Source organism: Stegodyphus dumicola, chromosome 5, assembly GCF_044657685.1.
Source record: "Stegodyphus dumicola isolate Sdum_Otavi_A_Nest chromosome 5, ASM4465768v1".
In the NCBI taxonomy this organism is placed as follows: Eukaryota; Metazoa; Arthropoda; class Arachnida; order Araneae; family Eresidae; genus Stegodyphus; species Stegodyphus dumicola.
This window is the reverse complement of record NC_140772.1, coordinates 76747287-76819375: the sequence shown is the minus strand read 5'-3', so window position 1 is coordinate 76819375 and position 72089 is coordinate 76747287.

Below are 72089 nucleotides of genomic sequence, written 5' to 3'. Positions count from 1 at the left end.
AATTTGATACATGAAATATACTTTGATACATGAAATATACTTTAGAAATAAATACATTTCTATAAGTGCTACCTGAATATTCCAAGTTCCAATCCAACATAGAAAACATAGAAAGAAAATGTATATTCAAAATTGTCGTAGAGTTGAAGGTTAAAATGCTCTGAAAACAATCTGCTAAAATCTCCAAAAGAAATACAAAAGTCATGCACATTCAGTATTACTGTAAGGCTTGCTCCAGCTATCCAGCACTGCAGTTTCTGATTAATTTGCAATTCATAGGTCATGTGTCTTAAAGTATTTTATTAACTATTTCAAACCTTTAAAATTGTGTTTATTTAAATAATATCACACAGAATTCATACATATATTTTCAAGAAGCTGTATGCAGTACATGATAGTATAGCCTCTAGTACAATTTTCGGCAAATATACATGTAACATTAAAGAACTAATGACTTATATATGGAAAAGCAATTACCTAGTATGCAGTACATGATAGTATAGCCTCTAGTACAATTTTCAGCAAATATACATGTAACATTAAAGAACTAATGACTTATATATGGAAAAGCAATTACCTAGTATGCAGTACATGATAGTATAGCCTCTAGTACAATTTTCGGCAAATATACATGTAACATTAAAGAACTAATGACTTATATATGGAAAAGCAATTACCTAGTATGCAGTACATGATAGTATAGCCTCTAGTACAATTTTCGGCAAATATACATGTAACATTAAAGAACTAATGACTTATATATGGAAAAGCAATTACCTAGTATGCAGTACATGATAGTATAGCCTCTAGTACAATTTTCGGCAAATATACATGTAACATTAAAGAACTAATGACTTATATATGGAAAAGCAATTACCTAGTATGCAGTACATGATAGTATAGCCTCTAGTACAATTTTCGGCAAATATACATGTAACATTAAAGAACTAATGACTTATATATGGAAAAGCAATTACCTAGTATGCAGTACATGATAGTATAGCCTCTAGTACAATTTTCGGCAAATATACATGTAACATTAAAGAACTAATGACTTATATATGGAAAAGCAATTACCTAGTATGCAGTACATGATAGTATAGCCTCTAGTACAATTTTCGGCAAATATACATGTAACATTAAAGAACTAATGACTTATATATGGAAAAGCAATTACCTAGTATGCAGTACATGATAGTATAGCCTCTAGTACAATTTTCGGCAAATATACATGTAACATTAAAGAACTAATGACTTATATATGGAAAAGCAATTACCTAGTATGCAGTACATGATAGTATAGCCTCTAGTACAATTTTCGGCAAATATACATGTAACATTAAAGAACTAATGACTTATATATGGAAAAGCAATTACCTAGTATGCAGTACATGATAGTATAGCCTCTAGTACAATTTTCGGCAAATATACATGTAACATTAAAGAACTAATGACTTATATATGGAAAAGCAATTACCTAGTATGCAGTACATGATAGTATAGCCTCTAGTACAATTTTCGGCAAATATACATGTAACATTAAAGAACTAATGACTTATATATGGAAAAGCAATTACCTAGTATGCAGTACATGATAGTATAGCCTCTAGTACAATTTTCGGCAAATATACATGTAACATTAAAGAACTAATGACTTATATATGGAAAAGCAATTACCTAGTATGCAGTACATGATAGTATAGCCTCTAGTACAATTTTCGGCAAATATACATGTAACATTAAAGAACTAATGACTTATATATGGAAAAGCAATTACCTAGTATGCAGTACATGATAGTATAGCCTCTAGTACAATTTTCGGCAAATATACATGTAACATTAAAGAACTAATGACTTATATATGGAAAAGCAATTACCTAGTATGCAGTACATGATAGTATAGCCTCTAGTACAATTTTCGGCAAATATACATGTAACATTAAAGAACTAATGACTTATATATGGAAAAGCAATTACCTAGTATGCAGTACATGATAGTATAGCCTCTAGTACAATTTTCGGCAAATATACATGTAACATTAAAGAACTAATGACTTATATATGGAAAAGCAATTACCTAGTATGCAGTACATGATAGTATAGCCTCTAGTACAATTTTCGGCAAATATACATGTAACATTAAAGAACTAATGACTTATATATGGAAAAGCAATTACCTAGTATGCAGTACATGATAGTATAGCCTCTAGTACAATTTTCGGCAAATATACATGTAACATTAAAGAACTAATGACTTATATATGGAAAAGCAATTACCTAGTATGCAGTACATGATAGTATAGCCTCTAGTACAATTTTCGGCAAATATACATGTAACATTAAAGAACTAATGACTTATATATGGAAAAGCAATTACCTAGTATGCAGTACATGATAGTATAGCCTCTAGTACAATTTTCGGCAAATATACATGTAACATTAAAGAACTAATGACTTATATATGGAAAAGCAATTACCTACTGGACTGTATCTGCACTTAATTTTTTTTTTTTTTTTGAAGAATTGTTTAGCCATTAGCATGCTCATTTTCTGAAGCCATAATAATATCTTTGTTTAACTTTGCTACATTAAAATTTTAAATATTCTGAAAATTTCCATAGAAAAGTTTCTCTTTTCAGGAGCTGAAAATACAATATCATACAGATAGTGCTAGTTAAGCGAGGACAGTTTTGCAGAATGTTCAGTCATTCTTTATCTCATCCTCTCCTTGTCGGTTTAAACCCTGAAAGATTTTCTGGCATATTACAATGTGTTATGGTTCCTATAATAAATTTTCTTGACTCCTAAGTGTTTCTACAAGCATATCGTTCTTCCTGATGTGTATTCTGATGTCAAAGTTCTAGAGCAAAGCGCTCCAAAACAAAAAATACTTCTATTTAACTCTGGTTTCTATTTTGTTTTTGAATTGTAAATCTCATATTTCATAGATTCTTTAATATGTGCGAAGTGCATAATGAATTGTATTTTTGTATTTAGCTGCTTCTAAAAAGACAAAATTACATATTCTGCTTTAAAATGTCTGTAATTAAATAGCCATTCCGTTATTTTATTTCAGTTAAAATGAGTACTAAATTTAGTTGTTTATTTCTTAGAAAACAATTTAAAAGTTTTTACTGGAGAAATATTTACTTCCTTAATTGTACTAAATTTTGAAATAAAGTACAATGAATAAAAAAATGAATTTTTATTCTTCTGTGTTATTGCAGTGAGAACTACAGAATTAGTACTTTAATGCCTAGAAATACGCTAGCCACATTTTATAATAATTTTGCAAATAGTTATTCCATACATTTATCTCTTTTCATTTATTCGCGGCATAAATAAAATATTTCATTAAAATAACTTTCTTTATACGTGTTGAATCATTAAACAAAAGCCGTTTTGATTAATTTTTGTATTATCTAATGTCATAATTCGGGTTCTTTATATATTAGACAAAACTTTTCTCCATCTCAACGTATAACAATAAATCGCTCTTTCCCTTTAGTAATTAATTAATTAACTCTCCTATTTTTAATTTCCACCTTGCTGTTAAATATCAAGTTCAAGTAGTAGGGAAATTAAAGAATGATTAATGGCCGTCGGAAATTTTATCATTAATTTGCAGATGCAAATGAATTTCTCTCCCTTTCAATTCAGCGGGGATCCTCACGAAGAGACCCCCATCGCTGGAATTTGGCGATATCTGACATTTGCATCATTATGGCAACCCCGTAACTCTGACGTAAAAGAACAGCTTGAGGAAAAATGATACTCAGCAATGACTCCCAGGAGACTAACCGAACAAAAATCGCCAAGGGAATTCTACAGTCGCGTTGCCCCTTTCGTCACAACGAATATCTTTACTTCTTTTATTTTGCTCCTTGAGATTTTTTGTTCCTTTGTTATCGGGTTATGGTTCTCTGGAGACTGTCGACGTCGACTAGAAATTATTATTTAAAAAATTATATATTCCTCTGTGTGACGTATTGGACCGTGAAAGAGCAGCATACTTCCCGTCGGCCGTTATCTTCCAATTTATGGACTTCAGAGGCAGTGATTGCATTTTCTTTTACTCCTCTTTTTCTTGAATATCTTATAATAAGTTTTTTTCCCTTAGCTGAGAAAGATAAATAAATTCAAATTGGAGATAAGTGAGTCGCCTTGCTTGTTACCGAAGCTTCTGAAGTTTGAAAGAAAATGTTTCAACATTAAATCTTCATTTTCCATCTCAACATTTGCTTGGTGTGTTTTTCTCAGAGATAAGTTTATAATTCTTTCTGCTTTTCCGCGTTCTCTGGAGAATGCGCAGCTGAGGTTTTGCTCGAATAAAAAATTGCATTATTTAGATCACAGAGTATCAAAGAAAATCTAGAAATGAAGAAAATCTAACCGCTATTTCTATTCCGATGTGTCTGAATTCAGTTATATCATTATATCACATCATTATAAACATCTTATTCAAAACGTGCGTATGGATATTTTTGGCACATATTTACAGTTTTTTACAGTATTACCTATTACACAGTATGACATGATGTAGTAAGCTTTGAGGCTACAAATTTTAAATTTTTATAAAACTGGTAAAATGACAATACATTTTATGAATTCAACTATTACGCATATTTTTTAAGAATTTAGTAAATGACTTATATACATAACATTTTTAATAAGAATGCAAACTACATGTTAGTCGTATTATAAAACCTATATAAGTAGTTGGGTTATTTTTAGTTGGTGATATCATTTCTACAAAATCATAGTGTTTATCTCTAATTAAAATTTACTGTCACTTATACTAATAACTCGTTCACAGTGTTTATCTCTAATTAAAATTGACTGTCAGTTACTCTAATAACTCTTTATTCCCTTGTGCTTTACTTAGTAACCAGTAATAGCAGATTAATGAACTTTTGATTATGATTTATGTAGGAAATGACCATGCAAATATAACTGAATGACGTAACAGCATTGCGCCCTCTAGGAGAGTCCGCAGACAAGTATGAGCACCATTACATACGCTTCTTTTTTTCTTTTTCTTATCACTTTTAAGTTACTGTAAGAAAAATCTCCCTTTATTAACAACTTAGTGAATGAATATTAGTGATGTTTTTCTTACAGTTTTGTCAGAAGTGGAATTTATTAAAAGCTGGACTGATTCATCAGAACATATTGTCTGAATTTATGTATTTTATGAAACTTTCTCACCTTTGGACTTGTTACTCGTGTCAATCTTCTATTCGATAATGATCATAATCTTTTATTCTTTATTCTTCCAAATGCTGTTATTAGAAGTTCCTGTTTCACTGCCATTTGTATTTAACGGTATTTCGGTTTTAGTACCTTTCGTTTATTGTTTAATATTATTAGTATTTCCAATTTCCATGTATTTTATATATTAAATTTTACTGTTTGCTCTTATCATCTGAGGGCAGATGATGATGCAAGATGGCCGAATTATCTAGGAAATGGTCATGCAATGTAACTGAATGGCGTAATAATAATACACCAGCTAGATGAGTGCACGGACGAGTGAGAGAGACGATGACGAAAGCAGACGTATAAGGCTGAATGATACATCTTCGTTTCTTCCTCTTATCACTTTTAATTCATGTAAATCGTAGTTTAGTAACAACTATATGTATAGTGAAGTTTTTCCTACATTTAAATCAAGTATAAAAATCACGTATTAATGCATTTAAAATGCAGATGACGTCATATTTTAGTTACATTGCAAAATGCTGAGCTTAAACTACCGAAACATTACATAATTAACTTATAGAGGGGATACTTTACGATACCATCTGAGTAATTAATTCTGTAAAAATAAATTTACTGTAACCTTTAGAATGGGAAGAACTTTGCTCAACGAAAGTACTTTTACTGCTACATTAAATAACAGAGACAAGGACAGAGAAAAGTGAACGAAGCACCAGAACTCCGTCAGCAACTTTTACAGGTATTGCGCTGCCGCACTACTGTACCCGCTGGGTGTTCGTTTGGCCTGCATCAGAAGCCTAACAAGACATTTACAGAGATACTGTCATATATCGATCCTTTGATCAATTCATCTTTGTCGGTTCGTTTTCCATCCACTTATGAATGTTATTAGTCAACTCTATTTACAGGAAATAAACTGGAACACTTATGCAGGTTTAACACTAGAACAGCCGAATTTCAGACTAACCGAAAACCGCCATTGGGGGTCAATTTGACCCTCATAAGAAATGTAAGTAGAAACACAGTAAATGATTGAAATGATGCTGAAATGATCACATAAAAGAGTTTTTAGAAGTTTTTATTTATTTTTTATACTTTAGAATTTTTTTCGTGTAATTAGCGCAAATTAGCACATATCTTTCAATATAAGATTACAAAAACAAAAACAAAATCTTTGAAAAACAAACAAAAGATACAAATGCAAAAAGAGGAAAATAGAACATATGCAAACAATTACAAAAAACATAAACTGGGAATAAACACGCAATGTTTTCCAAACTTTGTTATACATTACCGCAGGTGATGCAATATGAACGCTTGACAATGATAGCAACACATTTACCACAAATTGGTTTCTGGCATCCCTCACAGCTGACAACAGTCTTGTTTTGTCCCTTGCAACTTTAAAATGCACATTTCTTTCCTTTAAGTATCTGTATTTGAGCAATTGGGGGGCATCTGCTGCGTAGTGCACCAACTCGTAGTTCTTCCATGAGTGCAAGAATAAATTCTCGACGGGAAATAGAGGTGCCCAAGGATTCTTTGAATATAATCCAAGCATTGAGTTCAGCAATGTCAAGGACGTTGTAAAAACATGTACAAGCCACCTGCGACTTCTACTACTTGTACTCTATTTCCTCAGCATCTGATCTGCGACATCAATGCCACATTTTGTACTGTTGTAATAAGTGACAGTGTTCGGTTTTTTCTTTATGCTGTCGTCAACAAACACATTACTGTGCATCGTGCTCAGAATCACGACATTCTTTCTGCTCTTGCACCTATATATTGTGAGTGTTTTGTCTCCATTTTTCAGTGCAAAAGATGAATATCGTGCCGAAGAAGTGTCACGAGCAATGGGGGGAATTCTCGCTTATTCAGAAGCATCGTCCCCACAATTGTGGTTTATTTCACAGAAAGTTCATCTGCAAGTTTCACAGAAGTAAAACATTCTCAGTTGTGACATTGAGTCCGGATTTTAGATGTGGTTGCAGTAATTTGAGAACTACACTTTCCCCAAGTTGTAAATTAGTTGGTCGTTCTTCATCCTTGCCCAGATAAGGATAACCATTCAAAACATATTTGGATTTTACATCAGTTGCTAGCCAGAATTTGATGCCAAACTTGTCCGGTTTATTCGCCATATACTGAATAAATCTACATCTTGATTTATAAGACAACAATTGTTCATCAACGGTTATTTCTGGTCCAGGATTATAGCATAAATAACAGTTTTCCATTAGCTTGTACCAGGTTACAGAAGCGAGAGCAAATTTGTTAGTGGCGAGACGATCGGCTCTGGTGCTTCAGACATCGAATCTGAGATACTGCATTATTTCACGGAACTGATTGCGTGACATTATTTCTTTGAACACAGGTGGTCCTCAATTCTTGTTCCACAAATCATCTGCACAAAGTTTTGAATGGCCTAGTGCTCCTAGTGTCGTTTTTCTTATTAGGGTCAAAATGACCCCAGTTGGCTGTTTTAGGTATATCTGCGATTATTTGTTTAAATAATTAACGTAGAAATATGAAAAATTGACATAGTATACTTGGAAACATTTTAGAAAAAGTAAAAAAATATCAGCTTCGAAGCTCAGCTGTATGTTAAAAAAAAAAACGCGTATAATTGGAAAAAGGTCAAAATGACCCCAACGGCGCTTCTAGTGTTAAGAATAACATGAGCTATATTTTTAATTTTGTAAATACACATTAACTTTTCACAAAGTATTGCTTTTATTCACATTTCCATCAAAAGCACAAGTAATACATTGCATCTCTCAGTTCTTCACAAAAAAAAAAAAAAAAAAAAAAAAAAAGACTCTGCTCTCGGAATACAGCCAAACTAATTTCAAATTTTCTCTCACGAGCATGCCGTCCTTCTCGCATCAAGCACGTTTCTTCTTCTCGTTGCCATATATTTTCCCCTCTCCTTTCAGATAAACTGTTTTTTTTCACACGAGCATGCCGTCCTTCTCGCAACAAGCACGCTTCTTCTCGTTGCCAGATTTTCTCCTCTCTCCTTTCAGCTATAAGTCGTTGGCTTAACTGTTCTTCCGCTAAGCTTGGTCGGTAGCATCCCCTTACCGAGTATGTGCATGACACGCCCCTGCCAAGAATGAAATTTGTCCTTTCTTTGGGACGTATTTCATCAATATCCAAGCAAATTTTCAGTACATTACTTTTACACAATGCCAACCTCGTACAGTAATAAATAAAACAAAACAGAACAAGCAATAAATTATTACATTCATACAAATAAACAAAGAAAAAGAAAACACAATCAAATTATATTAATCATATCATATTTGATCCAGACGTGAGAGTGCATCTGCACTTTTGTGCTGGATCCCTGGCCTATGACTAATACGCAAGTTCCATTTCTGCAATGCCAGAGCCCACCTCGTCAATTTGATTTTTTTAGCTGCAAAAATACATTTGTCCAAACGTACAGAAAATCCTAATTTTTCTAAAGTTTCCAGAACCAGAGAAATGTGTTTCAAGTGTTCCTCAAATGTTTTCGAGAAAATCACCATATCATCTATATATGCCTGAGCATAATCACTATGACTCTGCAAAGCACAATTCATTTTCTTCTGGAATGTCCCCGAGGCTCCTGATAAGCCGAAAGGCATTGTTCTCCACTGGTACACTCCATTACACGTTGCAAATGCAGTCAAAGGTTTGCTCTTTTCATCCATTCGGATTTGGCCTTTTCGAAGGTCAGTGCTTGTCAGCCAGTTTGCTGCACCCGCCACAAAAATCAATTCCTGAATGTCTTTCATGGGAGATGTTGGAGTTTTCGTTACAGCATTCGATGATCTAAAATCTATACACATTCTAACTGTAGCATCTTTTTTCGCCACACAAACTATAGGATGAGCAATTTCTGACTCAGAAGGTTCAATTATTCCTAACTCTAGCAACACACGTATCTGCTCATCTACTGCTTTGCGTTATGCCATGGGTATTCCATAGCAGTAGGGTTTCTGCCTTATAGCAGTAGGAATAAGTTCGATCTTTTGTGTACCTACTCGTGCTGGTTGCACTGGACGTGTAAATAATGTTTGATATTTCCTCAGTAGCCCTAAAATTTTACGCCTTTGGACTGAATCTAAATTAGACATTTTTAATTCTTCCAGAGATTCAGAAAAACTCTTTTCTCCCTTGTTGACAGGTATAGATTCAATTTCCCCAAACTCTTCTTCCCCCTCCAAGATAACATTTACTGCTTGGGATCTAACTACATAAGGTCTAATCTTATTCTGATGAACATGTGTTTTGGTCCCATCGGGCATTTGTACTACAAATGAGTGAGAACTTCTCTGTTCCAATATATTTGCAGGACCCTGCCACCTAGCATAAAGCTTGTTATTAGAATCGGGAATCAAGACTATCACCTTATCTCCCACCTTAAATGTTTATATGGTAGACATTAAATTATGATAGTGTGCTGTCCTCTCTTGTTGAATTTCAGCTGTGATCTTTGCCTGCTCCGCTGCCTTCTCAAACCTAGCCTTTCGATTTTGTAAATATGTATAAACAGGAGTTGCATCTAATAGTAAATTTTCATGTTTCCTTGCCCATGATGATTTTAATATCAACAGAGGTTCCTGAGGTGTTCTGCCGTACATGAGTTGAAATGGAGCCACCCTAGTTGTTGAGTTGGGTACTTCTCTATAGGCCCACAACACATAAGGAATTTGCAAATGCCACCCTCTACCTTCTTCTCTGATGACATGATGCAACATTCTTTTAAAAGTACCATTAAACCGTTCAACTAATCCATTAGCTTGAGGATATCCAGGGGTCGAAAATTTAGGACTGGCCCCTATTCGACTCTCAAATTCTTGAGTCAAATCTGCTTTAAAATTTGTTCCATTGTCACATGCAATTACATGTGGAATACCCGTTCTTGAAAAAAATATGTGATAACTCCTCACAAATCGACTTGGTGGAGAGGCTAGTTAGAGGTACTGCTTCTGCCCATCTGGTATACTGATCAACTAAGCATAATATATACTTATTACCCTTAGAACCGGAAGGATTAATCGGACCTATCACATCAATGTTTACAATTTGGAAGGGCAGATCTGGCCTCGTTACTGGGGTGATTGGTGTCCTATCAACAGTTTGAATTGGTCTAGTCAACTGGCACTCTTTACATGCTTCGCAAAATTTCTGAACGTCTAACCTCAGACCTTCCCAATAAAAAGAGTATCTAATTCTCTCCACAGTTTTCTTTACCCCCATGTGGCCACTAAACACCGAGCAATGCGCTAACTGCAAAACTTTCTTCCTTCGACTCTTAGGTAAAACTAATTGCCCCACACTTTCTCCAAGAATTTTGTCCTTATGAAAGAGAAAGTTATCCTCTGTATAATAATTCCCCTTTCCGAGCATTCTCCCATGCTCCTACCAGAGATTCACAAGTCTCCTGCTCTCTTCTAAATACATCCGCTGTATATAGTCTTCCTGGATGAGGTTCTTGGCTTTCACTTGATTTCACCTTCCCTTTCTCATTGAGATTCCTTCCCATACTAGCGTTTCCTTCTAGTTTCCCTGTGTTTACCTTCACAGACTTTTCCTTTCTGCTAACCTCTGGGATGTTTGTAGTTTCTTCAGGTAAGTTTTCCACCCCTTCACCTGTGTCATATAATTGACCTCCTAACATGGTGAATACTTCCGGAGGAAACAACACTTCCTCTGCCAGCGATTCTGCAACTGCACACAAAATCTCTTGATGTGTAACACTAGCACTTTCTCCTACAATAATACTCAGTGGAATGCTTACCAAAGGGCATTTAACAGCTGGACCAAATATACCTTTCAAATATATACTAGATCTTTCCTTCAGTTGGAGACTTTTGGTTAACTCTTTCTTAACCACTGTAATTTCTGTTCCTGAATCAACGAGGGCCTTCCATATTGTTCCTTTCACACTAATAGGAACCCTTTTAAACTCACACAGCTTATAGTCGTTTACATCCCCTGACTTCCTTAAAAGGATCCACACGAGCTACCACAACTTTGTCCTCTAGGATATCATTATCCTGATCTTTCTTTACCCAGTTTACCCTGGCTTTATCCTTTTCCTCATTTCTGTTATACTGCCTAGAACCTTTAATCTGAGGACAGTGCCTTTTAAAATGTGAAGCTGAACCACATACAAAGCATGTTAAACCTTTAACGTTCCCTGTGGTTTTCCCTATGGTTTCTGATGTATGCCGGCTGCCTCGCCTTTCTTTGACCTTAGGTTTCTCACCTACTGCCTGATTTAAAATCTTAGTTTCACAAGCTTCCCTACGTACGTTAAAGGACTTCCTTTTAGCGGCAAAGAATATGTCACACTCCTTTCTAAGCTCTCTTGGCTTGAACCGCGATTCTCCCTGCCTTATACCTACGTGTACTTCGTCTTGCCTTTCTGAAATTCTTCAGGCATACCTGAGGTGAAGGTTTAAATTCTTTCAACACCGTTTCCTTTATTTCTTCATAATTCCCATACTTATCATCGCTTATCAATGTTAATAAATTTGCCGCTTTATCTCCCAAAAGGTAAATCAAAATTTTGGCCCTATGCTCATCAGGGACACTTTCATTGACATAAGCTTTTTCTAAACTGGAGAAGAAATAATCCCAGCCATCTGCTTTACTTGGAACCTTTACTGTCAATAATCTGATTGTCCTCGTTAACTCTTCTACTGATCTTTCCTTCCCATTCTCCCCCCTTCCGGTGTAGTACTCCTATTGGAGTAACGATCCTGGCAATCTACCTTATATTTCTCAATGGCAATCCGCTCCTCTGCCTCTAACTTTAGTTTATATTCCCTTTCCTGCCTTTCCTTCTCCTCCTTTGCCTCCCTATCTGTAATGATAACACTCAGAAGATCCTTTGCTACCTGCTCCTCATAGCTTTCACTAGCAAGAATCTTTACCCTCAAGTCCAAAATCCTAAATGTAGGCAACACTTCAACACCAAACTCTTGTGCAAGGGCGACTAGATCAGCCTTTCTAGATTTGGCCAAAAATGATATTATGGGACTTTATGTTCAACTTAATTAAAATAACAGAAAATTAAAACTAAATCTCCTTACATAAAATTATACATCAAGTTAAATCCTTAACTTCTGTTGAATCATAAACACATGGTATCTACATTAAATATGCACAACATCCAAATTTACGACAGATTAATATAACATAATTACTTTTAATATACATTAGTATATAGTACAAACAATACATTTACATTAGCATATCGAATTACATCAAATTACATTAAACATTTTTTGTAGAATATTTTGTGCATCTCCTAGTACATTGCCGTATTCCTAAGGCACTTAGGTGTTTGTTGTTTGACATTACATATCTTGTTAATACACTTCCTTTCATTTTTATAATATTACAGGCAGTTGCAACATTTCTGAAATCTATATTGTTTTTTAAATTAATATATCATAAATGCATCAAACATACATAAGTACATCACACAGTACTTATATTTACATTAACATCGGCATATTGTTAATGTAATTATTTGTTAAGACACGTCCCACCATATTTAGCTTGTTTCAGGCACTTGCAACAATTTTGAAATCTTGCATTATTTTTGTGAGTTGTAGACTATATGGCATTTAAACAGACGCGATAGCATCTTGAAATATGTTTTCTCTTTACCGGAGCATCAAAACCAAAGTGTCAGCAGCAATAGGACGAAAAGGCGAAAAATTACAATTTTCAGAACTGGTAGAAAACTATGTGCACGTGAAGCCAGAAACACGCTCTGTCGTAAACTCCAAAAACACCAGTTTAAATTCTGCCTTTCCCCTTCTGCATTCTAGTGAGGAGTACGTAGAGTATAAATTATACTAAAGACCGAAATCTTAATAACTATTTAGTTTAATAATAGTTTTACACATCTTTAAAAAGATTTAATAATAATAATAATGTCCTTACTGAATTCCGATCCCGAGTAGGTAATCAAAAAGTTTTAAAAATTTTGAATAATCAGCTTTAGACTTAATTGCTAAGCCCCGAAGGCAACCTTCAGAAATGAAAGATTGCAATTTTTGTTGCAATATATAAAACGTATATTTCATATATAATTATAATAAGAATATTTCTTTTTACAGGTTCTTTAAGATAGTGCACGTCAAAATAACTCTTTAAATTAGAACAAATGCAAATGTACTAATTACATATGTATTGGAAAAGATAAATATAAGATTTTAGCATAAGTATTGTTTTTATTAGTTCATATAAATAAAAAATTCTCAAATGATTTCTTCATTTGCATAATATATATGCTTCATTTTCAGCAAAGCGATATGACTTACTTCTTCGTCTGGGAAGAATAAGTAAATCTAATAATAAGTGGAATGAAAGGAAATTTAATTTAGCATAAGAAGAAAGTTGAAGATTTTTGAAGAAGTTGAATTATTACAGGATTTAACATACATATAGTTAAATAACTACATTTTTTTAAATTAAAATTTATCTTTCATTTGTATTTTTTTTTCATCTTTTCAATTTTATTTGTATATATGAACGAAGATGTGCGTTTCAAAAACTATATTATATGCCTGTCATCAAACAAGCTAAAACAAGTGTACTAATTAACACTTTAATTACGCAAAGTGATAGTTATTAAATAAATTGTTAAATTAAATTTTATTTTCATTCCTGTTAAAAAAACGAGAATTTTAAAAACGGTTTTCATTATTCAAAAGAAAGCATGTAATAATTGTATCTTAATTCCTCTGAGTTAAGTCACCTGAGTAATCAAAGTACATGACGTGATTTCTGTTCAACAGAAGACTTTCATCAATCTCATAAATAAGCGTATGTAATAATTCGCAAGTTGGAAAGGAAAAGAATTAATTCTGAAATTGTATAAGCATACACATTGACACACATGTTACATACATACATTTATATATATAATTTAAAGTTAAGTAGTAAAAACAAACGAAAAAAGACCTATGTGGTTAAAAATTTTGCTCATTGTGCTGCAAAATTAAGGAAATTAGAAGATAAATTTTAGTACGCAAGCTAGAAAGTTACTAAAAACTGTGGCTCCGTGAAAACTTCAACATAAGCATATTTAGTTGCTATGAAATGTGTGAAAAAGGAGAAATATACAACATTTGAATACTTACAAGTAAAATTAATAAAAATAGTAAGCTATATGCTAAATGAATTAAGTAGATTTAAAACACAATAAAATACTAATCAATTGATCGAGGTAAAAATAAAAATATAAATAAAAAATCAAAATCAAAATTAAAATTAAGAAGCGGTAAATGGTTAATTAGCCCAATCCGAAGTTCATTTTGGCTCATCAAGGGAATTTTTAAAAATGAATTCGAACTAAGCTAACTCCGTCACGCGTTTCGCCGAAACAGACAATTGAAACTGTGCGCGACAAATTTTTAATGATTTAATTAAACTACGTCAAAAACTTAGTCTCAATTCTCTGTTCCAATTTTCCGAAGGGTCCGCTTATTTTGGCACATTTAGGTGTAAAAAAGATAAAAAATAAATAATGGAAAGACAATTCCGATGTACAGAAAAAATAAATAGCGATATGCTATTAGACAAAATGTACAAGACCTTATGGGTGGGCCTGCGAGCTTAAAGAATTAATACTTTGTAAAAGTACCGTAAATTATATTTAAATCAAAACGGAGAGGATAATATAAAAGACGACTTGAAGCATGGGTCTTACCAAGACCTAGAAAAAAACTTTTAGAAGAAAAATATATATATATACTGGTGGACGATTGCTGAGAACGGATACAGTAGAACAAATAGGAAACACAAAAATGAAAGGCACAAAAATGTAATTAAGTGCGGGGTACAGTAAGATGTGTTGTGCGTATGTAAACTTTGTTTTGCCGAAGTTGTTCTTCACGTGATAGCTCTGATAAGAGATATAAAGGATTTCCCGCGTATTGACCGTTGTTGTTCAAAAGGAAAATTTAAAGGTAAAGTATCAATTTATGAACTTGCAATTTTCGGTACGTCTTCCCGACATAACTTAGATGATTTTACTCGTGGCCGTATTATTGGCAAGATTGAAAAATGGGGGGAAAACAGATGTTCCTAGGGAGTTCGACGTCAGCCACATGTTGTTTCAAGGCTTTGGAAATCATTTCAAACAAATGAAATGTGTTGTAAATGACACGGGGCAGGCCGTATTCGCAGTACGACACCTGCATAAGATAAGTACATAGTGAAATGGAACTATCATTGATCAATGATATATTGTTAAATATATAATGATATATTTATCGATACATCATAAAATATATCATTGATAAATAATATGTTGCTATCAATGAAATGGAACTGCCGTAGCACGGCTACTGAGGTAACAAATCAGTTACTTTTAGCTTCTGGTAAGGAATCTCTCGGAAAACTGCAGCTAGACGTTTGCATCAAGGAGTACTCTACGCCCGTTGTCCTGTTGTGTACATTTCATTGTCTAGATGTCACCATTCCGCGCTCTGGCGATGGTGTCGTGAGCACAGCGATTGGAGGGAAGATGACTGGGCTAGTGCACTCTTCTTAGATGGGAGTAAATTCAATCTGTCGTCGGATCATAGACGCCAGTTGGTCTGGCATGGGAGTGGTACTGCATAAAATCCTGAAAATATACAGGAAAGGAACCGATATCGTACGTGTAGTGTCATGGTATGGGCTGGGATATTGACCAACGGCCGCATGGCGCTCTATGTGCTTCCAACTGGAACTACGACTGGGCTATGATATATTAATGATATTTTTGTGCCTCACGTTCGCAAGTTCTGTGGTGCTGTCGAGGATAAATTTATTTTAATGAGAGACAACACAACATGTTGCCGAACAGTGGTTCTCCAATAGTACCTTAAGAGCGATGGTATTAAACATTTCGTATGGCACAGACCCGTCCGTGCACAAACAGAGAATGCAATAAATTATCCTAACAGCTGCTGGATAATGTTATGCAAAGTATGACACGATCTGTGAAATCTTGCATCGCTTTCCATCGTGGCTATATCCCGTATCGGTACCTTACGCCGGAATACCTGCGGTCGGCAATTGCACTTTTTTCACTTTTATGTATTCAGAGTACAAAATGACCATTTTGTTCTTTAAATACTTTTTAAATACTTTTGGATTTCAGAACAAAATAAATTATCTTTATTGATATGTCCTAGCAGTTTGGCATTATTTTATTTCGCTTGGCATCCAACGCACTTACGTTTTAAGTGCTATATTGCAGCTTGATCCGTCCTTAGCATTTGCCAACCAGTGTATATAACCATTAATATCAATTAATGTTTAATATATTAATCTATTGATGGATAATATCGAATAAAATAAATCGATTATTTAACATATAGCACAAAATATAAAACGTATTATTGATAAAAATTTTCATAATAAAGCATCGCTTTAAGCACATGTATTTAATCGTGTCGTTTTAAATACGCAAAAATCTAATAATTTTATTTATATAATTAATATAAAATTATCATGTACATTATTAAGTTATGCAAAATTTTATGTATAGCAATAAAGTAATGTAAAATTACATGTATGTTACATGCAAAAATTTAATAACTTTAAAGATAAAACCATGGCAGATTAATTTGATGATTGCTAAATGATAATGAAGGAAAGGAAGAAAAACGATTGTCTCACTTTACTTTTCACAAAAGAGTTTAACTAAAAGGCATTGCTTTGTGAAGTGAGTTTTCTAACAGCTGAAGTGATTAAACACTTCAATTCATCAATTAGCAGTGTCATATCAGCAGTACAATCTTTAATTGCTTCGAAAACAATGCACCAGATAGACTTCCCTTTACATGACGAGCACGAAAACGCACTCAAAAAGAAAGCAGCTGAGAAAACTATTCAGAATGCTCTTAAATAGTTTAATCTGAATTGTGGATCATATGAATACCATGAAGTAGAGAATTTGCAGACAGAGGTAGTAATTAGACACAGGCTTTAGAAAATGAACTCTTAAAATGAGCTAATAGAGTTTAGGTAATTTTTAAGAAAGTAATTAGTTATTCGTCTTCAGTTTTCCGAGCAAGTTTACTTTTCCAAAGTAACGAACTGTAAATTGAGCCTAAATAATTTTACAATATGTGATTACGTCATTATGTTATCGTGGTAAAAATTAGTTCTGAAATATGTTATCAAAATTTCATACCTCCAGTTTCTGTTTTTTGTGTGTGAGTAAAGAAACATTTAGTTATAAATGAAAATTATTTATGAACATTCAATATAAGAAATTACTAACTTACAAATTCAAATAATGAAACAGAAATTTAAATAATGTGCATTTTTGTAACAAAGCTAACAGTATATTAATTGCTGAATACTTGTAGTTCAAACCATTATTAAATTATTATAAAATTCTTGAAATTGATTTCGATGATCATAATTAATTTTAAAAGCAATTAATTTTAAATTTCGTTAAGAACAACTTTTCGTCAATTAATGATTAAAAAATTTTAAAAAGAGTATTTTTCTCACATTCACTATAAATCTTATTGCTGTATGTGTTAAATTTAATTTTTAGCAGAAATGAACAAATTGAATATGGAGAGTTCATTCCCTAGGATTATATGCCGCATCAAAAGTTTACAAGTAAGTTTTCTAGATTTGAAAAGTCGCAATGGAAAGAGAAAAGGTTTCCTTTTTTAATTATAATACAGATTTAGAATGTTAAGTTGGGAGTATTAGATTGTATATTAGTAAATAAAATTTGAAGTTCCTCAGTTTAAAAATTATCAACATCTTGGACATGCTTCAGGAGAAAAGCTTCATGAAATTTAATGATAAACCGACGAATAGATTCAATGTAAAAACTAACACAACCTAATAAACATTTAAAAGGTCTGTGGCTTAAATTGACATGATAAAAAAAAAACTGAGGTTATTTTTGATTCGGAGGGCAAACATTAGTCAAACACAAGTAACATATCTAAGAAACGAAATTGTCGTTCCCAGGGTAATTTAAACACGTCGGTAAAGGAGACATGTGGTCGAGCTAATTAGATGTAGTCCTTGCGCTGAAAATTCGTTAACAATAGAAAATCAGAAATTTATGCAAATCCAGACAGATGAAAAATTTAAGTTTTATTTAAACCGAAAGAATATTCTCCCAAATGTTATTTAATGCTAACCAATGAGATAAAAATTACATATATTGTTATATAGTTTACAATAGAATATCACCTGTATCAAGGTGAAAAAAGCATTCTATTTAAGAAGAAATGATTCAGAAATTATGATACGAAAGAAATATCGCAATATGATTTAATTGAATTTTGTAAAATAATAATAAAAGCTCCAAATGATTCGTAGCATGTTATTCAACAAGCTTCCATTGTTTTCGTACCCGTTATTTCCATACTTGATCGAAGAACATTTACAAACAGGATTTCACATCAAAAGAAGTTTTGGCCGAACTTTTAGAAATTTGGCAACGAAGATTAGTTATAAAATTGTGGAATCGTTTAACAATATAGGCATTTAAATTAAGAAGCGACGAAAATTCATTATTTCGCTATAAGACAAGTTCTCATTTCAGTTCAGTGATAGGAACGCGTTATTTACTTTCTGGATTTTAAGAAGTACATTGAGTCTTCCAGAGCTAGAAAACGAAATAAATTGGTTCTATAAACAAGTTCAAATGCAAGCATGTATTGACTATGAATTTAATTTTGAATGCAAGGTATCACATAAATCTCTTTTTCGAACTGTGTAAGCTCTTACTTTCATTAATTTACTAACAACATTTCGATGACGTTCTTTATTAATACCTTCATCACCTTATCGGGAATAAAAACAAAAAAAACTACGTTTTTTTTTTTGGTATTTGAGAGCTGTATGTCCTGATGATAAATTGTATCTTGATACAATATTGCCATAGTGACGTATCATTTGATATTTGTCTTAGATATACATATAACTTTCACCAACAAAACTTATTCATTCATCGGCTTTAGGTGTAATTATTCTGATTCGTGGGAAAACATATTTGTTGATGAATTGTAGATTTACTGAAACGATGCCATTGATAGATTTAATATATTTATTAGGTGTTTTTCCATGGTCTAGAATATTGTTTCTTTTACCCAAACCTCAAATGTTTTCTCAAAGAGTAAAAATGGATTTAAGTATTTAACTAATTCCAGTTAAATTACTAAACTTTGAGGTATTCGTAACTCGAATAAATTAAAGAAAAAAATTTAGTATACCTATGCGACCTTGAAAATTTTAATTTCGGCAAAGTGGTATTAACAAATTCAATAATTTCTCCAATATGTTATTTTTAACTTTGCAAACGCAAATTATTTAACTTAAAAATGTGACTATCATTCATGCCCTTCCATTCAACTGCGTTTTTATCTGTCTTTCATGCGTTTCTTAAATTGTCAACACATATTTAGAGAAAAAATCATAATCGTTAAAGACGGTCTTATGAAATTTGTGAAGCTTTTTACTATTATTTTTCCTGATTTATTTATGTGCGTCAGATTTTCAGTTCATAATGTTACTGTTACAACTTCGATTCACCCACTCATAGATAAGTCATTGAGAAAATCACCTTTGAAGCAAAAGATTGACTTGACCTAACAACCCACAAAGAAAAAACTTTGGTGTCAGTGTATGACCACCTTCCAGTTCCATATTTTAAATTGCAAAGAATTTCTGATAAAATATTATGAATTCCGGTTAATAATTTGTGAACAAACCCTAATTTGTTGTACCAAGAAATGGAAAGGTCTGCAATACAAAATTTTGAATTATATTTTATTGAGTATAATTTAACCCGTGTAAAAAAAAGGATTTTTGCAAATTTACACTAAAGTAATCAAATGTATATCCTTTATTTTATTTTTTAGAATTATGTTTTATCGGACAAATGAATAATATATAAATTATATTATTTTCAATTAATTAAAATAAGTGTTTATAATTTATTTAAATAATACTTCAAACGGGTATCGTGACTAGTACAAGAGGAACTATTAGATTCCAAACTCATTTTTCGTCCGTATAACTTTTGTATCCGAACCACTTTTGAAACTGTTGCCACTAAATATTATCGCTATGTATTATTTTTAAAAATATATATGAGGAAGAATCTGTATGTATGTATGCAACTCGCACTGTGGAAAAACGGTGGTACCTAGAGCAACTGAATTTTTGATATACGTATTCCTTCTTTCAAACATGTGCACCTCCAGAAGACCACTTTTTTTAAAATTTCGAATTTTTTTTCATATTTTGTACATGTATAATAAACTTGATTAACAAACTCAGTGGCAACACTATTCAAAATAAAACATTTTTATCCCCAGCGCACCAGACTATTTACATTCGGCAAAATGTAAGCAGTTTAATTTTATCCAACAAGCTGAACTATTTGAAAGTAACCTATTGCCAGTGCCGGAAATAAAATTTTATTTCCCACGCCCTGGTATATTGTCGTTCAATAAAATCTAATGTATTTAACATTCAGATTAAATTTGGTTAGGTTATTGTATAACAAACAAATCTATTTTAAAAGCAACAAACATAGGTCTTCAGAATATATTTTCTGCATTTTAATATTATTTACTTAAAAATGAAGCCAAAATCATCTAATATCTAATCAGAAATTTTAAATACATTTATGAAATTACGCAAACTGAATTCTAGGTTGGCGGGGCGAGTAAGAAAAAGCAATGACAAACAAAACGTTAATAATAAAAAGCTAAAAAAAAGTTTTACATGTTATATAATAATTAACACGTTATTAACAGAACTGAACATTAATATTATGAACTGAGAGGAGATTGGCAAAAATGAAAAATGTCTGCCAGCAATTAACACTTTATCGAAAATTCTAAGCATTTATTACTATGCTATTTTAAAACATTTCGGAATTTTCTTGTTGAGTGCTAAAGTGGCATAAATGAGAAGAATTTGATGCTTAATAAAGCTCAAAAGACGAAAAAAAAAAAAAAAAAAAAAAAAAAAAAAAAAAAAAAGAAATGTTGTGTTAGTTGTAATGAGTCCAAGAGCAGATGGGTAACATATAATGCTTAGCGAGATTATAAAGAATCTTAAGCAACCTTCTGGTGCGACGTTAAAATCTGAATCCTTTCAGATTTTCTTTCTTTTTTAATTTTTTATGTTATTTCTATAGTATCAACTAATCTAAATTAATTTTGATCTCCAGCTACATCTCTTCAATATTTAGGTATTAGTAAACTGTAATTATCAGTAATGCTCATTCATATGCAACAATATATTATTTTGATTGCTTTAAGTACAGTTTCTGGTTGTTTAATTTTAGCCAAAATTTAATGAACTTTTTATAAGTACGCAAAATGCTTATACACAGAAAATGGTCTTTTTAGATAAACGTTATCTTGGTGAAACATTCGTCATACGCATACAGACAGACATTATTGTGAAATTAATAAAAACGCGTTGTCGGGCCCCTAATTCGTACTCATTCTCTGTAAACTCATTATCGAAATTTCAAACCGAAACATTACCTCCTTTACACATATTTAAAGATCGTAAAAAGGTAAAAAATATAATTATTTTTTTAGTAAATTTTAATAAATTTCTCGCTATCAACTTCATTATCACATCAATCACATCAGTGCGGAGATATTAGGCCTCAAGTCTCATTCTTTGCTGAAACGTAAGTAAAATATTATGATCATGCAATTATTGCAAATCGATTTTTTAATAATAAGCGTACCAACAAATTTACTAACTTCTTTTATGACAATTAGTTAATTAAAAAACAGCACTTTTCTTGACAAATATAATGTACTATTCCATCCCTCCTAGTGCAGTCGTGTTTAGAATAAACAGGCGATATCAATTTTCTTAAGATATCTTCATCTATTACGATCGTAATTTTGAAAATATGAAGGATTTTAGTTTACAGAATTCCTTTCATTTCACATGTAATAGTTTTGTGCAAATACAATATTAATCAGTTGGTATTTAGAGCAAGTCACTGTAAGATGTTAAAGATGCAGATGTGATCAGGCATTTAACCCGTAACAGGGGAGGTGAAAAAGTTGAACATAACAGGGGACGTGCGGTCTCAGAGACCGCGAATTATAATAAATTTTTAAAAATCTTCTAATTAAAATATTATCATGATATTTCACTTAGATGTTCTTTGAACATTTTACTCTGAAAAGAAAATATGTTTTTACACTTTAAAGTGAAATTAAATTTTTCCCAGAAAATTTCCCCATAGCCTCAAATTTTTCGATGAAAATCATATGCTGCACTAAATTCTATAAAACTAAAAATAATAATGCATCTATTTTGAATTAACTATTTTATCTATATTAGTTAATATTCAAAGCAAATTTTAACCGCAGAAAATTGTATGTAGCACAATGCAGAAAAATTTTGACAGTACCTAAAATATCAGTATCTCACTGATTTTCTGATAGTAAACAATTTAGTTTTCGTCTTCTTTAGCATATTCATTGCATAACTTTTGCGTGCATTCATAACAAACAGGGTCTTGGCAAGATAAACATAAATATGCTGTCTTTCTTTTCTTGCTTGGGGGGCGCAGACGACATGTTTTCCTTGATTTTAATTTTGCTTATTTTGTGCACTGCTCCACATCCTTAGACTCAGCTTCTTTTCCTAAAATCCGTTTTATCGTCAGGCGCAATTCTCGATTTATTCTTGGATTTTTCCCTCTCGTGTGTAGTAGTGGTTGGACTAATTCTCTCGCTAATTCCTTCGGAAACACCATTCTGGTCATAACAGGGTATTGGTTATAACCTTGGTGCAAAATGTATGCGTTTACTGTACTCATATCTACTAACCGGTAGAAAAGAGCCATAGGCCAACATGATTGTTCTCTAATACAGGAATGGACAGAACATTTCTCATCTAAAGCATCAACACCACCTTTGGTTCTGTTATAAAAACCAATTATTTCAGGTTTCTGCGTTTCCGAGTCTGTTTCTATCGAATGATGCAATGATGACATTAAAACCAATGCTCGCCTTTTTCGCAGAAATTTTCTTCACAGTCATCTTCTTCACTAAAATCACTTCCAACTTCGTCTAGAATTTTTTTCAGTTCTTCTGCATAACGTGGATCAGAAGGATAAATAAATCTCTGCGGACCTAACTTCAGAGCCATGTGTTAACTACTGCCGAAAATTGTAACACTGAGAGGGAGGTGAGGTCTCACAGACCGCTCAAGAAGAATTTCAACAGATACACTTGCCAAAGCATTCCGATAAGAAGGGGTCAGAAAGAAGGTCACGAAACGTGAAGCTAGGGGAAGAATCCATTCACTTGGACAAAGCATGCAATAGGGGTGATTAGAGGAACATTTGGCGCGGTCCTTCAGACCGCATGTCCCCTGTTACGGGTTAATGCTAAGCTCTTGCTTTGAAGTGAAAAATATATTGGGAATAATATTTTTTTATGTTATTTCCCCCTAGTATAGATTAATATTAGAGTAGATATAAATTTTTAACTATTTATATTAATACTATGATATAACTCAAATCTATTATTTCTACTAATTTTAACTTAAATAAAAAAATCACTAATTACTCACAACAGGATAGAATATTATTTTGCCAGCTAGGTAACTAGCACATAAGAAGTGTTATTGCATTTGAACTGGGATTTATTGTATTGTCATTATAACAATACTCCATTAATTTTCATTATTTTTAAAATGCAACACAGATAAGAGAAAAGTAAATTTTCTGACCAAATAATAATTACATAGAGACTGAAAATTTTGAATTTGAGTAGCATTAGAATTTGCATGTTGTACAAATGTACTGAAAACCTGTAAAATATTAATCAGAGGAGTACTAATAACTGAGGAATTATGAAATTACTCCCACTTTGTGACTCAGACATTATTTCCACTTTAACGGAAAGCAATTAGTTAATTTAAAATACACAAACATTTCCAGAATGCTTATACACAAATACTTTGCTTCCAGCTATGATCAGACAGCATTCCGCTCAACCTTTCGTAATTAGAACATTTAATCCTTTGTTAACAACAAAATGTTTCAAACGATAGCATGATCATCAATCATTATCTCGTCAATCAAGGTTCCAATTATACTCTATTTCCTTATAATAATTTTAGGATCGAATCACTGTTTGTGCTAGAAGATAATGCTGTAAAAAAACATTTCAAAAAATGCTTCAGACATCTTTCAACATGATATAAAATGTAATCCAGCATATGTTGATACTATTCTCCGCAAAGAGCGCCAAAGTTATATCAGTGTGAATGCAGGTAAGTTACCATTAGGATTATTAGTATTTGAATCGATATCTTCTATTTGACCATGTCCTACTTGCCATTTCGCACTCAAAATTGAACGCGTTAAAACATCTTATATTTCACACTTTATTTAATAAAATTGCTAAGTTATTATAGTTAATATTTATCACATATACAATAATAAATTAGAACTTGTGTAATAGCTTTAGCTTAAAGCTGTTATTACATTAGGTGGAGATTTCAAAGAAAATCATGTTGGTTAATTACTTTCGGTTTACTAAGTATTTTACACATCTATAATACATTAACATATACATCAAACAACAATAAAAAGCAAAAGATTTGCCTGTCAAGAAGATTTTTATTAAAGCATTTTCTAAAGAAAGCTAGTTTTACTTTTTTTTTTTCTCAAGAGGCAATCGTTACAGTTATCAACACTCTGAGTTTGTAATATCTTGAAAACTACAACACAGTTTGATGCCAAGAAAAGAATGTAATCATTCGTACATAATTCTTCGACATATCTTCTCAGAATAGTTCGCTTCTTCATTTAGAAATATGCCCTGAATGAATATGTCTGAATTAGAAAAGCCACCGAAACTCCAGGTTGCGTTTCGTGAATAAATACTGTGGTAGCAACCATTTCTATAGTTACGTTTCACATTGCATCCCCAGGCGACCAACGACTTCTTATTTCTTAAACGATTTACCGTCGTCTGCCGCATGCAAAGTTTGGATCCCGAGAAACGACACACATACAGATTCAAAATATTGTTACAAGTTTTGTATTGTGCAAATAGTAGTATAATGTAGCATGCAAGGCCTCAGGAAACGAAGCTTCACCGACGGAGGCAAGTCCATTTAACATCGAAGTTAGCACCAAGCTTACGACAACTAATTTGTCGCCAAAAGTTGAAAGACCTTGTGACCATTAGGCGATAATCTGCTCTACTCCCTGTATAAATGTAACTGGTCCAACTCCAGTGTAACTGCAACTGTACACCGACCTGTGTTTGTTTATACCTTCCAGCAATTGAGAAATTGAAGTAACTGAAAGTTTTTCGGCGGACGGGGTAAAACTATATGATATCGGATAAAACATCAGTTATTAGTTTAGTTCAAAGTTAGTTCAGTGTTGTTTTAGAGCTTAGCTCAGAGTACTGAGAACTCAAAGTGCAAGCTTAGGCTTTTGATATTACCATGTGTTTAATGTTTTTAGTAATTTGAAATGGTAACTGCTGATTATGCTCTGACATAACCTGCTGTATGAATAATTTTGTAAAACGTTCCAGAACTGTAAAATGTTTCTTCTGGAATCAAAAATCACCAAGATGCTATCGCTTATGTATGCATTCAATCCATTACGAAATCGTTCGCACGTAACATTATATAAGCCATGCTTTTATACTTCGAAATAATACATCATGCCCCGTGCTCACTCCAGCATGCACGGTCTATGAATCCGAAAAATCCGAAGTTTCATTTAAATGTGGATGAAAGCATAAATAATCTGTGCAGCAAATTCTTGCACATTTCCTAGCTCCGCCGATAATGATATCTTCTATCGTGTGACCAATATTTTGAAAATTATCAAGAACCTTAAGGTTTCAAATTCTCCTCTCTAGAAATTTACGAATGTGATATTCTCTCAGATTCTTCTGAAACTGCTCAGATAACTCCTTCTCGTACCCCAAACGACTTGCCTTTTAACTCAGCAACTTGCAAGGAAATCACAGCTGAGTGGAACAGAGCAGTAAATATTGATATGATATCAAGGGATATATGTTTCGGTACCGATCCTTCTAAACATTATACATGGATGCAATTTCCAGTTATTTCCTGACTTCTTAGGCTCAGTACACATTTTTAAGACTCTCCGTAAAGCCAGATTTAAAATTTTTATATTTTGAGCTTTATCTGACGACCAGTCTCCCATACAAGATCTTCAGTCTTCTTTCTCACAATGAGGATTTGGCATTACAGAGACAGGCTAATCAGTCATCATGATCTCTTGCGGCGGAAACTCCATCAGACAATTTTTATCCCAAGGCTTAGTGTGGACTAACATCAGGTTACAGTAAAGTAATGCTTATGCAGTACAAATTTAGTATAACCAATCCCCGTATCGAGGTATATGAAGCTATCAAACCGGCAGAGCAATCAAAGAAGCGAGGACAGAGCGATTGTGACACAGCGATTGGACAGAGCCACAGTGAATTATTTTATCTAGTGCCTGAGGGGAACAACTGCCTGTAGACAGCAAGGTCAGATGACATAGTAAAGAATACTGGGCTTTCAATCTTTATAACACTGCTGGTTTTTAATTTTTCTCAATCTTTTCTTCCATTTCTCTTAATTAATGACATTTTGTATCTTGCTTTCGCTGTGTTAGTTTACTAATTTCTATTATTTAAATAAATAATGGTCTAGTTATCACCACATTCGGTTATGAACAATCTCTTTTGATTGAATGGAATCATACAGAGGTCAGCTGTTCTTGCTACCTCGGATACTTTAGAAAATTAGCAGAGCATCGTCTTGAGCGTTTAAGCTAACATTAGTAAAAAAGCATGCCACTCATTCACACAACTATAGCTGCTTTCTGAAATAGTAATCAGAAATTTTGTGTTGCCACAAATATTTTTATAATTTAATCCGCTTTGTGACAACATTTTTCGTCATGTTTCCAACTTGCGAGCACAGCTTAAAACATTCTGTTGCATAATTTAATTCCATATTTAATATATAGCTTTTATAACATTTGGAAACTACTGTGAACCAAAAATTCTAAGAATTTCATGTTAAATTTTTATTTTATTTGGACTTGAGTTTATGAAATGTATTTTATTAAAAACCTCTATAACATTTTCGTGCATAAAATTTTTTAATATTAAAATATTCATCAGATTTTTGGTTCAGTTAGAAAACAGTGCCCATATAAAGAATTTCATCCAATTTCAAGTATGTACCATTAGCCATTTTTAAAATATCATGCACGCAAGGTGGAAACATGACGAAAACTTTTGTCATCAAGCGGATTAAATTACAAAAATATTGGTGGCAGCACAAACGTTCTGGCTACTAGTTTCCAAAGCAGCTATATTAGTAACCTCAGTCAGCTGTAAAAAGTTGGAAGCAATGGCTTTTAAATTAAATAAACGATCCCAATTCTTGCAACAGTCCATTATTCGAAGATCATAAGGGGTTTAAGGTGTATGAGCCTCCTTAACTGAACAATAATAAATAAATAAAATCTAAATTGTTTCAGGTATTTAACGGTCGCAAAAGTGTTTGCTAAAATTTTTTATGCTCTCGCTGAGCACTCAGTCTACCAAACTGCTGTTATACTCACTACTACTAATACATTATTTTTTGTCTCTTTAGCTTTAATATTAAGCATCATTTTCTTCGAACGTACGCCATATACAATTAACAGCAAAATTACAAAACGGCTAAACGGAGCATAGCAGTATACTTTTAGAATTCCCTATCCAGCGATAAGTATAAGAGTTGGCATACTTTATTTTTTCCCTCGGTTCATCATATAGATGTTTTGTTTTCTTACTAAGATAGCTTTGCAAAACTTTTTATTGGTTTTTAATCATTAATATTTTATTCGCATACTTCTTGTATAAAATACCACATTCTTAGCGCAAATGTCACATAAAATTCGATTCAACAGGAAAATCACAAAATATTTCAAAAGAGCATATATTTATAATTTTCTATAGACAGTCTTACGAGCTTGAGATAAAATTGTTTTTATTCCATACGGTGTTGCTTGTGCTCTCTGTGAAATAGTTGAGTTTGCTAATCAAACATTCTTTAAAGGTCCACAAAACATGAAATAGATAATAAAACAAAATTCAAATTTCAGGTTTCCAGGTTCCATGTTTGGTGAAGCACACTATTCAAAATTTGATAGCTCAAGGTACCATTGTATTTTTCATAGTGCATGAAACATACACACATCCAGCCCAGATTCTTCATTATTTAATTTATTTAAATGTAATACAGTTTGGTGACAACAATTTGAAAAGTGATTAGAAACATTTCAGTTTTTCGAACCAAAATGTTGTTTCGAAACAAATAAATATTCCATGCGGGACTAACGTCCCTTCTGCATTTATAAATAATGTTAAATTTTGAGGCAAAAATGAAAATTTAAATTGCTTCAGTATTAAGAAAAATTACAACTATAACCTTTATAAAAACATGGACGCACTCAGCTAAAAGTAATTTCGTATGTATGTTTCGTAACTTCATGAGCAAAATTCGGAAAACAGTTTTACTTATGAATCAATAATTTTTTTTTTAAGTAGATTTCTCATTACTAATAAACCTAGAATTATTTTCTAGAATGATTTAGGGAATTCCGAAACGCAATTTCAGAAGTTAAAATAATGCAAAATCTTATTTATGTGGTAGAACGACTAAAACAGTAAATCTATAGAAAATTGTTTAACTAGACAACGTTCAGTCTTTCTTAGCCTAAACTTTTTATATAACTGAGTACGTTTAAGATTATTTATCGCAGAGAAAAAATGTTAATTAGCTATTAAAAGTACAAAAAAGAGATTCTGAGCAGAAACCTTTAAAATATCCATTTATGATATGGAATTATAATTTAAGTTGCCTGAATATACTAATAATATTTCATTAATTTGAACCAGATATATACAACACGCATTTTAAAATAGTTTATATGTTTTTATTTATGATAATTTCGACTCCGTATCCTCTTGTATTCAAATCTCGCATCTGATATTGATTCTTCAGTTTTAGAGATGTAAAAATATTTTTTATCTGAAGGAAATAAAATTAAGCAACTAAGCAATATTTTGCAAATAAAAATGTAACCTTTAAATCAAATGGATAAGCTAAACAAATCAGAAATTTATAATATACTTACCTCACAAACACTTGTCTAAAAATATTATATTCGTTCATGATCAGATATAGTTTAACCTCGATTGATACCGAGAATTCTTTTGAGTAACTGAGAAAGTACTTAAAGTGAGAACTATAGCTTGCTATTAACATAAACTAAGCATAAAAATAATTTCCAAACTTACATTTTAAGCAATTTTCGCAAAAGATGCAACCGATTTCCCGACTTTCATTATTCCAGAAAGGATTAATAATACGTTCTTTAAGAATATTGTTAATCGATCAATTAAGAAACGTTAGTGATCTTCGGAAGAGAATTTACGCCCGAAATCATTTTGAAGCGATTACTACAGTTGACGCTGAAAACTTGTCTTAACTGTTTTCCGGTTGATGTTACTAATACCTCCCTAGGCGGGAATTAAATTAGTATGGCTTTTCGTAAAGAAAAGGAACAAGTTTTGGTTTACGGTTGGAAAAATAAGCAACGCAACCAGTTGCAGTCAGCTCAAAAGAGAACGAAGCTTTCTGTCGACTATAAATAACAGCTTGTTCTGACTTACAAAATATGAATTATAGTGTTTTAGCTACACTTAAGTTACTTGAACCTCCTAGAACTGTAAAGCGACTATTCGCTGAGTTCTATTGGGTCAGTAACGTCAACATTAGAAGGTTTCAAATAGGCTTTTAATTTATCTCAAATATATTCACAAATGGTCTCACTTGGGCGTACTTATGGCCAGTACTTATGGCTTAAGACGTAGGAAACGCAGTCCTAAACTAATCCTAAGTTGCATAGAGATTTTTAACACGTAGTTGACTCTTGGCTAATATCACCAGTGTAAATTAACAGGCAATTAATATGCGCAGCTGTAAAATAGCAAGTTTTAACTAGTAACGAATGGCAGAACAAGCTGTGTCTGAAGTACGTTATAATTAGATAGTAATATGCTTAAACAGTAGTTTCTATCCTACTTTGCATTAAGAGTGAAACAGAAAACTCATTCTGGCAGGTCTAATAACTAATAATTCTGGTTTTCGTCTAATAACCATGTGTTATCTGACATTTCAGTTAATAAACAGCAAGTTGTTAAAGTAAATTATATCAGAGTATAGATTTATAAAACATTGTTAAAAGTTTGCTTGGTGACTGTGCTGGTAATCTGTTTAATTATTACTTAAAATATTAACCTTAAAAGTTACATTCAAGCGAGGAGAAGCCTTGTATAGCAGGGATTTTTAGCGTGTGTAAATTTAAATATTAAATGATGTTTATGGTTTTTATAAAGAGTCACAAAATACTTTTGATGAAGTTGACTATCATTCATGTATTAAAACGCAAACGCAAGATTATATGAACTAACAATAATGTATTTTAACTAACAATGAAGGAACCACAAACTGCTACACATAAAAGCACACATATTTAAAAAAAGCACACATATTGAAGCAAATATTTTTTTTTTTGATTCCTCACGATACAAAACACAAACTTGAGCCTTCCATTTGGTCACGCTCAAAATGATATTGAGACAGCCAGAATAAATTTAAGTTTGAAACATCATCCTCCAAACTGACATCTCCATTGTTGATTGCTGTATTTCTGTTAAAGGTACAGACGAAGGTCATGCACTCGGATAAATTTCAGAAACTTGTTGTATAGTGTCGTAGACTTAATTTCATAGCAAACAGCCCCGAGGGAGCAAGCAATAACAGATAGCGCTTTGAATTTTGGAAAGGGTTTTTGATGTCCTGTTTTTAGGATAGTTGTATAATACGAAATTTCGTATCTTGAAAGAATGAAATCAGACATGGAGATCAAATCTGAATTTGTTTCACAAATCTGTTTCATGCGCATAACCTGCAGTTTTGGCCTTGGCCTAACATGAAAGTTCATGTTGATCTCCGCTTGGCGTATCTTCTATGAAACTCTCGCAGTGAAGTTCGCGGCGACAGTGTGGCTCATATCCATGAGCAAATAAGTTGTTGTTCTGCTGGTAGAATTTTGTGTCGCGGTTATTAATTGCCAAATAATTCATTTGGCAGCAATACACCCCAGTTAGTTGAATTTCTGTTAAGCATTTCTTTTTTCAAAGTTGCCGCAATGATGCCATTGGCTCGTTCTACGATACTGTTACCATATGGCGAATAGGGCGTTTCGTTTATTGTGCGATTTTATATTTTTGTATAATCAAGAGCGCGCGACTTGCGAAGAATACAGTTTCTTTATGTGATAAGTACATACTCGGCCGACCATATTGAATTATATGGTTGTGATACAGTCCATCAGTCACTGTATAATCAGCGAGAGATGCAGAAGATGTTGCAGCCACATAGCATCGGAAATTTTCAGTCTGCATTTTTTAACATTCCGGGCTTTGGTTTGTGGCAAGCAGATGATTTGATCAGTTAGTACAATTTCCGATGGTGTTGCTGGAATCCGCATTGCTGGAAAAAACCGTAAGCTTTCGCAGCTCAGCGATTTACAGTTTGACATTTGTGATAACTTCTAACGCATATTTTGCAGTGCTTTCGCACATTTGGCCACCAATAGAGTTTCTGTAAATCGTAAAATGTCTTAGGGTTCATATGTCTGACGTCATCAGGATAAGCAATCAAAGTTTGTTCTCACATTGCCTTCGGAATCATTACTTTGAATTTAATCAATTGTCCTTTACTCGAGCAAGGGTATTGTTACGAATATTGTAATTGCGTTTGATTAACATTGTCTTTTCTAAGCATTTTGTTCTTTAAGTAAACAAAACATATACTGACAAAAATCCTCCCCCATCCTTTTCGGCACACATTTCTGATTCACAACTTTCAATAGCACTGTTAAACAAACTTGTGGTATAGGTAAAACTAAAACGTAATCAGCGATGAGATTTCGCTTTCCATGAGGACGCAAAGGTTCAAAATGTGATTAAATAGGATTATAATCTCGCAAGTATCGCTCAAATTTGTTATTATTTGCTGATTTTATGACAACACTTGCAGTTGTATAGTGTCTGTGATATTTTGAAATTTATGACCAAGATGTGAAAAATATTTCTCAGTAAACGTCCAGTGCGCAGAGGATACCAGTTTATTTCTGTGGTAACGTGCTTCAAGTCGTTCAAAGCGTTTGAAGCGTATTTAAAGATGTGCCTCTTTCCATTCGGAGCTTGAAATAAAACTGCACCTAGTCTAGTAAAGATGTATCAGTTTCTACAAAAGTTGTTCGTCCTTGTTTAAAACACACACGTACAGAATTTGTAGTAAGTTCAGTTTTTAAGGTCTCGAAAGAATGTTGTTGGTCATCTGTTGAAACAATGACAGCATCGTTAGTATTCGTTTTCAATTCTTTCAGAAGGCTTGTGAGCAGTTAACAATAATAGCATAATTACGACGGTGCTTCCAAGGTCACTAACGATTGGCAAATCCAAGGACACTAACGATTTCTTGAATTAGATTTGAAAGTGAAGTAACGTTCAACTGATGCTCCGTGACTACCATCGGAACGAGCATAATCTTGAGAAATAATTCACCCAAAAAGAGTAGCTTTTGATTCTGCAAACTGCGACGGTTTGGTATCAACTTGATTCCAGTATTCTTAGTTGTTTGAGGAATCTCTAAAGTTTTTTTTAAATGGTAACTGAAAACATGATGTTAAGTTGAAATATCGTCAGTGTATCTGTTAACATTGTCCTTTACTTGATGATTATAGGCAAATTTAATTTCTTTTGAAACTGTATCTGAACTACAGACTTGTTCGAAACTTTCCTTACATATTTTTGTGATGCTTGAGTTCGGGGATTTCCTTCTGGGTGGCATATCGTGGCTAAAGAGAGGAAACACGTTACCGTTTAAACTTAGAAGCAAAGGGTGTACGTGAGAGCGAGGAGGCTACGGAGAGGAATGTATTTACCATTGAAACGTTTGAAGCAAGGGACTTACGTGACGTGCTTAACAGCCACAGTTGTTTAGCCATTTCCAAGGGCCTTGGTGTTTTAAAGCTAAAGTAATTAAAAGATAAGATTATAAAGAAGTCATTTCTGGCAAAGTCGGAAGCTGTTTGTGGACACTTTTGGATCCAACTTTTTTCTATGGAAGAAGATTACGACACCTTGGATCTTGTCTGATAATAAATGGGGTGGCTTTTTTTGTCAGGGAGAAGGCGTCACCGAGAGAAAGTTCTTTGCACGAGTAGCCGAAACAAGAGGTCCTGTTTTGACTGTGTAGAGGAAAGAAGGAACAACACGATGATGAAAGCGGCCACGATGAGGGGCCGACGTAAGGAAACGATCACCCAGTTTATAACTATATTCAACTAGATTTAGTTTTTCTTCCATTCTCTTAAACGGGTTGTGGAGTGTTTATCTTGTTTCTTACCTTCGATGTAAACCTTTTTGAGCAAAGAAAAATGTCGCGCATAGGGGTAGGTGTCTCAAATGCCGAAGTCTATTTTTATTTATAACAGCGCTTTAATTAATTGAAATTGGAAATAAATGCAGACTTTTCCCGTTTATGATCAGTTTGATATTTATTTAACTTGGAGAAAGTAGTATATTATTTCTAATAATAAGATATATTAATTTTAGTTGACTGGTTAAATACTCTGTGCAATGATAACCGGCTAATCAACGTTGGTATCAAAACATGAAGAAAGTGGTTTGGCAAGAAAGTAATTTCGCTTTTTTAATGTGAAATGAAACTTAATTTTTCTATACAAAAATGAACGTTAATAAGTAGAATATCTTTCATTCTGTTCGATGTCCTTTTGCCATCTTCCCGGTGACTTCATGATTTCGTGCTCATAGAACTTCTGGGGTTTTTCAGCAAAAACCTCAACCAAGTGCGATTTGAGGTCATAATTATTACTGAAAGTGTTTTGTTTAAGAAGTGCCATAAACTTCTAAATAAATGATAATCCGATGAAAGTTCGGAGCCAAATAAGGAAGGCAGCATCACTTTCCACCAAGCTTTCTATAATTCCTTATGTGTTGCTAAAGCTGTGTATGGCACCATCGTCACAGAACACGACTCTTTGCTATTTAGCAGTTCTGGTTGTTTCTTACTGATTGCTCCCTCCAGTTTCATATTTTTTTTCAAATGGCAGATTGTGAACAATTACAAATGTAACCTAGTCCATTAATCTATACAAGGCCGGATGTGGTGGTCTCTTTATTATGGAGGCATCTAATAGGTGGCCCACCATCGCCTTTCCTATGAAGGGACGGACAGTTACAACCATGCCTTCTCCGGGATTCGAACCCAGGCCCTTCGGCATTGCAATCAGCTTCCCTGACCACCATAACGACTGGGCGGCCCAGTTTCATAAATTGTTGGCAGGGAATATATGAGTTATGCGTTTGGTTGCTTGGAAGCAGCTCAAACTGTATAACCCATTTAAATTCTCACTATATTTAATGCATGAACTTTTCTGATGCAAATTTACTTCCAATACGTTTTGTGCTCATTCATCATGCTTGGACCACGATACTATTCGAGTAATGATATTGTAGACTATCCATTTCTCATCACTAGTGATAATTCGTTTAAAAAAAAGGTCGACTAGATTGCGCTTGAAATGCGTGCCGCTAATATTGATTCATTGTGTTAAGTGAATTTCTTCCAATTCCTGCAGAACCCAAATATCAAGTTTCTTAACGAGTCCATAATATATTACTTGATTTTCCATGGTGTGTGATACATTCAACGCTTTTGCAATCTCTCGCACAGTTATAAGACGATTATGTTTTTAATTTTGTAAATCAACGTTTTTTGTAATTATGAACTTTAGAACAAGATAAAAATCTCCAGAATGAAACCAAATCAACACTATAAACTTCCCTTAGCTCTTTGTAAGCATCAGCCGCTTTTTTGCCTTTATGAAAATGAAAGAGTAAAATATGTCGAAGATGTTTACAGGTGCATCCCTGTGTCTATAGCAACCTAAAAGTATCAATTACCAAATCTCAAAAGAAATATATATATACGATTTTGACAAAGGAATAATAAAACTAAAATAATGCTATCTTTTTATGCAAAAAGGAAATTACGTTCTTGCCAACCCAATAATTACGTACTACTTGTACTACTAAGCTCCGTTGACTTTTAATAGTATATTAAATTAACTATCCGTTGTTAAACGAAATAAAAAAACTCTCTTTAATAATTTTATAAACCTGCAAAATATGAACTATTATTAAGTTAACTGAAGAACTGATAGAAACTAAATTTGCTTTAAGTTATTCTTAAACTCAGGTAATTAACTTAATTTTATACTTTCAGAAGCAATGAATATATTTAAGCTGTATATATTATACTAATCCTGTAACAATTTGTATAGAAAGATGATTAGTTGAATTTAGTAAAATCTGTAATTCAGGATTGATTGGAGGGGCCACTTCCCAAATGTGAAAGTTGTGCTTTATTTTTTAATGTAATACCAGGCCTGCCGCCTATGAACCTTTGCCTAGGAGCGTACTGTATTATTAAATCTGAATTTCTAAAATTAATATGATTCTATGGAAACATAGGCAATCTAATTTCTTTTAAAAGTTTTGTTCCGACCTATATATCCACTGGACTACTAATAACTGCGTTATCAGATTGAATTTGGATTTTAAGCAACGGATTTTGTTTACTTATTCTTATTTTGTTATATTGATGATTGATCTTCTTATTCCTATATGTCGTACATCTAATGCAGAACAATAATACGGACTTCATTCTAAATTCTTTAAGAAAGCCATCTTTTAATGTTCTGTATTCTCACGTGCAAACCCTTAAAATCTGAAATCAAAACCATTAACTGGAATTTACTTAGTTTACTTCATTGCTAAAACCTTGTAAAACCTTAACATTAACCTTAGCATTAACCTAAAACCTTATAAATTTATCTTCTGTAGGAAGATACTAATATCGAAACACTGGAAGGAATTCAAATGGAAACAATGGATATTCTAAACGAAAAAAATTAACAAAAAAAGATTATTATAACTTTGATAGAAAATGTATCAGCTAATACGTGCATTATTTGAATCAATAAATCATAAATAACGATATAAAGATATTTAGGTATTGTATTAACTGGAGCTATTTCACTCAAGAATTGATGTAAAAAATCTATTTTACACATCTATTTTTATTCGAACATTTTTTATTCGAATTTTGATTCTATATTTTATTATATTTTATGTAATTACACATAAGTTCGTGTGGTATGCCAAAAATGAAATTCCATTATCTTTCATGTTTTTTGCAGTCCCAAAATTATTTTAGATAATCTCACAGATTTTAATTTACAACTTATTATTTGTACTGTATGCCGTTTTATAATTCAGTTTTATACGATATATACATATCGTTCAGGTTTGAATAAACACTTTTCTCTGCCTCTGAATTTCAACAGTTTGACCTTAAGGACTTGATTTTCGATTTGTTTTGATGCAGCTTGAACCCTGCCGATGAAATTTTAGATTAGATTATATAACTTATGATATTCAAATAAATTCATCTTTAAACCAGATTGGGTATATTTGACTATATAATTAATACTGAACAACTAGTTGTAAAATTTTAGATGCTGCTTGTCTTAAATAGAATTATCGTATAGGAACTTCCTAGATACGCAGCGTTATTTTGTCTGCCGAATAGATATATTTATTCATTCCGGAAATTATTTTGCACGTTAGAGTTGGTATAGAATTTGGTTCCTTGTGTTTGTTTGGAGCTTAAGTAATATATCACATTTCCCATTGCATTGCATGTCTAAGTCACTAAATCTAATCGGTTTTTCCAAAGCCATTTTTAAACTGCTAGAAACTGAATTTTGTAGAAAAATAAATTCCATTAATTTTTTTTAATTATTATTTTTATGTGTTAATCTTTTTAAAAATATCTTGTCAACATTTAAAAAGTAATGATTATTAAATGAAAAGCAAATTTTCGTATTTAATTTTTCGTTCATAACATAGTAAAATATTATCAAACCGAACCACCCCTAAATAATTAAATGAAGTACTTCGAAGTGGAGTGAAACAATTAAATGATATCAGAGAAAGATTAATTAAGAAAATGTCAAGTGAGTTTAATTACTTGAAGATTAACGTAAGAAAGAAGACAAATTTGTAAATGAAAGAACAAATACTAATTTGCTCTCTCATTTGCAAACTTTAAGAAGATGGATGAGATAATCAAAGAAAGAATTGTACACATAATAAGCAATTCTTTCATTTCAAATTCCTTTCAGCTACATTTGAAAAGTTTTTCTTCTTTATAAATTAAACTCTCCAGTGCAGTAGAAATATTGATTTGTTAAGCTTTCATTTCAAATATTTGAAAACCATGGTATTATTCATTGCAGTTTAATTGGGAAAGGATGAAGATTTACAAACTTTTATACTTTATATTATCACAAATGCTCCTTTAAGGAAAATGTTATTTTGAAAGCCAATGGTAATTTTCCAAAGAAAGAAATATCTCCATGTTCATTAATACATTATCTGTGGCTAAATCTAGTAGATGTATTTACAGATTCTAATAGCATAGGATAGAATATTTTATATCTGAGTTAGAATTAAGTTTTCCATAATTTTAAGAATAACACAATGTTACAGTATAGGGATAAATATAAAATCTACACTGCGCTCTTTATAGTACTAAACACACATACATGAAAAATCTTAAAATACATTTACGATATCATTATTTAACGATCTTTGGATTATTGCGAGAAAGGAAGCAGGATTCTAAACTATAAAGTGAATGATGAAAACACATTATTAGAGTTTCTCGGAGTTGAAGACGAATTAAATAATCTGCATTTTCTGGAAAACCGAATGAAAATAAAAACGTATATCGTTAAAAATGTACAGAAAATGCATGGGATTTCATATGTATTTAATGCATGTGATTTAATATGAGTATTAATGCGTGTTACACAGTATGTTTTCTAATACTATGTATTTACGATCTATCCTGCTTTAAACTAAAAAGCAAAAATATGACCAGAGAGTTAGAATGTAAAAGAGTCTCAAATAAGACCATTTTCTTGTCCTAGCCTTACGATTTTCCTCTCCTAGGCTTGACGAAGGACTTACTTAATCATTTACACAGAAAAAGAAAACTAAACGTCATGTAAAGTGGCAACAAATAACAAGCAAATTTAAAAAAATACTTTTTTTCACTTTACTTTTAAATTATAATTTTCATTTAGATTTGCTTATTGGTTCAAATTTTGAAAACTATGGAAATATATTTAATTAAAAAATAACACTGTGGCCAAAGATCGAGAAATGCTTCGTTGTGTGCTCCGTGTTGCAAACAGTACTTTTAATTTCTGTTATTAAGCTGTCCCATTTTCTTATTTTGATTTTATGTACTATCTTATTTTACAAAACTACTATTTCTGCCATATCAAAATATTAATTAAATGTGGAGGTCATGTTGAGCTAGTATAATGACTTTGCAAGAACTTGAATATTTTGCAAGAAATTGAAGATGTTTCAGCAGTTAAATTTGATCTAAAATTAAATTCGTAAACTAATGACGTGTCGGCATTTCATAAACTGAAAATATTATGAGGAATTTTTACACTGAGCTGTTTGTTCCAACTTTTGCTGCCAAGCTTATTTAAGCGAGTGCAGCACTGCCACTGCTCGCCTCAAAAACTTTGAGTTTGATAATAATTAATTCATTAAAGATTTACAAAATATGAAATACAATATTTGAAATTCAAAATTTCGAGCTTATGAGTTCACAGGTTTGGATTATTCAAAATTTAATAGCCCTAGGTGCCGCCGTTTTTTCTACAATGTAAGGAATGTGGTTTCTTCGTTTTGAAGTGTTGAGTCATTTAATTTACAGTAGCTGTGGGATTATTTATTGAAAATAATAACAAACAAGATTCAAACAAATATTAAGTATCATACGTGGCACAGTGCCGCATCAGTCTATACGTCTTATCATATCATTGCTCCGTTCTGTTCTAACTGTATCGCCCCCTCCCCGCTGCGGGAAAAGCCAACAGCAGTTTATTCCTTTAGGGAATTTTAGTTGGAACATCCTCCGGCCCGTGACGAAGGCATTTATCATAAATTCAAAATCTTACAATAACATAGTGCATCTTGTACTTTTACAAAACTTGTAGCATACAACATAGCATGAACACATTGTATATAAAGGACATTTGCATCATACTAGCTACCACTGTACATTTTATCTTACTAACTACTGCAAACTAAATGCAAATAGAAAAGAAAACAATTATCATAAAAAAATAACTAACACAAATAACAAATTTCAATTACTAAAAAATACTAAATAGATACCTCAAAATTCTGAAAACAATCATTCATCAATATTTCCGAGTTCCAAATGATATAGCATTTGGATAGGCCTTTTTATTAGACCTGAAGAAGTTTCCATTGTGATACTTCTTACCTTGTTATAACGGCCTTTATGTAACTCCATCACCTTTCCCAGCTTCCACAGCTGCCGAGGTAGTCTGTCCTCCCCTATCAAAACTACATCATTTATATGAAAGTCAGTGGTTACATTAACAGGTTTGAAACAATTTGCACCTTTTAATTGGAGAAGATACTCTCTTTTTCAATGTCTCCAAAAATCATTTAAAATTTTCTCCCAAAGCAAATATCTTTTAATTAAAATCGTTTTGTTACTTGCAATACGTTTTTTAACATGACCAGATCGATGCGGTAAAGATGTTAACCATTTTACAGTTGGGAAATGAGCAGGAGTGAGAGGAAATGGCTCTGATGGATCATTATAAACGTAAGTAAGTGGTCTAGAATTTAGAATAGACTCTATTTCTGTCAAAATGGTTTGTAATTCTTTAAAGGAAACTAAAGCGTTTCCTAGTACTTTTCTCAAAATACCTTTTGTCATTTTCACCATTCTCTCCCAATATCCACCCCACCAGGCTGCTCTTTTGACAATGAAATGTCATCTTATTCCTTTTGTACCAAAATAATTTTGTACAGATGGAACAACGATATTTGTATATAACTTCTTCAGTTCTACATCTGCACCTTTAAAAGTTTTGGCATTGTCAGAGTTTATAGTTCGGCAAACACCTCTTCTTGACACAAAGCGACGAAATGCTAGAAGGAAATGTTCGGTGCTTATTCTAGAAACAATTTCAAGATAGCTGCACGTGTGACTGCACAAGTAAACAAACAAATGTAAACCTTGTCTCTATTTTTCGTAAACAAAGGTCCAGCAAAATCAACAGCTATGATTTCAAAGTAAGGATTCAAAGGGATTCGCTTTATGAATTCTGTCCGCTGGTAATGGAGCAATCACTTGAGTGCTCTTCCTAGCCTTAAATTTCCAGCAAACAAAACAGTTATTCAAGCACGATTGTACAGCTTGTCTGCCTCAGATGATCCAAAACATTTCCCGAGTTTGAGTGAGTGTATCTGAAACACCCGAATGAAGCAATTTCTCATGTTTTCGTTTATTTAGCAATTCAGTGAATCTAAATATTTTTGGTATAATCCATGGATGCTTTTCTTGAAACTGAAAGTCAGAATGGTATAATCTACTACCAAGACATATGAGTCCTTCTGCCGTCAGGATCGGGTTTAGACCATATAATTTGGAATAAGAACTAAGTGATTCTTTTCGGGTCAATTTAATAAGATCCTTTTCAAACTCACTTGGCTGTAGAAAACGAATCCAATAGCATTCAGCACTTGCGAGTTCTTCAGCAGTTAGTGTTCCTTTACACTTTTCAGCATTCTTCTTACAGTTATCAATAAACAGTAGGACGTATGCAGTGATTCGAAGAACCTCAGATAAGTCACTGTATATGTGCAAATTCAACAAGCTATCGGTACGTTCAACGTAAGTTAAAGCAATACAGCTCTTTTTTCTCTCCTTTACCGCTTCAAATGTATCAATATCAGCATTCGGTATTTCTTCATTGTTTAGAACATCACTTTCTATTAGCTACAAAGGGGAACCTCTCCTCCATGTTTCAAAATTAATTGAAGGTCATGCACTTATTGCCCTAGTAAGTTTATCTGCTAGATTCAGCTTTCCGTTGCAAAAATTCTAATTCAATGGATTCGTCTTTTCTTTTATTTCCAACACTCTATTGGGGATAAATTGCTTCCAATCGTTCCAATCTAATCAAATGTAGAAATATTGTGGAATCTGTCCACATGAAAATTTCACTTTCTTTCAAAGAAGAAAGCGTAGATCGTATATAATCAGACAATCGCGTGGAAATCAAGTTTTTTTAGTAGTTCTAATCACGACAAAGTCATTTTCTTCAGTGGAGCTAGACGACATTTTGAAATTATAAAACTTGTCGCACATTTGTCATGGTATCTAATCTTGAAATATGGGACCGAACCATATGCTTTTGGGCTTGCATCAGAAAATATATGTACTTCTAGCTGCTGAATCTTCAGCTCGTCAAAATATGGCCGAGGTATGATAAGCCTCTTAAGTTCGGTTACTTCATTCCACCACTCCTGGAACATAGCTTCCAATTCTGCTGGAATATTTTCATCCCCTTTTAAGCATTTTCCCAAAGAGCCTGCAATATCAATTTAATTTTATTACTAAATGGTGGATCAAACAACATGCCACATGCACTTAGAACTATATGTTTTTTTGTTGTTACATATTTAAATTTTGTAAATTGATTCAGCTCTATCTTCAAGGTGTCCTTATCATTGTCCCAAATTAATCCTAATACCTTTAACGGTATATCTGTTTGATTCGATGACGTTCGGCATTCCATTTGGGTTTCCTTCCATCTTTGATTAAGGATCGCTGAATTCGAAGACCATTGCCGTAAATTCATGTTTGCTTCACTCAATATAAATTTAGAGTCTCTTGCAAGAGATATCGCTTCTTCAACAGTTGATGCCCCACTTAGTCATCAACATAAAGATTTTTCAAAATAGAACATGCTTCATTGTGTAAAGTTCCATATTTCTTTAAATGAAGTCGTATAGTTGCTGTCAAAATAAAAGGACTGCATTTGACACCAAAAGGAACACGTGTCATTCGTAAAATTCTGATATCACGACCATTGAAATCAAGGTCGGTTCCCCCCTCATTTCTCCATAAAAACTGAAAAAAAATTCGATCCTCCTCTACTATGCCAATCTCTAAAAATTCTTTCTGAATATCAGCACAAAATGCAACTGAGTGATAACAAAATCTTAAATAATCCTGAGTAAATCTGGATTAAGGTTGGGAGCACTATCTAAACAACCATTCAGCGACAGTCCAATCTCTAACTTTCGACTACGCATCATAAACAATCCTAACTTTCGTACTTTCCTTTGATTAGCGTACTACAGAATCATGAGGCATGAAATACACAATTTTTCTATCATGATGTCCATGAAATGCAACTTGCAAATTAATGCCATCCCTTAATTGCTCATTAATTATTTCTTTATAACAAAAATAAAGATGCGGATCATGCCGAAATTTATTATTTAAGCTAATCAGATGTCTTTCTGCAACTTCATAATTACTGTTCAATGTGTTACAGCCCTCCTTCCATAATAATTTAGTTTCATACCTCCCATATTTTAAACGTGGTATTTTTTTCAAACATGTCTATTACATCTGCATCTGATCTCGAAATTTTCTTCTCCTGATTTATTCCTATAGACTCCAAATCCCATAAATTCCGAACTCTTTCAAAATCTGTTTCTTCCTTCACAAAGATATGGTTATCCGATCACATTTCCTTACCTTGGATTACAAATCCAAACAAACTGTTCGTATTAACTATTCGTTTCCCTAATCTTATGTTTCTTTAATACAAAATTTCTCAAATGTAATCTGAGCCGATCAACATGTGTATTTTCTTCGTACTCGTATTTCCAATGTCGGACAATTCCATTAACTTCAATGTGGGTTAGTCATACTTCTAACCCACTTTGAAGGAACTTCTATGTGGTCATGCGTAATCACATGACTTACCACTGCTTCTATGCTGAGTTTTTTACTAGGGTTCATTCTATTTTGCAAATCAAGTTGAACTATATTATACTGCTGTTTAGGTTTACGCTCGCTACCAAACCCATATATTTCAAACGTTTCACATCTGGTAGCCTTTAATCCTAACGAGTCGGCAGTTTTCTTTCTTATAAACGTTCTATTACTCCCGCCGTATATTAAAAACCTCAACTTTTCGCTCTTTTTATTTGTTTTTACTATAGCGCTGAATGGTTGTAATAAAACTGAGGACGACACTCTTGCGCTCACGGTTTTGTTTACAATTTTCTTTTACTTCCTTTGAAGCAACGCAATCATTGCACCGTAGATAAATTAGTGTTACTTTCGTTACCATTTGATTCGGCTGCATTATTTCTCGGTTCAGCCTTATCGCATATTACATAATTGTGAGGTTTTTTACATATTTTGCAGAGCTATTCCCTTTTGCAGCAAAATTTTTATGTATGCCTACGTTTTAGACAAACGCAACATCGTCCCAGTGGTTTTAACGAATTTCTTTTTTCGGTTAGTGGTAAAGGGCATTTACGTGTTTCGTGAGATTTATTCTAACAAAAACTACATATTTCATTTGCAACGGCGGTTAAAGCAGCCGCTATTGGAATGAGGGCTTTTGAAATGTTTCGTTTTGAGTCTATATAATTTTTAGTCTGATAATTTTGACTCGTTTCTATACTATTAAAAAGAATTTAATTTCGCTTAAAGTTTTTTAAATCTGATAATAAAGAAGACGTTTCTCTTATTTCTACCTCTTTTTCTCAAAAATTCAACCAAGTGCTCTATATCAAATGATTTACGCGATTCGCGTTGTGTATTGTAATACAAATTTAGCTCTTTTGGAATTTTCTGTATTATTACCGGGCAAAGTAAACTACTATAAGTGCCTGCTGCAACACCTAAAGACTTCAATGATCGAATTTGAAACTCAATCGTATCATACATTCTTCGCTATGCTGGAGCTTTCGCGCATATCTTAACGGAATCAATCAGCAACAGTTTATTCATGTGCGAGTTTTAATCAACTCTAGCCTTCCGAATCTTTCTTTTAACACTTAAATTTAGGAATCATAACTCTCGTTTGTTAACGAAAATCCCAAAACGGCTGACAAGACAGTACCTCCTAAAAATGTTTTCTGATAAAAAAAATTCTTCTCATCCACATTCCATCAAGAGGTAGCAGTAATCCCGTCCAGGTCACCAACAATGTGGTTTCTTCGTTTTGAAGTGTTGAGTCATTTAATTTACAGTAGGTGTATTTTGATTATTTATTGAAAACAATAATAAACATGATTCAAACAAATATTAAATATCATACGCGGCACAATGCCGGATCAGTCTATACATCTTATCATATCTTCGTTCCGTTCTGTTCTAACTGCATTTTCCCCCCACTGCGGGAAACGCCAACAGCAGTTTATCGCTTTAGGAAATTTTAGTTGGAACAAGGAATATACTTATATATATACAGATTCTTCATTTTTTATATTATATTTAATCTACCAGTTCATTTTAATACATGATGTTTTATTATTATTTCCGAGTTTACGTCCCTCGTTATTAGCATTGCCCTCTTCTTTTTAATTCCTTTAAACATAATACAGGGGATAATATGATTCAGTGGAAACAAGTTTAAAAGTGATATAGCCATTTACCAGTGGACGAAGCAGATTCGCTCTTCGAGACTAGCCCATTCAAGGTAACGCCCTTCAGGACGAAAAATATTGTCCTTTGTATTTTCAAGTGTGTTTTCTATTTGGAAATTCTGATTAATTCATAGAACAAAGTGAAATTATTGTCCAAGTTAAACCGCTTTAAAAATATAAGAAAACAAAATCGTGCGCCTCTAGCTCAGAAGACCAAAAATACTTCGAAAGGAATATAACGAAAACCTGAAAGGATTAAGATTTTGATGTCAAACCAAATTTCTTGTCTTTCACGCTTTTGCTACACATCACAGGCTACCCGGCTGCTCATGGACTCCGTGCTGCTAACATACTTTGTTTACCCTTCCAGCTTTATTGTTAAGCCTCGCGTTCTTCGCACTTATGTTACGTACCATTCAAACAAGAAAATTATAAACGTTTTATAGACAGCGTAGCAGCATATTATTTAGATTGTTTTTTAGTTTAGCTACATTTGTTTAAAAACTAGCAGCTTGCGCGGGTACTTGCCTAAAATAGTTACCATGAAAAAGGAAAATGTGTATAATGGTTTCAATAAGTCCAACTAGTGTAATTTCATAAAAAATATTTAGTATTTCTAATTAGACGTCCTGTGATTTTTATGCATTTTTATTTAAATTTATCTTATTAAGAACTGCATGAGCCACTTGGTAACAGCTGCATGTGCCACTTGGTGTATTACTCATTGAGATACCAGATTTAATATGAAAGCAAATATCTTAGGCGTTATGAATGAAATAACTTAGCGCAATAAAGATAAAATATTTTATTGCAGGCAGCGAGAACAGAAAACTGAAAAAGTAATATTTTACATTTTTCGAATGGCAAAGTCCGCGAGCTGAAGATAAAAATGTTGTATCTCGAACAGTGTCGCCACTATTCGCTTTTACATCGATGGGTTTGTTAACCAGGCATTCATTAAATCTTTACAGAATATGAAACAAATTCAAAAAAAAAAAAAAAAATCCCTAAATTCTTAAAGTTTTCATATTTTTTATTACACCCCAGGGGCTTTATTTAACGTTTTGTGTGCTACCTTTATTTATTAAATATCATGTTCTTCGCACTTAAACCATAAAATTCAATTCAACAGCAATATCACAAAATAACTAAAAAAGAGCATATCTTTAGAATTTCCGATACACTGTTTCGCGCGCTGGAGAGAAAAATGTTTTTCCCCGAACAGTGCTGCCATTACTCGCTTTGAAATCGTTGGGTTTGTTAATGAATAAATTCTTTCAAGTTTTACAAACAATGAAATAGACAATAAAGCAAATTCCAAATTAGGGCTTCCAAATGCCCGTATTCAGGTGGAGGTTTAAGTTATTCAAAATTTGATGGCTCTAGGTACCGTTGTTTTTTCACAATGAGAGAAACATACCTATATTCCTGCAGATTATTCATTATTTAATTTCTTTAAATATAAAACAGGGCTCTTACAATTTGAAAAGTGACATGTCATTTATAGTGACTCGACGCAAAATGCCAAAACGAAATGAATAGGCCTTCTGGGATAACGCCCTTTGGGTTGAAAATTCTGTCTTCCAGGTGCACATGTATTACACATTTTAACGAAGCACTACGTATTTTTAGAATTTCATGGCTAGGTGCGTCATTTCTCCTACAGTGCGAGAAACACACATGCAGAGATACTTCATTATTTAATTTTTTTAAATAATATATATACATCGCGAGAACATTTGGTAACAAACTATTTGAAAAGTGACTCGGAGGTTTTTTTCTGTTAGTTACAATATGGGCTATTTCTGTTTCCTGTATATTTTCAATTGCCTTCAATTGAACCAATGGTTTGGGTTACTCGAGGACGTCATGTGTTGTTTGTTGCCTCGGTTAATTGGAAGTCGAACTTTGTAGAAAAAGATTTTTCCAGTTATGTTTATGGCTTGTCCGCAACACTTGAAGTAATCGCATTCCAATAAGATGTGATTCCTCGTAGCTAGCTTAAAACACTTTAGCTTGATACTGGAATTTTCTTCCTTTGTTAATTCTGTTGTTTTTATGATGTAAAAATGTCGATTCATAAATTACTTTCCAACACGCATAAAATACTAGGAGCATCGATGCAGGAAGATTTGCAAAATTTTGAATATCGTTGCTCTTGCATTACAGTTACGCAAAACAAAGTTACGTCTTTTTTTGTGAACATGACAATCGGAGAAACGTTGATCATTATAAAGAGGAAGCTCATATCATTAACATTCGACTCCTGCAGGGTTTCCTCTGTTAAATTAGAAATATTAAAGTGTATGGAGGTAATTAAAAGTGTAGAAATAGCGAAAAACATTGGTATGGAAACTCTAAATGGAATGTACAGTTAGGTGAAAGGATGCTGAGAACAGGACCTTTTTTTCTTTTCTAACTAATGTGTGCTTTCGGAACCTTTATGAGGGAAATGTAAAATGAATTTAGATTTAGACTATGCACGCTTCTATGTGAAGCATAATTTATTCTCCAATGACATATAAAACAAAATAGTAACCGAAAATTCGTCTACATAAGTAAAACAAGAAAGAAATATCTATCCATATATTAAGATGTAATAGGATACATTTTCTTGAAATTGAGTGCAATTTTCAAGAAAATGTCAACAATTACCATCGCCTACTGATTAATTCTTTCTGGAGTTAAAATATTCAACTGCGTCACCCGAATAATTTTTCAAGAAAAATTAACGGTCATGCCAGGGACCACTCTTTGTATTATAATTAGTAACTGGAATAGCAGCCAAAAATGTCCCTGCATTTTTTTCGTTTTTTTTTATCTTCTGTTTTACCTGTATAACTTCAGAACAATTTCAGAATGTTACTTCTTAGTATTCCTACTAGGAATCATTTTCGCGTGCAAGTCTAAGCACGCAGTTCGTTTGAGACGCCCTCTTGCGTGGCAAAGTGGCATAATATGAAATGAATGATGAACGGTATTAATGGCGTTCTCTTGTTTTTAACCTAACACTCTCACCCTCGAATGACTAATAAATTTACATGCCGACATCAGAACTGTCACGCGATCAGAAAAAGTTAAAAATAAGAAAATTCGCCTGTATTGAGCGTGGAATAATAAAGCTTTGCAGCATGTTTTTCAGATACATCTTTCTAAAGTATACCGCATTTTAGCTTCTGCATTTCCAGAACTAAAATCATGATAAAATAACGTTTAAAGCATTTTTGTGGCACGTGCTGCCTGATGGATTAGGAATTAGCTGCTGTTAGCAAAATGGCGATTATGCATACAATTTATTTTCCATAACTGTTTTTTCTCCTAAAAGTCATGCTTTTATTCCTTACGCTGTGGTTCTTAAAGCATGGCAGGTTATTGAGTATCTTAATTTTATGCGCATGCTCTTTTATCTGGTATTAAAAGTTAATGACATTGTAACGGACGTATATCTTAGAGCTGAATAATTTAGTTCTGCGTGAATTTTTGACATGATTACCAGCGATTAGATGGTAAGAATCGCATTTTGATATCATACGCTTACTGAACTAAACTTCTGAATAAAACTTTGAAACATCATGTATCACAAATCCGCGGGATTGTTACTTAATGAACGTAAAATATTTTACTTATTAAGGTTAACGTTTGCCCTCAATAAATTGATTGAAATATAAAAATAAATATATACTAATTAACATCAAATGAAAAATAGTAATAATTTTCATATGATGATATCTTATAAAGAAGTAGTGTTTCCTCAGATTCCAGTATATTACAGGAATCTCGGTCGCGGACGCTTAGCCGACAAGACACTTAACCGAACCATTTAGCCGACACGGACAACTAGCCGACAGGCATTTAACCGACAGAGTCACTTAGCCGACAGGACATTTAGCCGACAAGGACAGTTAGCAGACAAGATATTTAGCCAACAAGGAGTCTCGCTCTTCCTAATGCTTTCCAATTTCTAATACTTTCAAATTTCTTCATTACTACTTTGCTCAACACATCATGCTACATTTATTTCCCGTATAAAGTCTTTTCGCTCCTCCCACTAATGAAATGTCCCTGCCCTGTCAGGAAGCAGAGTGATTCACCCTACTCCTTGCCACACTGGAACTATTTTTTTTTTTTTTTTTTTTCTGAAATGCTATTTACACCCTCAAAATGCTATTTTCACGTTAGGCATCGTATATTTATTAATCTGGGACAGATCTCCGGCCTAGGAATTCGGGCCTCATGGCCTGCGGCCACCTAATAGAAGTAGGTTTGGTTTATGTAAATATGGCAAAACTAGAGGGTATATGCCTAAGGGGAGACGGATACTTTCGAGGAGGTCTTTCTGAGGAAAACTGGCTCGTATACACCCTATGCATGGGGAAAAACACGAAAACACCCATGTAGCCAGTCAGTTCGCGGGATTCGAAATTCGCATCGAACTCTTCAAATGAAAATTGCTTTTCTAAGATAGACTTTATACAGTGCGTTGCTAGAAAGTAAGAAGAATGTTCCAAATCTGAATACCGAAGTAAAATTCACTATTAATCTTGAATTATGCTTTTAAAGTAAATATTGGCGGTGGAATCATTTTACCATTCTTAAGATATAACAATAAGAACTTTATTAAAGTGTCGGAATCGAGCATACTCATTTTTACCTACCAAGTTTGGACATTATGATACAACTTCAAACGTTAATATTCTGAGAGCGGAAGTATTGCATAATTTTTATTTAGGAAAGAAAAATGATTGTATATTTGTATATACTATTACGGATTTTGTATTTAGCTATTTCTAGTAGAATTTGAAATTAAATTTGTTTTATATTCCCGTGCAATGCAGCAGGAGACTTAGTTGAAGATAAAGCTACGCCGGAAAAATTAAAATACTGGAGCATACTGACGATATTATCCATTAATTGAAATGAATATTATTCCATCGAATTTTAATACTGGAAACTTTTTCTTCATTGGGAGCAGCGAAACGATTTTATAAGGGAAGGAATGTAGCATGATGTGTTGACTAAAACAGAAATGAAACGTAAAGGCATTAGGTATTTGAAAGCATTAGGAAGAGCGAGACTGGAAAATTAATATCATTAAATTAAACAAGAAAATTTATTAATGATGTGAAAGTGCTCAAACGAGCCCAGCTGATTAAATGACAAAGTTTTACGGGCAATTTTTTGCAGATCCCGTATTAAACTGTAACTTAGTGACCATAGGACTTAGCTAAAAAATTCTTTTTTCCTGTGGAAAGTTAATTCATATTGTATGATGAGATTTCAAAGCTTTTTCAATTTCGCCAATATGCACCAAACAGCACGATATATATCAAACTATGCTAAATTACACAACAATTAAAAGCACATATAGGATTTTTAAGAATCGAAAAATGAATTTTACTGATTACTGAAAAAATTACTTAAATATTGAACTTATGAAGAAATCTAGAAATTTTGTAATTGATAGTAATTTTAAATGATTATTAAGTACGTGTCAGCTAAACTTCACTGTCGGCTGTTCACTAAATGTGTTGACAGTTAAATGTCCCGTAGATAAATGTCCTGACGGCTAACTCTCTGTTTCGGATACATGTCCTGTCGGCTAAGTGTCCGATTAATGACATGTTGGCTAAGTGTCCTTGTCGGCTAAATGTCTTGTCGGCTAAGTGTCTGTGTCGGCTAAATATCCTGTCGACTAAATGTTCCTGTCGGCTAAGTGTCCATGTCGACTAACTGGTGTCGATTAAATGTGTTATCGGCTATGTGGTTGTCGGCTAAGTATCACGGACCCCAGGAAAATTCAGATGCACTACTGTAATGAAGCTGTTTATCCTTTTTGTCAACAGTGTTACTTTGAAAATTACAATTTATCCATTGAATGAAGCTGTAATATTTAATTAAATGGAGCAGAAATATGTTAAGGTCCGTTTACTTGAAGAGGTTTACTAGTATTCTCCTTATTAGGAAACTATCAAGAAATTTTGTAATTTTATAAAATCTTTCGGTAAAGTATTCGCTAAATCTAGAAGCTTGTATGAGACTAAGCCATTAATGTAATCACTTTATGTAATGCTCAGTTATGTAATTATGTGAAGGAAGCAGCACAAATGCGTTATTTCTGTATTCTAAAAGCATTATAAAGGACTATTTCGATTGCAAATAAACACAAGAACTCACCGTTTATGAAAACCGTTTTCGTAATTCAGCATACATTATCTGCCTTATCTTTAGTCACTCTCTTAACTTTCTCAAAAAAAAAAAATTTTTTTTTTTGTTATTCCCACTTTTCCCACTTTGTTATTCCCACTTTTCACTTTCATATTTGCTGTTTCAAATTTGAGCATGATTATAAATAGCAGACAATTATTTTTTAACCTTTGCTCGCATAGTAAACTCTCAATCAAGCATATAAAATTTTTCTACATTTCACATCGTTATTGCTTTCGAATTCTGTTAATATTATTTTATGAAATTCAGTAAATTACTTACTATTCCTGAGCTTATTTGAAATTTTTATTGCATTCATAAAACTTTTTTTGCTTCGCAAGTAAACTTATGCCCTGAGATGTGGCACCATAGATTTGGAGCACGTTCCATAAAAACACTTTCTTTCTTTGTTCCCCCCCAAAGAAGAATGAACACTTTATTCCTTTCCTTATAGTTGTTCATTTGCTTTTCAATAAAATATGCAGCATGAAATACCATACACTAAAAATTAACTATACAGTTTTTAATACATAAAATATCTCAGAAGTAACTTAGTGGAAGGAGAAAAGCTATCTCGTTTCCAAGACATGTTCAGTACGTCAATACTATAATATAACACATTTTCAAAGATATCAATCTTTTAATGGCAACTAAACTCAAGTCTTCTTATAGCACCAAAAAGAAATTTACTAAAAATATACGATTGCTACATACAACTGAAAATCATTTCTTGATATCTACTGATAAATTGTCTTCTTCGGTTATCTCTGAAAGATGAGTACTAGGGCTCATTGATGGCCATGTAACAGATAATCATACACTTCGAATTTTATTGCAATATTTCTATTCATAAAAATCTTACAGACAGATAGCTTTAGATTTCCTAAACCATCCTATGTATTTGAAATTATACATGAACATTATTTTTTTTTTTTTTTTTTTTTTTTTTCAGCCTAAAGGAGAGTTAGCTCAGAAGGGGTAATAATATCGTTTTGGCATTTTGCGTCGATTCACTAATCACTTTTCAGATTGTTGCCACCAAATATTACGATCTGTATTATATTTAAAGAAATTAAATAATGAAGAATCTGCATAAACGTATGTATATTTCTCGCATTGTGATAAAACAGCGCTACCTAGAGCTATATAATTTTGAATAGCGTATGTCTCCACCCAAATATGGGCGTCTGGAAGTCCAAATTTACAATTTGGAATTTGTTTTCTAATCTATTTCACATTTTGTAAAGCATTTATGAGCTTTTGATTAAGAAATTCGGATATTTTAAAGCTAGTAATGACAATACTGTGTACGCGGGGATTTATCTACAGCACGCGATATTGTGTATCGGAAATTCTAAAGATATGCTCTTCTATATATTTTGCAATATTACTGTTGAATTGAATTTTATGGTTGACTTGAATATTATGGTTATTTATATTTAATAAATAAAGGTAACACACGTTAAAAAAACGCCTTTTTTGACGTAATATAAAATCTGACAGTTTCCAGATTTTATATATATATATTTCGATTCCAGTTTCCTTTCAGTCCTGAAATCTTAATAAACAGAAAAGCAGCTCAGACAAAATTCATTATGTGTTAAATGATATATATAAATGCTAGTAAATTTCGGTGATCAAGATTCAGACCTAAAAGAAATCTGGTAGCATTGTTCTAGCGAATTTTAATGGATAATTTCTAACGTTTGGTCGATGATAATAACAAACTAAACAACTGCTCGATGTTACTAAATTAAAACAAATATATCTGAAAACTTTCAGATTTTATATTACATTCAAAGGGGCATTAGTTTACTTTACGCACACATACACGTTTCGAAAGCATTTCGGTTAACACCTCCCTGGGATAAAAATATTTTAAAAACAGTACATCTTTAGAACTTCCGGTAGAAAGTCTTGCGCGCTGGAGATGAAAATGTTTTATTCCGTACGGTGTTGACACTGCTGGCTTTCAAATCGTTGAGATTTTTTAATCGAAAATTCGTTAAAAGTTTACAAAATGTAAAATAGTTAATGAAACAAATTATAAATTCAAAATTTGGGCTTCTAATTGCCCATATTCCGGTAGAGGATTACGATATTCAAAATGTGATGGCTCTAGGTGCCGTTGTTTTTTCGCAGTGCTAGAAATTTCCATACATTCATTCATACAGGATCTTCAGTGCTTAATTTCTTTAAACATAATAAAAGGATAATACTTTGTGGTAATGGAAAGTGATTCAACACTTTACTGATCAGACTAAAAATGTAGTTTTGAGACTAATACACCTTCTAGGCTAAAAATGATACATAGAGAATATGACTTGAAATCAGTTAAGTGAACTGAAAGTATATTAATATACATAAGATTAAATCTTGCAGTGTAAATATGCGTTTTCAAACAGTGTATTAATTATACTAATTAAATACCTACTTAGTGATATAAGGGTAAAAAGCATAATTCACTTAGTAAAATGAACCACGAAAACGAGTATATGTAATGTAAAGTAACAAAAAATATGCTAATCTAATCTAGTGAGATGACTATAAGTTTTTTCTTCGAAATATTTTAATTTAAATTTTCATGAAGAATGTTTTGCTACGAATGTGATTTATTAAAAACAGACAGTATAGAAACCAGAACGAAAATTTATCTCCAAATTAATTTTATTGTTAAAGTTTTCATATATGCATTATAAAACTTCTGAGAATTTTCCGCCTAAACATAGCATGATACCAGAACTTTTATTGCTTTTTCAAAAAGGACGTTTCTTTGCTTACAGTTTCGAAATTCTCTAGAAGATGAATTAAATTTGAACAAAATTTACATATGCCGAATTTCAAAGAATAAAACTATTTTACTTTTAGTAAAATTCTAAAAATATGTCATATATTTAAATAGATTTTTAAAATTAAATTTCAGAAATATTTAGCTTATTAGATAATTTTATTTCGTTATATATTACATAAAAATCCCAAAATCTAATAGAATCTTGCATAGCTCAAGAAAGGTAATATTTTGATAAACATATTTTATTTAATCCCTAACCTTTATATTATATTTTAATTAATAGCCTCATGTTTATACTGAATAATATTTTTTAAAGCAAGATATAAGATGAATTCTATTACTTTCTATTTATCTTTCGAAATCGAATTAATAGTCTCGTTGGCAAAAACCATATGTCCTAAGCGAACAATATGTTACTTTATTCTTTATTTCTGTTCATTATGTTCTAAAAACTGTTTTATTATTTTTTTATTTTCTTTATTGCATAAGCGAAGGAAATAATAATTGTGCCATGTAAAGTTACTGCATTTACCCATTTCTCAAGTAATTAATTACTGAGGAGCATGACAGTTTTTTTTTCTTTCAGGAAAATTTGTTACTGCATTATATAGATTAGCCTGTTATTCAAAATTACTTTTTATCTTATTTTTTTTTCATTTCTCTAAATTGCATCTTAGTGAAAAGAAATTTATGGAAACAAAGAGTAACACACAAGTTTTACACAAGTTTAGCTAAAACGTTTTGTGTAAATACAACTCTTAATGAGTGCATCTGAAACCCTTACAACTCAAACGTTCTTTCTACGCTTATATTCTGTGTATTGGAATGGAAACCTTCTTCTCGGAAAATTTAAATATGTACTAGTTAGAATTCATTTCAAACGACTGCTTTCAAACTGCCTCTTATAGGCAACCTTTCTGTTGAATAGAGAATGAAATCAATATTAACATGCTTCGATGCATAGAAGTCGTCTCTTCGAATGACAGTTATTAATTTCTAATATATAATAGATTTTCTAGATATTAAATTAAGCTTATTTCTTACGAAGAATATTAAATGAATATGTAGTTGCTCTTGCGGTATTTATAGAAGTATCCTGAGGTTATTGACAATATTTTGGAAATGAACAAATATTCGGTGGAATGCATATCAAACGAAATGTATCATAATAATCAGAAAATAGGCAGTCTTGCATATTTTTATTCTAAAATTTCATCCTTAGTTGACATTTCATAGAATTCGAAGATGCTTTCAAATATGTTAATTGCAAAGTGAAAATTAGTGATTAAGCTACGCGTAAAATAGCCTTTATAGATGCAATAAATATTTAATTTGCTGGTCATAGTAGAAGGAAATAAATAAACGCAAAGTAAAATTACTATTGTTTATCATTTATTTTCTCTCAACCATATCTTGCAATTTTAATAATGGGAACGTATTGATGACCATCTATTACAGGGAATACATTCTTGCAAACAGAATTTCTAAAGAAGATTCTTTATATTAAACACCAAAAGAAACCAGTACAGACGGCTAGTCCAGGAACCAGGTAACAGTATCAGAATTACTTGAATATTTCTATCTATATAATATAAAGAAACAGGATGATAAGCAATACAATATAGAAATGGCCTACATAACGTATTACTGCCTGTGTATGCACGTATGCATCAACTTAGGTTTTCATTTTTATGAGTTTTAGTATAATTATCAAAGTTTGAATTTTTATAAAGCTTCCTAATGGAAATGATGTTTTTTCAATATTAAAATTTGGTTCTTCTGGTGTATTTCCCTGTCTTATTCAGAACCATGAGTTAAAGCATTGAAAAAACAGAGGACGTTTTCACCGTTAGATATTTTACGACAGAATGTTCTTTAATGAATCCATTTTATTTTTCGCATTTGTAGATAATACTTGGGCAAAACAGGTAGTAGATTCCTTCTATTTTTTATCCTGTGATCCGACGCCAGTTTAGTCAAGTGATATACGTGGATCTTCATATTCCTTATAACTATGACTATTTTTTCAGCAATTTGTGTTCTTGCCTACATTTTCCGCAATAAGCTTAGAACCGATTTTTATTAACTGATCCTTATATGTGCATGTATGCATACACACAATATGTACCTTTTATTAAGAGTTGTTTCAAAATTTAAAAACAAATGAACGAATAAACATTTCAACTATTTTATAATTTTCCGAATTCTTCATAACTTCAGCTAAATTTCGACATAATTTTGAATTTTCCAAGCATTGGTCAAAGATTAAATTATATTTCTGTAGACATAATTTGTAGAATTGTCCTGATTGTGAAGGTAATCATTCCTGAACTTTTGCTTTATTTGTTTTGTTGGTTCGGAAACGGTTGCCAGACAATTATCTACTTTGGCGCAGCAGCGAGAGATATTTAATTGAAATCTTGTTGGGGTTTTATTTGAGATGAGCGAGTGGTGACCAGATAAAAACTTCGGTAATAGCTGGCAGCTAAACTGCACAGAGTCTTTGTTTTTTTGTCGAGAAGCGATGTTTCTGGAGTTAAAATCATGCAATTCTACAGTGACGCTCAAACTAAACGTTAGTGGATAATAATTTGTAGGTGTTTTATTTTTACGACAGTGTCTTAAAAACTGCGACTTTTATTCCTTCCCCCCCCCCTCCCACGATTGTTTTGTACGACCGCGTTTTCGTCTTACATTGTTTTCTCCCTGGTATTTCGTCCACACTGTTTTCGCTTGTAACCTTAAATTCAACAGGTCTGAAAACGATTCAGAGCAGTCTCTTTGGCCTTACTCATATGGTCTCTCCAGTAAGCAAACTTTGCTATCTGTAATGATATTAGAATCACATAATTTGCGAATCTGGAAATGAGTCTCTAATAGTGTTAGACTGCGTGCAGTCAGTAAGCAAATAGTGAAATTTATTTCAAACGCGACGAGTCACACGATTTTCTCTTTTTGCGATGTGATTCAAAATAGGGTCTGTTTCTGTACAAAGAATATTAGATATACATAATGCAAATGCAAAATAACAAAAGTTTTAACTGTATACAGATGTTACAAAATAAGTAGTAAATAGAAACAAAAATTTAAAGGTTTCAGATTTTAAATAAGGTCCAAAGGGGCGATTTTTTAAAGTGTGTTAACTTTATTTATTAAATATCATGTTTGTACTTAAGCCATAAAATTCAGTTAATTAGCAATGTTGCAAAGTAATTTTAAATTGAGCATATCTTTAGAATTTCCGACACACACTTCCGCGCGCTGGAAATAAAAATGTCCCCCCCCCGTAGAGTGTTGCCATTGCTCGCTTTTAAATTGTTGAGTTTGTTACTAAAAAAGTCGTTTAAGTTTTACCAAATATGAAATCGATCATAAAACAAATTCCAAATTTCAAATTTGGGCTTCCACATCCCCATATTCGCAGTAGGATTACGTCATTCAAAATTCGATGGCTCTACCGTTGTTTTATAACAATGCGAGAAATATAAATACATGTATGCAGATATTTCATTACTTAATTTCGTCAAATATAATGCAGGACTCTAAAAGTTGGTGGCAACAGTTTGAAAAGTGAAGCGGAATTTATGATGATTCAACGCAAAATCGCAAAACGAAAACAATAGTCCTTCAGGGACAAAGCCCCTTTGGACTAATTATCTTTTTTCCCGGTGCAGTTTGAGGCATTTCTGTGAAAGTATTACGCATACGTATTATGTACGCATACATCCAATATATCATGAAACAAAAGTAGCAAAACTTGAATATCAAACTCTCACTTACCATGTATCACTCAAGCGTTCAATTTAACAACAACAATTTTTGGACTCTAAACAAAAGTCATTTCCATATTCATTTCTCAACGTATCGGTGCTCCTTTTATCAGGAATATGGCAAATGATGAAACAATCCGTGGAAATAGGATGCTTATGTATTCAACCTTTCATATTCAGAATATATTTATGAATATATCCCTGCATTCCTGTTATGTACCTTATTATTATTCAATGCTGCTCGTTTATTGCAAAATGAAAATAGCTCAAGGATTTAGAAACCAATTGTAACAACGAAAAATATTCTTTAAGCTTTAAAGCTGTAAAATTGCTGAAATAGCATTCCAGCGTCATTTGTTAGCGAACCCCTCTGGAACGAAAACGTTCCGCGATTCTCTTAAATAATGAATATGAATGAAATGTCGTTTGTCTTAAGTGCCTTAAGAATAGAAGTTAATTCTTATTCTCTGGCAGCTGGAGAACAAACGTAAAATTACAAAACAGTTGGAACAATTTAGAAGAAAGAATGAACGAGTTTCACCTTTCCAGGAAAAGAAAGAAAACGAAATGTTGAAATGATTGAAAATTTATTTTATGTCATAAGTAAGTTTTAAACTTTTGCGTATTTCGAAAGGAACGATAAAAGTTTTAGTCTTTAAATTTTATTTTATTCTAAAAAATGAAGCATTTTTAATTAGTCTGATGAATGTCTAGTAGAAATTCAAAAACGTGGGGAAATGTAAGAAGCCCTTAGCGAAGCCAAAAGTTTAAAAATTAATATGAAAATCTACTCTTTCTAAAAGAACAAATAATCGTTTTCAAATAGAATATTTAATTTTAAGTGAATATATACCCAATTTTTATAACAATTCTTTTACAGTTCATAATGTGAATCGTACGCAAACATTGATGATATTTATTTGCCTTTCGTTATTAAAGTAAAAATGTCTAAGTAAAAGAAATGAATTTCAGTTTCTTGGAATGTTTTCAAACTTCTTGTGAAACTCCTAAAATGTATAATTTCTAGGAAAAACAGTTTCCTATTTGTACATAATTCTTGAGCGTAAGTTCTTGCACTAAATGGAACATTTATGTGAATGCTATTTATCTGCGCTTACATAATTATAAAATTCACAAACTTCCCTAACTTATATTTTGCAAGAGCATTACGAAATAGAGAAGAGTATTAGAAGTACTTATCATACTTAAAACCTGCAAAAATAAGAAGTATACAGCAGTTTGAAACTTTCAAGCATATGCTCGTCATCCAAATAAATTCATTAATAATAAGCTGTCATCAAAGTTGAACTCTGGGTGTGGACCACCAGCAAAAAAAAAAGCCATGAAAAAAGCTTTCATAATTACCAATCATTTCTGTGAAAACATTAAAAAGCTATAATTTATTAAATTTTGATTTTTCTTTTTGAAGCAGTTGCCACTATTGTAAAAGTATGAACAAATATTTTAACTTATTCTCAGTTTCTGCAAGAGAAAAACAAGGTATCATTATTGTATGAAAATTATTCTGTTGCTTATAATTTTTATAAGATAAATAACTTAATTAATAATATTTCGTATTAATATATTTCGGTAGAAAATATAAAATAGAGGATTATCTGCATCATTTTAAGCGTTCATGGTGGAACAAAGTTTACTTAATGTTTTATATATTCGATTCTTCATGATTCATAATGAAATTTTAAAACTGGTGCAGTTTAATATGCATTTCAAATATGTTTACTGCAAACAATCCGAATATAAGAAAGACTATGCAATTCATGCTGACTCTGATGAATTATTGAAAGCAGAACTTATTTAGCTGAAGTATAAAACAACAGATTTGTTTTTGTTGTTTGACTTCTGAATTAGTAACAGATTTGTTACAATTTAAATTTAATTTAGATTGTTACAATTTAAACAAAAAATAATCCATTATATATTTTTCCCATTTTAATTCGAAAGCAAGTATTTTTTATTCTTAACAAGAGAAATGTTACACAATGTGCGACTAATTTACAATGAAATTAGTGAAGATTTAACAGATCATTTTAATTCCCTTTGAAATTCAATATATTACAGCTTGAAACTTAGAGGAAATAAACGTTCATCCATGGGAAAAGAGAAAAATCATGTATTGAGTCCCAAATCTAAATTATTTAACAAATACATAAGAAAACTAAAGAAAATTTAATTACAAAAGTATATTTTCCAAATACCTGACTTCACAAACTAAATACGTCAATGCATTTAATAATGTTTTGCGTGAACTGGGAAACAAATTTAATTTTCGGAGTTAGATAATTGGAAAACCCAACTGATGTAACCAACAATGTAATTTACTTTAAGTTTCCTTAAGAATTTGTTAAATAATTTAGATTTTGAGCTTTGTACAAGGTTTTGTTATCTCCCTACGGATTAATGTTAAATAAAATTCCTTACGTAATGGTTTCAGGGATTCGTAGGCTTATAGTACTTTAAACAAGGGAAATCTGTCTAATAAACAATGCTTCTTCAGATCAATAATTTTCGCAGGTTTTATGATATAAAGGTCGATTTATTTCAAGCATTTTAATTGGAAGTCACGTCATTTGATACATATTTTTACGAATCAGAATCAGAAGGTTATCAGAATGTTAAGTACTCTTACTTTGATCGGTTTTATACATTATGAAATGAGATCAAATTAAAAATTTTCCAAGCAAATGGTTTTTTTATTCAAGTATTTCAAAAAGACAGAGGATCATTTGCGTTATTTTAAAGTAAAAAATTGCGTATAATTCTAGGGAACGCGAATTGAAATTAATCGATCAATATCCTAGTTCCAAGTCAGAAATTAAAGAAAAATTCAAATAAAGCCATCAGTACTAATTTCTTACTTCCCTTAATTACACGGTTCAAAAGTCAGGAAAACAACTATTTCCTTTCCAACTACTTATCTTATACATCGAATATTTCCTTTCTTTCCTTATCAGTCCAGTCTTTAAGTCGCCGTCGCCGTTTTAAGATCTTGCCGAGCTGAATTCACTTCGCTCAAGTCTGTTATCAGAGCTCAAGCTCGCCTTTGTTTTTTATTCTCTCCTTTTACTGTTAACCATAAGCACTAGCTTGTTTTAATTCTACTAATTACTTTAGCTGAGATGAAAGAGAGTTTTGAATTGGAATTATGTTTGCGATTTTGCATTTCATTATTTTGTTCGTTTAAAGAATAAACTTTTCCAGTTCGGACACATAATGCGCATCACGCATGAGTGTCTAAATAAGAATGACAGTTGCAGGAGGGTTTGCAAATTACAGAATTGCTGAAAGAGAAACTTTATTTGAAAAGGACGAAATTTCTTTAAAAAATATTTGTTTTAAATTATTTAGTTTAATATTACTACTGACGTGTATAATGTGTTCACAAAACAATAAATATTACTAAAACTGAGATTCACACTTATTTAAAATTTATCTATTTTGAATTTGTCATGATACGTAAGTACCTAGAATATTTGATTTTCTCAATAGATTTTTCTTACATATTCGTAGGATTCTCTTTGTATGGAACTTCAGTCAATGTCCTTCAGACCCTATTGGACTGTCTTGGGAGTTATGACTCCAGTTTGAGTTCAAATGATAGAAGCTTACGAAGGTTAAAATAAATTGTTTATTTTGCTCTAAGAAATTAAGCACTACCTGTGCTACCAAAAAAAAAAAAAAAAACTCTGCTACTTGTGAATAGGCAACATAGTCTGATACTACAAACAAAGCAATCTACTTAAGCTAGCTCAATTAGTTAACGGCGCGAATTAACGTCGGCTAGCAAAATGACTAAACCCGGAATAAAATTTGCCGGAACTGACAATAGGATTGAACAGCAAAGAGAGGTTTTCAGAAGCTGCAATTCTAAAAAATTCAAATCCTTGGCTCAAATACTTTACAACTAATTCGTGTTTTGGTAAAGAGAGGTAATATTGTTGTTTCAAATCGTAGTATTTCATTAATTATTATAAAATCCTATATTTTTCAGACCAAAATTTAAACAAAACCAAAACGATGGTCTTAATGACCTTGGATAAAATTGTAAAGTCGTCTAAAATATAAAAGAATGGGCCAGAATTTATAAAATCGAATTCTTACGGCCGAATTTCCATTCTACAAAATTGTATTTCCATTCACATTTTTAGATACATCACAGATTTTTTCTAACATCTACTTCCAAGAATATGGAAGGAAAGTAGTTTAGCAGAAAAACTATGAAACTGTAGACGATGCCGCCGATACGCTGTTCATGTTCATATCTTAATATTTTTTAAATCTGATCCACGGTCTCTCTTGCGGATTCACCATTTTTTCCTTTTAAGTACAAAACTCTTTCGTTAATTCTCTCGATTATAAAAGGGCTTTAGAATTTATTATAGAATTTCTTCACTTTTCCTTCTAATATACAAGACGATGTATGTTTTATTTTTAAACCCTGACCTCCCACCTTAAAACTGACGTCAAGTTTTTGTTATCGTAATAAATTTTATATTGCGTGTGCCATATCGGAATGGCAAGTTCCTAAACGACTAATGTTTGAATGTCCACTAGCTTAAATTCTTCCTACTTTTTTATAAACAGAGAAGAGTTTATTGAGAGGCTTAATTAACTTCCTACCAAGAAATAATTCAGCCTGCAATTTACCAGTGGTATCGCGCTTAGCGGATGTCAGTGCATAAGCATGTTCATTAACACATAGTATATTCCAGCCGTGATAGGCATTTCTTAGGAAGCTGCAAATAATTTTAACTATGTTTCTATTTATTCGTTCTGAGATACTTAACTCTGATCGGGAACCATTTTAAAATGCTCCATGTCAATATTCGTACACATTTCCTCAAAGGTTTTGCCTACGAATTGCAGACCATTGTCTGAGATTGCCCATTGTAAGCTTCATAATTTTATATAAATTTGTTAAAAAATAAATCCGCAACAATAATCGCGAATGCCCATCAAAAAATAATTATTTCTACACACTTCAAAAAATTATCAATAATCACGAACAAATATCTGCTTTCCTCCCTCTACGTAAGTAAGAGACCAACAGATTAATTCCTAGAATTTCATCAGGAAATGTGTCCTTTTTGTTATTTAGTTGCTCGGTCGAACTACAATTCATATCGTAAATTAATTGGCAAATGCTACAGGATTTGACATATTCAGTTACAATTTTTTAATCCGTTGAAGCTAAAAGCTTTCCTTATTCTCTAATCTAATTCTGTTATTTGGAGATGGCTTGGCAGTGCTGCATAATGCAGTTTATTTAATGTGCTTAATCTTAAAATCACGGAGATTCCTTTGGAATAAATCAGAAGCTTATCAATGACTTCATAGTTGGGGGCCCTGTTCCTAATTCCACGTATTGATAACGTTCAAAGTTATCACGCCCTTCAAGCAAGCATATATACTTTTCAATTCTGGATCTGCTTGTAGTTCTGAAGTAATTGTTTTTCGTGAATCTAAAATTTATGACATCAAGATAGCACATTTCAATCTTTCTCCATTTTATTTAGCTTTAGTCTTGATTGGGAATTAGGAATAACATTTTCTTTCCTCGTGGTATGTTCACTTTTTAAATTATACATTTGTAATTTCAGAACTCATCTTATGAGTTTGGGCGAAAAATGTTTCCCTTAATCCAAACATGCGATTTTCGAATGGTCACGTAAATACGGGAAACAGTCCCTTGCCAACATAAACGTGAAATTTCTCAAGGCCAACAGGACTGTTAATGCTTCTCAATCAGTCGCGACGTAATTTCGTTCTCTATTTTCTTGATATATAAAGTTGGATCAAATGTTTCTCTAAAATATGTTATCGGAGGTGTATCTTCTATAATCACGCCTTTTGCCGCGAAATCAAGTGCATTGTAATTTGGCGTGAGCTTCAAAAAGTTTCAAGACGGAAGTTTGTATTAAGACTGCTTTTAGAATTTGAAAAGTATATTTGCTTTCGCCGACAAAACTGAATCTATACTTTCTCAATTTTCAATTTAGTAAAGATACTGCTATTTGAACAAAAATCTTAAATGGAGGATCTATGATAGGAACACAGTCCAAACATTATACTAAGTTCTTCGCCTTGTTAGATGACTGGAAAATTTTGATTGCCGAAACTTTTAAATCTTCCTATTCTATTTCATGCTAAGGCATATTATATCCCAGGTAGCAAAGTTTCTTAGCGAATTTAAATGTTTTCGCATTCAGTGTTAAACCTGCACCAATTAGATACGAATCAGATGTTCAGTGTGCTCAGCAAATATGAGATTCGTGAGTATTATGTTATCTAAGTTTACATTGGTTGATTTACCAATTACGGGCCTCAAGATTATGTACTTTGCCCCTTGAAGTGTAGTGGGAGCCCCACATAGGCCAAACGGCATTCTAACCAACGCATAAACACTGAATTCGCTAATAAATGCAGTTTTTGGCACTGCTATGGTTTCACGCATATCTGGAGATATCCAGATGTGAGATCTAGTGTAGAGGTTATATTTCGTGGATTGAATTTTTCTTATTATTTCTTCAATTATAGCAAAGGGGAAACTAAATATTTTCTTATATTATTTAGTTTTCTGATATCGATGGAAAATAGCAAGGCCTGAAAATATTGGCAGGAAGATTATTCGTTTTTCTGCATAATACCACAGGACTAGCGTAGAGACGATTTGTGAATATTATAATTTTGTTCTTCAGATAACAGCAGATAACATATGATTCTTTGACCTTATCATAGTTGTAGTGTTTGTGCTGCACATGGGGGTTGTTTCTTTTCCAATTCGCAGTGAATTACCATATGTATTAACCCTGCACTATTCTTAAACAAATCCGGAAAATTTCTCCTAAACTGGTCCATTTTTTTTCTGGATCCAACTCTTTCTTGTCCAAAGCTGTTAGCTTTCCTCAAAGCGTTGATATCAAACTGTACGAAATTCTGATAAATTAATACACCCTGTTGAATTTTAAGAAATACAAACCCCTAATCACGTTTATTTGTATATTTTTCACGCACAAAGACATACACGCAACAAAAAAAGCGTTATGTTGCTCATTTTCATCACATTCAAAGTCCCTTTGCTATACATCCACAGTGTTTTTCCACCGCTGTTATCATCTTGGCTACTGCAGCCTCAAATAATACATATTTTCTAATATGTTTTCTTTAATCTTTCCTCCAAAACGCTATTCTGTATCTTATGTAAATTAAAACATTTAACAGGGTTCCATTAAAGACGATTTTAATATTTAGAAGTGAAACATTTTTATCATTTTCATTAATAGCGTATTTAATTGAATGTTATAGAGTTTTTTCTGCATTTTGGGTGAATCAAATTCACAAACAAATGTAGATGATACGAATTCACCACACAATTCACTAAAATTCACCTTAAAAGAAGAATTACTCAGGTTTTGGGTAATAAAAATAAAAATTTACGAAACTAGCCTGAGAAAACCCACAATATAGTCAGTCTCTTATGCTGGTTCAAGTTATTAACGGCATGCTTTTAACGTCAACTAACAAAATGACTGAAGCCGGAATAACCTTGCACACCTCATGATGGGACTTGAAATGCAAGGGTATGTTCCAGAAGCTCCAACTCTAAGGCATTCAAATACTGGGCTTAAATAATAATCAGGAATTTGCCTTTTGTTTGCATTTTGACTATAAAGTATTAATAGACACACACATATGATATATATATATATATATATATATATATATCATATATATATATATATATATATGTGTGTGTGTGTGTGATTTTGTAAGAGAATCTTCTTCTCCTACCTCTTAACTTCAATTTTAATCTATATAATTCCAATAACTACTCAATACAAATAAAATATTAAAATACTGTTTTAACGATAAGAATATTTCTGTCAGGTTAGCTCTAATTGTGCCATCAGTTCTGAATTCAGTCACTTTTTCTCTCTCTTTTTTTAAACTCCCTGCTTTTTTTATCTCCTTTTTTCAAGCCATTTTCCATTTTCTGGCTCTTGAAGAAAAACGGTTCTGTCTAGATTTAAATAATGACATATTAAGGGAATATTACGTATACTGCGATAATTTCTCTTAATATAGTTGTTTGTGACAAATATAACATCTTTTAACGATAAAATTTCTAACTCTGTATAAATGTTTCAATTCAGTTATTGGATACATTCCTGATTTTTTTAATTTTTTTAATTTTTTAATTTTTTTTTTTTCTCTCCGTACACTCTTCACATGGCAGAAACTCAAGTTATGTAAAACTCAAGCTAAACTGTCTTTTTTTTTTTTTTTTTTTTGGATTTCTTCAAGTTTAAAAATACACGGGGATAAGGAAACCGTCTTCTCATCACTGACACTTGCAGAATGAATTCAAGATTATGAAGCAATATAAATTGACTCAAAATTCGAAAGGTTAAAATCAAATATTTTAAGGCATAGAATAGTTCCAATAAATTTTCCTACTAGTTGAAATTGCCTGAACTTTAGTAATTTAAATATAATTACTATTACCAAGAACCAATTTATTGTCTAAAGGAATAATTCCTTGAATTATGGACAAGTAGCTCTTCGAAAACATGAACTACAAGGGAATTAGCAAGATAGGTTGCATATCCTATTCCTTTCTTAAATCCCTACTTCAACGGCTGATAAGGCTTCTCAAATACTGAAATAACTTTAATTCACTAGACACGAATCAAGTAAATCGGATACCAAATCCAAGAAAATGTTTAAAGAAAACAATTTGTAAACCATTGGTTAAACGTTTTGCAACCAGAATAATAGTAGATAAGTAAATGAGGTTGCAGAGTCACTAAGTTTATCGATGTAGGAACATAAAAAAGTGCGATGCTCTCTCCCGGATTCGAACTCCGGATTTCCAGATTGCGCGTCGGGCATGCTTCCTATTACGTCATGAAGGCAAGCGGAGAGGACGGAAAATGTACCCTCTTTTCATGGGTGATAGTTGATGGAGGGACCTAGCTGTCAATCCTGGTGGTGACGAATTATCGTCCCCTACCTTTTGTAGCCCTGCCACTTGTAGCCTCATTTAGAATTTTTTCGAAATGTTCTTGCCGGGATTTTAACTCCGGACCTTCCGCTTACGGCTTGGAAGCAGTTTTAGTTACACTACGAGGTTTCGAGGGAAGGAGGGAGAAAATACTTTATAAAGTTTCAGAGAGAATGTAAATAAGAAAATAATTTTTACTTAAATATTTATAAAGCTGTTTGGAAAGAATTTGAAAGTGCAATATTATATACAGTCTTTTCCATTCTAATAAAAGGTTTCTTAAGATTTATTTTGATACAAATCCGTTTCAGAATTAATTTCTGTATTGTGAATTTATGCTTGACACTGCATTATATTCTGCTAAAAATCCTGTCTCAGGGAAGTTTTTCGTTAATTGTTATAAAAAACTTTACATTGTGTTAAACATTAAAGTTAAAACATTATTAGAAGTGTGTAATTAGACTTTATGGGCTTTCATTAATAAGTGTCGCCATAAACAATATTTCATAGTTTCCAAATATTACTGATTTACTTTTTAAATGTTTCCCACTTAAATAAAATAAAATATATTTTGGGATATATTCTTAGATTATGAGCAGAGGAAATTTCGTTATATCTATGATTTTTAATGTGTATTAAGTTAAATGAAATATATTGTTCCGTGCGTACGGGTTCGTTATGAAATGAATGCACGACTCCGATAAAAAAATGAACAAAAATTTATTATTATCACAATAAATATGTTTAAATTTCCTCAAATATTCATGCAGTATTACAAAATCTCACAGTAGTTATCTTCTAACTACTCAAACGTTCAAAAGAAATTAATTCAACACAGCTAAAGAAAGCTAATCTGCGAATTCGCTACAAAGAGCAGTTTTCTAAACAACAACAAACTAAACTCCTACGAACTGAGATGTTTTCCTCCTTTTATAAGATTTTAAAATCACGCGCTAGAATTTTCTAGTACTTCGAAAATCAAAAAGAGATATTTATTTATTTAATGCACGCGCTCTTGTATTTTCAATTTTCCGGCTTAGCTTTCTTTTAATATTCGTCACGCGCTGCACTGCGCGAGAAATAAAACCATTTAATTTAAAAATGAGCTAACATTAGCTTTTTAAATACCAAATCCGTAACACTGCCCCTTCCCAAGGACTGCACATCCCGGGCAGTACAATCCCTGGACAGGAAGCCAAACTTACAACTGAGGCAAAAATGCAACTGATGCATAAACATTACATTGCAATATCAAACAACATGAACAATAAATGTAATAGATAACTTAAACAAATCAAATACTAAATGCATATCAAATACTAAACACAAATCAAATCAAATGCACATTTAAAAACAAAAAGGACCATGGTCTTATACTATTTACAATTATTTACATTACGTACTATGGCCATAGTAATGAGCTAACCTGTCGTAATGAACGGCTTTAGGTTTAGAGTTCGAAGACTTACGGATCCGAACCACGTCGTCATTCAGTCTGTTCAGCACTGTATATGGACCATCCGAAGGTAAGGACTGTAATTTAGGACTGAGTCCTTTTCGTTGGATCGGGTTCCACAACCACACCTTGTCTCCTTTGTTGGATCTATGTCTAGTAGCTCTCGTGTTATATCTGGACTTCACTTTCTCCGTCGCCAGGTTGACTCGCTTTCGTACGGAACGGTGCATCACTTCAAAACGGACCTGGACATCTTGGATGTATTCCTCAGGCGATGAAGGCGCATCCGTATGGCGATCAAACAGGCGGTCACAAGGCAGACGAAGGTCACTACCGAAGAGCATTTGTGATGGAGAACAGATGGTAGTCTTGCGTTTCTTTACGACCCTAGTATGATTTCGGCAGCTTCCCGAGCTGGGTCTTTCGGACAAGGCATCGGTATTTCCAGGTGAGGATCCCTTCTGAGGATGGATAGTCATATCTTCAGACCCTGAAAGCAGTTTATTGTTTTTGAAGTCTAAGGAAAAATTGTATTTCCTTAAAAAATCCAGTCCGAGTATGCATGGATCTGTAATATCCGCCACATATTCCGTGTGATGGTAGGCGGCACTTCCACACGTGATTTTCACGTTTAACTTCCCAGCTATGTCGATCTTGTCACCACACGCAGTCTGAAGGGTAACACAGGATGGCGTCCAAATAAGTTTATTTTTAAACTGTTCAGCTACATCTTTCCTAATGATAGTAACATTAGCTCCTGTGTCAATGATCATATTGCAAGGAACTCCATCGATATTTCCATAGATGGACAGTCCGTTACTGTTGCCACTCACTCTAGAAATCTTGAGTGCTTTAAAACAAGGTTTCTCATTATCTGGCAACCTCCGTTCCTTGATATGGTCATTAATTTGTTTCCTGCATCGTTGCTGAGAAATAGTCTCAATTTCCGTACCCTGGGCTGTTCTGCAATTCTTTCGTACGTGGCTTTCAGTTCCACAGTTCCAGCACTTTGGTTTCTTGTCAATCCTTTTCTGTCCCAAGGCATTTAATTGTCTATTTAACCCACCTCTCTTATTTTCCGTGCTCTGGGGTGTTCTACAGTTCCTTCGTATGTGGCCTTCAACACTGCAGTTCCAGCACTTTAGGGTTGGTTCTTCTCACCAGTATTCCGTCTCAAGTCATTCACTGGTCTTATCAAATCATCCATTTTATTATCCGTGCCCTGGGGTGTTCTGGAATGCCGTCGTATATGCCCTTCAATACCACATTTCCAACACTTTAGAGTCACTTTGTTCTCACTCCTACTCCGTATCAAATCGTCGACTTGTCTGGATAAATCATCTAAACGAGCCATTAGTTGATCCGCTGGCTCGTGGACTCGCACAGCTCTGACTTGGTAGCGATCTCTACGAGTTGCTTGCTGGGCTGTCTCGAATTTCATGGCGTCAACTAAAGCGCTTTTCAGATCATTAACATCCGCCATTCGCAGTGCTTTCTGTATTTCAGGGTCCCGGATGCCATCGATGAAATATTGCAGGGACAGGATTTCCCTCGTTTCGCTCGGGTACTCCGTAAAGGCGAGGTGGGACAGCCTTTCAACATCCGTGGCGAGTTCCTGGAGTGATTCGGTGGGCTTCTGTTGACGGGATTTTAATTAAAGCCTGCTGTAGTCTTTTAAACATTTCTCTCCAAAGTGCAGCTCCAATGCGCCTGTTAGAGCTTCGAAGTCAAGTCTTTGGTTTTCGGGAAGCGTCTGCAGGATATCCGCTGCGTCTGCTCTCAGCGAAGCGGCGAGATGACAGGCCTTAGTTTCGGAATCCCATCCATTCGCATCCGCCACTATAGAAAATTGTGTTTTATACACTTCAGGAGGTCTTCCCATCATAAGTGGATAACTTCAGAGAGGGACGAGCAAGCATGGGTAAAAATTTAAAACCATCACTATTGTTCTCTGCCGTCGCTACGAATTTCTTTAAAATATCCACTTTTTGGCTAAAATATCCACTTGCAGAAATCCTATCGTCAATTTGTTGTTCGATTTGTTGTTGGACGGCGCAAACTCTTCCTTCTATATGTTCTTTTACAGAAGAAACTCTTTCTTCTATTTCTTCTTTTACCGAAGAAACTCTTTCTTCAATTTGATCTTTTACGGAAGAAACTTTTTCTTCAATTTGTCCAACTTTATTTTCAACTGTGTCAATTCTGCTTTCCACATTTTCTATTATGCAGGTAATTTCTCTTTTCATTTCTTCTTGACCAGCTTGAACGGCTTTCATTTCGTCCTTAACGGATCCCTGGCCCAATTTCATTTCCTCCCTAACAGATCTCATCTCTCCTTTAACGGAATCTTCCATCTTTTCCTGACCAGCATCCATCTTTTCCTTCATTTCTTCTTTAAATGCTCTTCTTTAAATGGCAGCTTGGCCAGCTTCCATCTTTTCTTGGAATGCAGCAAAAGCACTGATGAGCTTCCTCAATTCCTCCTCCATCGCTCTTGTTATTGGCATTCAAATCCCCCTTCTGACACCAAAAATTGTTCCGTGCGTACGGGTTCGTTATGAAATGAATGCACAAGTTCGATAAAAAAATGAACAAAAATTTATTATTATCACAATAAATATGCTTAAATTTCCTCAAATATTCGTGCAGTATTACAAAATCTCACAGTAGTTATCTTGTAACTACTCAAACGTTCAAAAGAACTTAATTCAACACAGCTAAAGAAAGCTAATCAGCGAATTCGCTACAATCAAGAAGAGCAGTTTTCTAAACAACAACACACTAAGCAACTCCTACGAACTCGAAATCGAAATCGAGTCAATGGCTAGGCGGCAATTAGTAGCCAACCGCTACTTTAACCGTCTCTGTTGGTAAATTGCCCTAAGGCGTTGGTACTTAAGTTTTTAATTAAGGCGATTTACGCCGCGCCAACTAGGAGAAACTTGTCAAATTTTGTGAAATGTAGGTGGAGTAAGGGAGATGATTGGCAGGAGCCTGTCACGTGGGTGGTCACCAGCTTACGCGTACAATGAGAAATATTGGAAATATTAATAATTATCATGTTTTGAAACAAGTTATCTAGATTGAAATAATTAAACTAATATCACGATCTAAATGAAGACAAATGGCACAACTAAGTGCAACAGATTAGCTAAACAAAATATTCAAATTCATCTTTTCTGTAAAACACAGATTGGACAGTGGTAGTCACGTGGGAGTCACCCTCCCGTGAACTGTCCACAGCCCAATGCATCTTGAAATAGTAGATATCACAATTCAGTGAAGTCTTGGTCTGAGAAATTAAACACTAAAGTTCTTGTACAACACTGAGGCACATGAGTTACTGTAACTATACACTATGTACATATAGGGACGGCGGTATTTGAGCGAAGTGGCAAATGGTGAAAAACATTTTACACTAGCAATAAATAATCAGAGCTTTGAAGATCCAGGTACACGGATCATGTCCATAAGTCCACAATATTACAAAGTCTCTGATATAACAATAAGAAGATTACGAAAATGACAAATATAAGATCAGTGCTTTGAAGATCCAGGTACACGGATCATGTCCATAAGTCTATAAAGTTTCAAAGACACTGGTAAAATGACACAATGAAGATAAAATAAAGATAATAGTACTATGTACAATATATACACATTTCACCATTTGCTGTTATGGAAGATGCCTCTTGGGCGCTTTGCTGCAATTTCTATAGTAGGATCATAATTTATCAGATTACGGATATGTTCGTATTGAGAAAGTTCTATTATAGCATAGAAATTGTGGCTC